General features: G+C 38.5%; 1 protein-coding gene across 3 annotated transcripts; it reads left to right on the top strand.

Annotated features, from left to right (window-relative positions):
* Window positions 1–334: 334 nt before the first annotated feature.
* On the top strand, window positions 335–40,907 carry TC2N (tandem C2 domains, nuclear). Of its 3 annotated transcripts, XM_044231030.1 has the most exons (13): window positions 340–404; window positions 11,576–11,705; window positions 14,080–14,200; window positions 15,533–15,766; window positions 22,409–22,576; window positions 23,985–24,076; window positions 25,310–25,385; window positions 25,929–26,029; window positions 26,419–26,535; window positions 29,918–30,109; window positions 34,569–34,683; window positions 37,375–37,574; window positions 39,970–40,907. In XM_044231030.1, exons 3-13 carry the CDS (start codon window positions 14,134–14,136, stop codon window positions 40,078–40,080), a joined length of 1,473 nt encoding a protein of 490 aa, XP_044086965.1. In that variant the 5' UTR covers window positions 340–404; window positions 11,576–11,705; window positions 14,080–14,133; the 3' UTR covers window positions 40,081–40,907. The 3 variants fall into 3 exon arrangements, with proteins under 3 accessions (XP_044086966.1, XP_044086965.1, XP_044086967.1); XM_044231031.1 differs by lacking the exon at window positions 11,576–11,705 and having other exon boundaries at window positions 335–404; XM_044231032.1 differs by lacking the exons at window positions 340–404; window positions 11,576–11,705 and adding an exon at window positions 13,880–13,941.
* The last annotated feature ends 15,462 nt before the right edge of the window (window positions 40,908–56,369 follow it).

The following is a 56,369-nucleotide window of genomic DNA, read 5'->3' as shown; positions in this document are numbered from 1 at the left end:
CTCCTTCTTCCCTATGCAAAGAGGTTCATCAGGCCAATAACTTTCATGCTATACCTCTTTTAGTTTTTATTCTTCCTTCCGACCCCTCAGCGCCCTCCAAACTTTTCCAGAGGGAGAGCAGGGGCTGGGTATGGCGAAGCGGGAGGGGCCGAGGGCGCAGGCCCGGCGCGCTCAGGTATTAGGCCGGGCGGCGCCGCCCTACCCTTCCCCGCTCCGCCCCTCGGCGCACACCTCCGGGGGGGCGGGGCGGACCTGGGGAGGGGGCGGGGCGGACTTGGAGGGGCCGGGGGCGGGGCGGACTTGGAGGGGCCGGAGGCGGGGTCTCAGGGCGCGGCCGCGCGAGGTGGCAGGGGGCCCCCGGCTCCCGCGGGAGGCCACGCTGGAGTGCCCGCTGCCTGCAGGAGGTAACTGGCCTCGCCGCGCGCTGTGGGGCGGGGGCGCCCGGGGAGCCGCGCGTGGAGAACCCGCCCGGGCGGCCAGGCGGCAGGTTTCCGGCGGGGAGGGGACCGCGGGCTCAGGTGCGCCGTGGGGCCGCTCCCGGGCGCGCAGCGTGGCACGGGCCTGGCGCCGCCGCTGCTGTCCGGGGCTGCCGGGTCGGGCTCCGGGAGTGCGCGGAGGCGGCGCGAGAGCGGCCCCAGCCCCAGCGGGGGGAGCCCCTTGTCCCCCTCCCTCAGCCTCAGGGGGCGTACTGTTCTGTTTGTGTTTTCATCTCCGTTAACTCTTTAGACTTGTCGCCTGGGGTGGGGGGGGCCCGGGGACCGTTCCCGGGTCTCCTCAGCGACGCCTGCTTTCAGGAGCCGTGGGGGAGGTTTGGGGCCCCTCCACGCCGGCGTTCACCGTGGGCGGGGCGAGGGGGGCAGTGACTCGGGGAGGGGGCCTCCCCGCCTTACCGGGGTCTGCTCTGCGGGAGCCCCCGGACCGCAGGGAAGGGAGACCCTCGCTAGCTCCGGCGGGGCCGGCCGTGCGCCCCTCTCTCTGCCCGACCCGGCTCTGGGCAAAGAGGGAACGAGGGAAGCGAACTTCTTTGCCTGGAGAGTTGGATAAGAACGCTGAGTATCTTTTATCTGTGATGTTTCCGAAACTTTTAGAAGCAGAGAAAGGGTGTTCAAATGTCACTTCCCTATGGTTTGGCAAAACACGAATTACACACTCGTCTATGATTTTAGATTTGGCTTCTGTCTCTTCCAGTTTTTGTTTTTGTTTTCCTTCTTCTTTGCTGTCTTTTCCTTTAAATAAAAGGGAAACAGTAGGCTGATTTGTGGGGTATATTGCACCCAGATAGATGCCAAGCCAAAAACATCGATTCCTTTAGAATGTTTAAAAATATAGCATCTGAAAGGCTTGCTTTGGTTTTTAGGATACTGTTCTGATTCTCACTCCAGGTAGGCATATAGTAGATTTTTTTTTTTCTCTCTGATTAATACTGTAAAAAGTAGCCTGGAAGATATTGAGAGTTAACAACACCCCCCTATTTACCCATTTAATATTTTGATATGTAACTTTATTGTGGCTAAAAGCTGCTTTTTTCTGGAAGGAAATGTTAATATTGCTTGCCCATGAGAGCTGGGATTGGCGGAGATTTACCTTTTATATCTTGTGTTTTGTAGTTTTTGTCAATGACTTTTGTCAACTGGAGGAAAAAGTCTTCATAAGAATTTGTGTTTCTTTAAACGCTTCAAGAAAAATATTTCAAAAGTAGCTCTTGTGTTTTATTGGCTCCACTGGAATTATCATTATATTCATGAATAAAGGTAACAAAGTGAGAGATTAATTCAGGTTGAGAGAAAAGGAGTGAGGTTCTTATAGAACGTCCAGCAGACCTGTTTGGTTAGTATTGGGATTTCTGATGTGAAAATTTGTAAATGTTAGAAGCATGGTGGATTTGGGGTTGTTAGTGCTGTGGGAGTGGAAGAAATCATTCAAGTAAGTAGAGTGAGAAGAGAAGACCAAGGATGGGAAACACTAATATTTAAGAGATGTATAGAGACAATTGTGGAAAGGGAGGAGAAGTCAGGAAAGGAGGAGGAAAGTCTACCAGACATAGTTCATAGGAACCCCTCTCCTGGAGAGGAAAGAGGTTTAATCAGGAACCACTCTCCTGGAGAGGAAAGAGGTTTAATCAGGAGAGAGATCTATCTCAGTCAAATGAGTCAGAAGGATCTGGAAAATAGGAGCTGATTAAGTGTGTCTTGGCTTAGGTAGTTAGGATAGGAGGTCATTGATCTCAGCAAACACAATTTGAGCAAAATGATAAGGATGGAAGTCAAATATGAATGAATTTGAAGAGTAAATAGAGAATGGAGAAGTAAAGATAAGGAGAGTAGAGTCCTTATTTTGAGAAACAAAGATTAGAAGGAGAAGTGACAGGGTGGTAGAAGGGAGTTTATAGTCCGTTTGGAAAGAATAGAAGGACAACAGACTAATACTTTCTTTTTTTTTTAAAAAAAGATTTTATTTATTTATTTGACAGAGATCACAAGTAGGCAGAGAGGCAGGCAGAGAGAGAGAGAGAGAGAGAGGGAAGCAGGCTCCTCTCCGAGCAGAGGGCCTGATGTGGGGCTCGATCCCAGGCCCCTGAGACCATGACCTGAGCCGAAGGCAGAGGCTCAACCCACTGAGCCACCCAGGTGCCCCCAGACTAATACTGTTATGTTAAAGTGCATCTCACGGCATTGTTCATGTCTCAGGTTTAAGTAGGAAAAGTTTAGTGCAAGTAGCTGAGTGTATTGATTAGAACTATTATAAGAAAGATTTTCATCTTCCCCCATTCAAATTATGACCACTGTCGTAATGGTGTTTTGGTCTGGTGGATTCAGGTGTTATCAGTGGTAAAAGAACACTTTCACAAACTGTGTTCAATGGCATTTCATCTGAGTTCCCATACTGTGATACTCCCATTGTACACTTAAGACTTGTGATTCTACTTGTATAATATCTCCATGATTCTTCCCAATATTTTATGTAGAAATCAGATATTTTGGTTAAATCAGAATTCATGAGGCATATGTCAGGGGCTTTGCTTCAATTATTATTATGCATTCAAGGGATAATGCTCTTAGGTGAAAATTTCTTTATAATGAGCTCTACTTCAGTCATCATTGAAAGTTTTTTTTATTGCTGTTCAGACAGTGTTTATGTGTATTTATGTTTGAATATGAAAACAATAGCTAAAATGGAAGAGGCCAAAAATCCAGTGTTGCCAAGGGTATAGAGCACCTGGAACTCCTGTACTCGGCTGGTAGAAGTGTAAATTGGTAAATCATTTTGGAAAAGTGTATCAACTACGGCAGATCATGTGCATAAGCTATGTTCAAGCCATACCTGACAAAATTCTAGAAAATGCATACTAGTTGAAAGCAACAGAAAACCGTTTAGTGGTTACTTGAGGATGAGGCAAGGGAAAATAAGGAGGAATGTGTTGGAAAGAGGTGTGAGAAAACTTTTGGTGTTGGTAGGTTATTCATTTTCTTGATTGTGAAGATGCGTTTTACAAATGTATACCTATGTTTGACTCATGAAATTATACATTTTATTTATTTTAAAAAAGATTTTATTTATTTGACAGAGATCACAAGTAGGCAGAGAGGCAGGCACCCTGAAATTGTACTTTTTAAATATGTGCAATTTACTGCAAGTACTTAACTAAGGCTGTAAAAAAAGTAAATAAAATAGTGGAAGAAAACACCCTATTATTTTTTCTTTTCCTTTCTTTTAAAGATATTTATTAATTTATTGGACAGAGAGAGACACAGCGAGAGACGGAACACAAGCAGGGGGAGTGGGAGAGGGAGAAGCAGGCTCCCCGCTGAGCAGGGAGCAAGATATGATACGGGGGCTTGATCCCAGGACTCTGGGATCATGGCCTGAGCTGAAGGCAGATGCTTAATGGCTGAGCCACCCAAGAGCCCTCTTTCTTTTTTAAAAGATTTTATTTATTTATTTGAGAGAGAGAGAGCAGGGGGCAGGAGGATGGGCAGGGAGAGGGATAGGGAGAAGCAGAAGCAGACTCCCCACTGAGTAGTAACCCTGACATGGGGGTTTGATCCCAGGACCCTGAAATCATGACCTGAACCTAAGGCAGATGTTTAGCTGACTGAGCCACCCTCGTGCCCCTATTTTTTTCTTTTAAATATTATCATTATCTTAAGGTGATTGGATTATTGATAATTTTTATTTTTTTCATATAGTTTTAAGTATTTTTCATATTTGCTGCCATGGCTACGCATTTCTTTAATTTTTAAGTGAGAAATTATTTTATATGTACAAAATAGTACTTTTGACAATCCATAGATTTAGAGTACAAATAAAAGCCACTGTACTGGGGCGCCTGGGTGGCTCAGTGGGTTAGGGCCTCTGCCTTCGGCTCGGTCATGATCCCGGGGTCCTGGGATCGAGGTCCGCATCGGGCTCTCTGCTCAGCGGGAAGCTTGCTTCCCTTCCTCTCTCTGCCTGCCTCTCTGCCTACTTGTGATCTCTGTATGTCAAATAAATAAATAAAAATCTTTAAAAAAAAAAGCCACTGTACTTATATCATGCTTTAGAGCTAATACATTGTCAGTATTTTCAAAGCCCTGATTGTATCTTCTCTGCATCTTTTTTCCCCCCACACTCTTTGATTTTCTATATAGTTTTGCTACCCAGGTGTGTATTCATAAATAATATAAAGTTTAGTTTTGTCTATTCTGTGACTTTTTTTGCACATTATGAGACTTATTGGTATTGATGTTATAGTTCATTTACTTTTTATTGTTCTATATCATTCCACTGTATGACTTTACCATCGTTTATCTATCTCCCTGTTAATGGATATCTAGAGGTGTTTTCAGTTTTTTTTTTTTAAATTTAATTTTTACTTTTTGCCATTAAAAACTTCTGTCAGGCCTTTTTTTTTTTTTAAGATTTTTTTAAGATTTTATCCATTTACTTGAGAGAGCGAGTGTGAGTAGGGGGAGGGGCAGAGGGAGAAGGAGAAGCAGACTTCCCACAGAGCACAGAACCCAGAACCCAGCACGGGGGCTTGATCCAGGGACCCTGAGATTAAGACCCAAGCTGAAGGCAAATGCCCAGCTGACTGAGCACCCACACGCACCTGTTAGGGCCATTCTAATCCATGTCTCTGCCTAGGAGTAGAGTTGTGGGTCTTCTGTTCTGGTAGATAATGCTGAATTGTTTTATAAAGTGGTTGTACCAGTTTATACTTTCACAGGCAGTGTGTTAAGTGTTCATTAAAAAAATTTTTTTTTAAATTTGACAGACAGAGATCACAAGTAGGCAGAGAGGCAGGCAGAGAGAGAGAGAAGAGGAAGCGGGCTCCCTACTTAACAGAAAGCCCGATATGGGGCTCCATCCCGGGACCCCAGGATCATGACCTGAGCCGAAGGCAGAGGCTTTAACCCACTGAGCCACCCAGGCGTCCCTGAAGTGTTCATTTTGTTCCCTTCCTCAACATTTGAGGCATTTGTACAATATTTGTAGTTATCTGAGTTGTTTCTTTTCAACAGTCTGGTGGGTGAGAATTGGTACTCCATTAGAGGTTTAATTTACATTTCCCAAACCTTCCATAATTCCTCTTCCATGAGATGTCTGTCTTTTGCCTGTTTTTTTTTTAACTTTTATAATTTGATTTCTAGAAGTTGTATTTATTTATTTGTGGTACTAATGCTTATCAGTTATGCATGTGGCAAATATCTTTTCCCCAGTAAGTGGCTTGCCTTTTACTTTATGTGGTGTTTTTTCTGTTCGTTTACTTTATGTGGTTTTTGGTGGATGCATTCTATAGTGTAGTTGAATGTGTCAGCCTTTTCCTTTAGTTTGTGATTTTGGCATCTTGTTTGACACATCTATCTCTCCCTTGAGGTTGTAAAGATATAGTCTGATGTTTTCTTCTGAAAGCTTTAAAATACTGCCTTTCATATTTCTGTCTTTAATCCATGTGGCATTGATTTTTGTGTGGTGTGAAGTGGGGATCCAGTTTCTTTTTTTTTCCATTACGGGTAATCAGTGTTTCCCAGAATCATTTACTGAATATTCTGGTTTTCCGCCCAGTGATCTATAAACATCATATGTCAAGTTTCTATATATGTGTGCATATGTTTCTTTGTTTGGTCTCTTTGTGTATCCTGCCTGCAATCTTATTTACTATAGTTGTATAAAGAGATAGGATACCTAAAAGAATGAGTCATCTACTCATAGTTCTTTTAAAACTAGACTCCCCTTCAAATTAATTTTTTTCTAAAGTAGACTTTTCTTTGGATTATATTTTTAATCTTAAATATCTACTGTAATCCACTGAGGTCACAAGTAATACTGAAGCTACTTTATTTTTTTATCATTTATTTAATTTTTTTAGAGAGGGAAATGGGGTAGGGATGGAGGAGAGAGAGAGAGAGAGAGAAAGAGAGAGAGAGCGAGCGAGAGTGAAAGAAAATCATAAGCAGGCTTCACTCCCAGCACAGAGCCCCACTTGGGGCTTGATCTCACAACCCGGAGATCATGGTGTAAGCTGAAATTGAGTGTTGTATGCTTAACTGACTGAGCCACCCAGATGCCCTATAAAACTGAAGCTACTTTAATGTAGACTGTCTTTGGTTTTTGCAAATCCTGTCCTAACTCACTGGAGTTCGTTTTAACTTGAGAAGTAAATATAGAATTTCCATTTGGGGATATAGTTAAGATATTTAGGAAAACCTTCACACTGCAAATAGCTAAGAATACTTTATTTAAATTTTTTAAAAAGGTACTTAGGAATTAATTATGCCAAAATATAAAAGAAAGCTGAGGGGTGCCTGGGTGGCTCAGTGGGTTAAAGCCTCTGCCTTTGGCTCAGGTCATGATCCCAGGGTTCTGGGATCGAGCCCTGCATCGGGCTGTCTGCTCCGCGGAGAGCCTGCTTCCTCTTCTCTCTCTCTCTGCCTACTTGTGATCTCTGTCTGTCAAATAAATAAATAAATAAAATCTTAAAAAAAAAAAAAAAAAAAGAAAGCTGAAAATCTGAGAGTAAAGGAGCCCTTAAGTCTTATTTGCTCTGAGAGCATTTGCTGAACTGGGGGTACTTAATTAGATTTGATTAAGAACTTGGTGAATTTGCAGGAGGCATAGTTAGAAGTCAGCCCTGGGCTTATTCAAGGCAAGCTAACAAAAGACTCTCTGCTGTTAATTCTGAGATTCCCAAAGGTGTGTGGTGTCAAGGACTAAAACTCACCCTACCTCTTTCAAAGATCTGTAAGGAAAGTTGCCTTGATGCCAAGTAAAATGAGGGAAGAAAACCTGTCCTTGGGAAATTGTAATAACCAGTGTATTGGCAGTGGTAGGGCCTGGTTCACATCACATTGGTGGTCCAAAAACATTTCATGGTGTAATTTTTTTAATATCTTATTTTTCTTTATATATAATTCACATACCATAAAATTCACGCTTTTGAGGTGTACAGTTCAGTGGTTTTTTTATGTGTTCACAAAGCTGTGAAACTATCATCATTAATTCTAGATATTTTTCTTTAGCCCAGAAAGAAACCTTGTACACATTAACAGTCACCCCTCATTTCCTCCTCTCCCCCCAACCCCTGGTAGTCACTGCTGTACTTTCAGTTTCTATGGCTTTGCTTATTCTGGGCATTTCATATTAATGAAATGATACAATATGTGGTCTTTTGTGTCTTGCCTTTTTCACTTAGCATAATGGTTTTAAGGTCTATCCATGTTGTAACACAAATCAGTATTTCACTCCTTTTAATGGCAGAATAAGATTCCCTTCTGTGGGTATAACACATTTTATTTTTCTGTATGTTAGGTGATGGACATTTGGGTCATATCCACTTTTTGGCTATTATGAATAATGCTGCCATGAACATTTGTGTATAAGTTTTTATGTGGATATGTATTTTTCATTCTTGTAGTATAAAAGACCTAGGGAGTGAATTCTTGGGTCATATGGTAATTCTGTTTTTAAGTTTTTGAGGAACTGGTGAACCATTTTCCAGATCAGCTGCACTATTTTTCATTCTCACCAACAATCAGTGAGGGTTCCAGTTTCTCCATATCTTTGCTAACATTTGTTTTTGCTATCTTTTTGATTATAGCCATCCTAAGTGTATGTGGATTGGTATTTCATTGCGGTTTTCATTTGCATTTCCCTAATAACTGATGATGTTAAGCACCTTTTCATGTGTTTATTGGGTATTTATCTGTCTCTGGAGAAATATCTATTGACATCCTTTGCCCATTTTTCAGCTAGGGTCTATGTCGAGGTATGAATTTAAAGTGATTTGGTAAGGGGCACCTGTGTGGCTCAGTCAGTTAAGCATCTGACTCTTGATTTCGGCTCAATTCTTGATCTCAGGGTTGTGAGTTCAAGCCAGATATTGGGCTCCGTGCTAGGCATGGAGCCTGCTAAAATAAAATAATATGGTAAACAAATGCAGATATTCTCTGAGAGTATATTTTCATCTTTGGCTTAAAAAGTTCTGTGAGTAAAATTTCAAGGTCCCTGAATAATTTGTCAAAGATAATCAAATGCACAGGAAATAAGACAACCTGGATAAGAATTAGCAGAAACAACAGATAGACATAAACTTACAAAATCTTACATATTGGAATTGCCAGTCATAGATTATTAAAATAACCATGATAGGGGGATACCTGGGTGGCTCAGTCGGTTGAGCATCTAACTCTTGCTTTCAGCTCAGCTCATCATCTCAGTGTTGTGAGTGCCCTGCTCAGCAGGGAGTCTGCTTGAGATTTTCTCTCTCTCTCTCTCTGCCCTTCCTCCCCCAACTCAAATAATTAAATAAAGCTTAAAAATTTAAATAATTATGATGGGCTATATTTAAGAAAATAAAAGCCAAGTTCTTTTTTTTTTTTTTCTAGCTGCTTTTGAGATTTCTTCTTTATCACTGTTTTGACCTATGTTATTATAATGTGTCTTGGCATGGTTTTCTTCATACTTCCTATGCTTGGTGTTTGTTGAGGTTCTTAGATCTGTGGTTGGTAGTTTCAAATTTGAAGAATGTTGGTATTATTTCTTCAAATATTTTTTTCTGCCTCCCCCATCTCCTTCATGGACTTCGGTTACATGTATATTAGGCTGTTGGAAATTGTCCCATGGGCCACAGATGCTCTTTTGTTTTTATTCTTCTTTGTTCTTTGTTTCATTTTGGGTAATTTCCTTAACTATATCTTCAAGTTCGTTAAGCTTTTCCTTGGCAATATCTGATCTGCTTTTAATCCCATCCAGTGTATTTTCCATCTCAGTTATTGTAATTTTCATCTTTAGAAGTTGGGTCTTTTTTTCTATCTTTCATGTCACTCCTTTTTGAACATATAGAGCCAGTCAGATGGTTTTAATATCCTTAAATGTTCATGTCATTTCTAGGTGGGAACCAGATTTGATTTTTCTTGTCTGTCTGTCTTTCTTTTTTTTAAAGATTTTATTTATTTATTTTTAACAGACAGAGATCACAAGTAGGCAGAGAGAGAGGGAGGAAGCAGGCTTCCTGCTGAGCAGAGAGCCTGATGTGGAGCTCGATCCCAGGACCCTGGGATCATGACCCGAGCCGAAGGCAGAGGCTTAACCCACTGAGCCACCCAGGTGCCCCTCTTTCTTTCTTTCTTTTTTTTTTTTTTTTTTTTTTTGCATGTTTGGGAATTTTTTATTAGATGCCAGGATTGTACTTTGTGTGCTGGATATTTAGATTTTTATTAAATTTTTTTTTTTCCTTTGGAACATAGTTTTTTTGAAAATGGTTTAATCCTTTTGAGTCTTGCTTTTTAAATTTGTTAGGTGGAAAGCAGACTAGCATTTAGGGCTCTTTATTTCTCACTGAGGAAGCCAGACCCTTCTGAGTATTCTACCCAATATCCTGTGAATTATGGGGTTTCCCAGTTTGATTGGTGGGGATAGGCATTAATACCAGCATTCATGGGTGTTAGTATGGTTTTTGTAATCTTTTCTGGTAGTCTTTGCCCAGACTTGTAATTTGCTTGCACTCATGCTCTGACCAGTACTCTGCTGGGTACTGGAGTGGGACCTTCTACTGACGTTGTGGTTCTCCATACACCTCTCTGCCCTCTAGGAGTTGTCCAAGCAAACTCTGTCTGCTTTATTATCCACATAAACTTGTTTCCTTTGCTGCATTCCTCCCCCATAGTCCCCAGTTCATTATCTTAAAGGTCATCGACCTTTTCCCCAGAAGCAGTAATCGTTTTTAAGCAGTCCTCCCACAGCCCTCTCAAGTATTTGCAGGCTGACTGGGGTCAGAAATGTGGTTTGATGAATTTATTAAGAGTTTTTATACGAACTGGTTGTTCTGCTTTGTTCCCTTTTCTATCAACTACATAGCTGCTTTCCTATTATATTCCCAGCACCATATAGGGTGCTGAGTGTGAAGTAGAAACTAAGTATAATACCGTTTCTGAAAAGTTTATGTTTTAGACGGGGAGAGAGAACAAGTGTTACAAATGTCAAGAAAAATATAAATTTTTTTAAAAGTTCACTGGATGTTTACAAATGAGAGAAATTAATACAGTCCGAGTGGTCAAGGAATGCATTCTTTAAACTAGGGCTGAAAAGGGATTTTGAAAATATATAAATTTCTAAAAAATATTTATTTTAGAAAGGGAGAGAGAGAATGAGCTGGGGCAGGAGCAAAGAGAGAGGGACAAGCTGACCCCACTCCGGTCTCATGACCCTGAGATCTTGACCTGAACCAAAATCAAGAGTTGGATGCTCCACCAACTGAGCCACCCAAGTGCCCTGAAAATGTATAAATTTTTATTTTTTTTTTAAGATTTTATTTATTTATTTGACAGAGAGAAATCACAAGTAGATGGAGAGGCAGGCAGAGAGAGAGAGAGGGAAGCAGGCTCCCTGCTGAGCAGAGAGCCCGATGTGGGACTCTATCTCAGGACCCTGAGATCATGACCTGAGCTGAAGGCAGCGGCTTAACCCACTGAGCCACCCAGGCGCCCGAAAATGTATAAATTTTTAAAACAAATTTGTTACAAGATGATAATGGAAGAAAAGATGCTGTTTATAAAAGGCATATACTTAACAAGGAAAGTTCTGCACTTACATGAAAAAAACTGTAAAAACTCCCAAAGATACAAATGCAGATTTGAACAAATGTTCTGGGTAGGCATACACAACATCTTAAGAAGGTCAGGTTTTTCTAAAATCATTTATAAATGTAACAGAATCCTAATGAAAATACCATTAGGTTTTTTCTCCTGGGGCTAGACAGATTATGAAGTTTATTTGCAAGAACGGATAAGCAGGATAGATAGGAAAACCTTGAAATTGAAAAGCAGTAGGGATGGGAACTAGCCCTCCTACATATGTAAGCCTGTTATTATAAGCCATTATAATTTTAAAATGTGGTACAGGAAAAGACAGACCAAGTGAAGAGAATAGAAAATACAGAAATAAGCCCAAATTTATATAGAAATTTAGTCTGTAATAAAGACAGCATTCTAAAATCATTGACGAAAATATGGAATTTTAAGTAAATGGTGATATTTTGATACCAGAATAGCCAATTGGGAAAGGAAGGATTGACTCTACTTCTCATACTGCACACCAGGCTGTTCGTATAGAAGGTAGTAACACCATGCTAAGTATTAGAAGAAACCATGAGTGAAGTCTTTTATGACCTATGTATGCAGAAAACTTTCTTGTGACTCCAAATCCAGAAGCAAAAAGGGAAAACACAGGTAAGTAAAACTACATGTGTGTATATCCAAACACTTGTATGTTTCTATTTATCTATTTATATTATATATAAATATATATACATTTATTTATACACACACATTCTCTTCCTTTCTCAGCAGAGAATCCCATAACAAGGCAATGATAGCTAGAAGAATGTTTGCCACTTAATATCATGGATAATGTGTTAATCTCTCAAATATATAAAAATCCTCTAAAACTGAGGCAGAAATGACCAAAATAGCTTTATAGAAAGATGAGCAAGAGATAATGAACAGGGGATTCATAGAAACAAATACAGATTAGCCTTTTATGAAAAGGTGCCCACCTTCACACTGAAAGAGATGCAAATTAAAACAACACGAGATGGGGTGGCTGGGTGGCTCAGTGGGTTAAGCTTCTGCCTTCTATTCAGGTCATGATCCCAGGGTCCTGGGATTGAGCTCTCTGCTTAGCAGGGAGCCTGCTTCCTCATTCTCTCTCTCTCTGCCTGCCTCTCTGCCTACTTGTGATCTCTGTCTGTCAAATAAATAAATAAAATCTTAAAAAAAAAAACCCCACACAACACGAGATACCATTTCTTTCCCATCAGATGGGCAAAAGTCCAGCATTTTGACAAATAATTTGTTGGTGACCGTGTTTGGAAGCAGAGCTCGGGTATTACACTGAGAAGATACAGCTTATGACCTGCTAAAGGGGGAGGTGTAAGTCACCTCTGGGGGTTGGTGGGTAGCTCCCTCATCATCTGAGTTCCCGCTTTGGGGAAGTGGAAACCCCCCGGGGTTGATTTGATTAAAGGCGCCATTTCAGTACACCCACACAAAAGAAGTAAAGTCAGAAGATTTGTTACTTACAGATCCCAGAAACAACTGGGGACACAGAGATGAATTAAGATTCACTATGAATTGATAACTCTTTAGTCTGAGTGATAGGGGTTTTCTTATACCATTTTATCATCTTTTGTAAACACTTGAAATTTTCCATGAAAAATGTATGGAGTATAAGTATGCATAAATGAAGAGAGTGCATTTGGAATTAAGTCAGTGAGGCCAAGGTGGGCAATTGGATGTGAAGTTCTTCAACAGTTTTATGTTCCTGATTAATTTATAACAGACTCCTGGGGCATCTGACTGGCTTAGTTGGTATAGCATGTGACTCTTGATCTTGGGGTTGTAAATTCAAGCCCCATGTTGGGTGTAGAGATTACTTTAAAATAAAAAGTAAAAAAAAAAAAGGTAAAATAAAACTGACTCCCTTTATTTCCAGTTTTTGTTATTTGTGGTTTAGGTAACTGGTATCTGAGTGTGTGTGGATGTATGTAATACAGTGTTTAAAATGTATTTTTCTCTTTGTGTAATTCTAAATGTTAAACCAACTTATAAAGTATGAAGTTGTTTATTGGCCCCCTTATGGGACCTTTGGATTTCCAAAAGAATTGATGTGGAGGAAGTAAAATTTTTCTCACACTTTTTATGTGTGCCATATTTTCTTGGAAATTTTGCTTGGGCATTGATTTGGATATACCTGGCAAAAAGGAAAATTGAAGGTGGAATTTTTAAAAATTATTTTTAATTAACATATATTATTAGCCCCAGGGTACAAGTCTGTGAATTGCCAGGTTTACACACTTCACAGCACTCACCATAGCACATACCCTCCCCAATGTCCATAACCCAACCACCCTCTCTCTACCCACCCCCCCACCCCCGCAACCCACAGTTTGTTTTGTGAGAGTAAGAGTCTCTTATGGTTTGTCTCCCTCCGGATCCCTTCTTGTTTCATTTTTTCCTTCCCTACCCCCCGAGCCCCTGACTCTACCTCTCAAATTCCTGGTATCAGGGAATCATATGATAATTGTCTTTCTCTGATTGACTTATTCTGCTCAGCATAAGAGAGGGTGGAATTTTTCTTTCTCTCTCTCTCTTTTTTTTTTTTTAAAGATTTTATTATTTATTTGACAGACAGAGATCACAAGTAGGCAGAGAGGCAGGCAGAGAGAGAGGGGGAAGCAGGCTCCCCCCACTGAGCAGAGAGCCCGACATGGGGCTCAATCCCAGGACCCTGGGATCATGACCTGAGCCGAAGGCAGAGGCTTTAACCCACTGAGCCACTGAGACACCCCAATTTTTCCTTTTCTTTTTTTTCCAGATTTGACATTGAGATCGTTCAGTTAGTGATTTTTGAGTATGTCATTTTAATAACTTATAAGGAGGCGGCTCATACAAAATTACATATAAGGTGAAAAATCTATCTTCCCTAAACATTTTTGCTTTGTATTCCTCATTCATCTTAGAAAGACAGATAATATGATTTATTTAGTGATACCTAATGGCATTAAGCATGATCATGTTAACTTGTTTTCTATTCTACCAACAGATTAATACTAAAATTGGAAGTTTTTCAATTGCTGAATATTGGAAATTGGATGTAATGGCAGCAGAATTTATAAAGAGTTGCTGTAGAGGATGTTTCTATGGTGGCACAGAAAAGCATAATTGTGAGTTTGGCTTCTTTTGACTTCAACAAACATGTATTTAGTGTCTTTTTTATTTGTGGCATTTTTGTAATATAAAGATAAGTGAGATGTATTTCCTAACTTCGTGGGGGAGACAGAAACATAAATAAGAGGCATACTAGGTAAGTATTAAAGTACCCTGGAGTATGGAAGGAGAGAGATAAAGTCAACATTAACTCCGGTGACACCCTAGGACATCACCATGGAGAGGATGGCATTTGGTATGGGAGTCTAGAGAGGATTTCGGCAGCTGGGTCGGCAGAAGGCAGTAAGAGTAGGTAAAAATTGGAACTGGGTGTGAGAGGTGGATGAAATTGTACAGGCAAAGTCAGGGAAAGAAAAGTGTTGGGTGTGTTTGGGGACAGTATACTCTGGCAAATGCTTTCATTTGAATAAAGACGATTTCTAATTTATGAACAGTGCATTAAAAAACTGCCTTTCACAAATGAAAGACTACTGGAGAGGAGACCCATTATTTCATCAAGACCCCATATTTATAAAGGACTCCTGGAAAGTTCCCTTTCAATTGCATGGTCTCCTCCTCTCTTCAGGGTTGTGACAGGAACTTCTTTTTTTCCTCTGGCTTTCTCTTGTATTCCTTCATCTAGAGTATAGCTTCCTAGTATATTTGAGTACGAAGGCTTCTTTTTGCATTAAAACATTTCATAATTCCTACACAGTAGTAGTTGTACTTTCATTTCTGAAGTCAACAGACAATACTAATTGTACATAAAGATGAACTCTGGGTGTCCTTTACCTCCTCATCTGAAGTCATCAGCCTTTGAGACCAGGCCAAAATGGGTCACAGAAGCTAGAACAGGGAAAGTTGCCATTATATTAGGGTAGAAATACATTTTATTTTGTGATTGGGTGAAGGGTTTTGTAGACTTGGAGACCTTTAGCTTTTTTTCAGAATTCTTTTATATATTTAAGACTGATGTTAACCACCAGTACTGACAACAAGAATTGCTTTGTTGACAGCATTTTACTTAAAAGTATCGTGGAATTAACTACAAAATAAACTTGTTTTCCATCTGTGAACTCTTGTGGGAATGAGTTGCTTTAAAAACTGCTTTTACCATTATGATAAGTTGATATACTTTAGAAATAGTATATTAATTTCTCAAATATTGCCTGGACAGAATTAATGTAGATTCCAGAAGTGCTTGATAGGAAAACTACATAGAGGTTTCTGTATTAGCAGTTTGTTCTAAAATGATGAAGTAAGTACCAAAGTATGCTAACTTTTGATTATTAGAGATAACTCTACATTCATATTTGTGATTTTTCTTTTTTCTTTTCTTTTACATGCAGTTTCCAGGGAGAGAGACTTTCAAGCAGCAGTCTCAGAGACTCAGGATACCCCTGTCTCTGTCCCTCCGTTGACTGCTGTTTCGGTAAAGCCTCAGGTTGGCTGTACCGAGGATTACTTGCTTTCCAAATTACCATCTGATGGCAAAGACGTACCATTCGTGGTGCCCAGGTTTAAACTCTCATATGTTCAGCCCAGGGTACCAGGAACTCTGTCACATCTGGAGGAACTTGAAGGTAAAAAAATGACACGCAGGATTTAAAGATCAACACATAGCATTTAAATGCTATTGTTTCTGTGATTTTGCTCTTTTATAACTTGAGAGTTTTAAAATTGTTTTATGTATAACTTTTTATTTATTTATTTATTTATTTATTTTTGTTTTGCTCTTTCTGCAGAGGAACTTAATATATAATATTTTCGACAGGTCCCATTATGAAATCTGATCACAACCAACGCACATTTGTGTGTAGATGTGGCCTTTTAAAAAATAATTTAAGATCAATTAACATACAGTGTATTGTTAGTTAAAGAGTTTAGTCAGTTGCATTTAACACCCAGTGTTCATTCCATCACATGCCCTCCTTAATGCTCATAATGCAGTTACCCCATCCCCTCACGCACTTCCCCTCCAGCAACCCTCAGTTTGTTTCCTATGATTAAGTGTCTCTTATGGTTTGTCTCTCTCTCTCTGGTTTCATCTTTTTTTTTTCCTTCCTTCCCTTCTTCTATGTTCATCTATTCTGTTTCTTAAATTCCACAGATGAGTGAAATCATAGGATTTTTGTCTTTCTCTGACTGACTTATTTTGCTTAGCATAATACTCTCTAGTTCTATCCACATCCTTGCAAATGGTAAGATTTCTTTTTTTTTGAATGACTGAGTAATATTCCATTGTATATGCAACTTCTCAGTCTAAATAGCCACTTGAGTGAGATAGATTCATTGGGTAGATTTTGGCTGATGTTAGAGGCCTGTGGAATTATGATGATAAGAAGAAACAACATGAAATTCTTGTATTTTAAAAATAATTTGCTTTAGTCATTGAAACACTGTCACAGTGTTTTCCCCCCTCAAAATTTTTTTGTGAAAAATTTCAAACATTAAAAGAAGTTGAAAGACTTTAACAGTGAATACCCATATATTCACCACATAGAATTGATCATTAATATTTTACCATACTTTATCACATATCTATCTATTGGTTCCTGTATCTGTTATTAGTCCTTTTTGAGTTGGAGGGGCGTGGAGAACACATTTCACAATAAATTGAAGACACTGATACATTTCCTTCCGAATACTTAAGCATCTATATTACTTTATCAGAGTTCAGTATCTGTTTACAATTTTCTTCTTTTGACATAAACCTTATACAAAATGAACTGCCTCAGTTTTGAGGGTTTTTTTGTTGAGTTTGGAAAAATGCATGTAACATTGTAATCCAAACTATCAAAATCTAGAATATTTTTCCAAATATGATTTTCTGCCTCATCCTTTCTTCTCATTCTGGGACTCCAATTAGACATGTGTTGGACCTTTTTATATTGTTTTATGGGCCCTTGAGACTTCTTTTGCTTGTTGTTTACCATTTCCCCCACCCTTAAGATTGGATATTATTGGTTTTCAAGTTCACTGTCTCTTTCCCCTGTCATACAGCTGTTAAGCCCATCGAGTGAATTTTTATTTTAGACATTGTGTTTCTCAGTTGTTGAATTTACATCTGGTTCTTTCTCATATTATTTTGTTTCTTAGCTGTGATTTTGTTTTCTTTTTTTTTCATTACTGTAAACCTATTTTCTTCTATGTCTTTGGGCTTTAATATGTTTCTCTGTTAATTCTAACATCGGAGTCATTTAGGTTTGGATTCTATGGTTTGTCTTTTTTTGTGGGGGGGATTGGGTCACTTTTTCATGTTTCATTGTGTATGGAGAAATTTTGGATTGTATTCTGGGTTTGGGATGTTGTGTCATGGACACTTTAGAATCCATTATATTACTCTGAAGTAAGAGGGATCCCCCCTCCTTTTTTTCTTTCTTTTAACCAGGCAATGAACTTTGTTGGACTATGCTGCAAATTCTGTGTCTTTGATGGCAGCTCTTATCTCACCTTGGTTTTTGTATCCTTAGTTGGAGTCTGTCCCACATATGTATGGCTCAGGGATCAGCCAGGTGTTTGAGCAGACTTTATTCACAGAATTTGGGGCTTTTTCCTTTCCAAGATACCCACCTTACTTTCTAGCAGCTTGCTCTGAACTCTACCCTCTGGGTCTTTAGGCCAGAAAGAGTGTGGATTTTCTTTTGGCATTTTTTTTTTTTAAAGATTTTATTTTATTTTATTTTTTTTAAAGATTTTTTTTTTTTTTTAATTTATTTGAGAGAGAGAGACAGTGAGAGAGAGCATGAGTGAGGAGAAGGTCAGAGAGCGAAGCAGACTTCCCCATGGAGCTGGGAGCCTGATGCGGGACTCGATCCCGGGACTCCAGGATCACGCCCTGAGCCGGAGGCAGTCGTCCAACCAACTGCGCCACCCAGGCGTCCCTAAAGATTTTATTTATTTATTTGACAGAGAGAGAGATCACAAGCAGGTGGAGAGTCAGGCAGAGAGAGAGAGAGAGAAGCAGGCTCCTGCCAAGCAAAGAGCCCGATGCGGGGCTCGATCCCAGGACACTGAGATCATGACCCGAGCCGAAGGCAGCGGCTTAATCCACTGAGCCACCCAGGCGCCCCTTCTTTTGGCATTTTATCTGGCCTGTGCAGCACCAACTTTGGCTTGTGCTAAAGCAGACAGTCATTAAAAACAGGTGGCCATTCCCTTTCTTCCAAGAGTTAGTGCTGTCCTGAATATGCCCTGCTTCTGCTCACTCTCCAGTGCCTTCAGGGTTTTTGTTCATTCTATTTTTGGTCTACAGTGTACCGTTGTTATTTGCAGGAGACTTGGGTTTGGTAGGAGTGATCCATCTTCCTTCCATCTTTACTTCCTTCTTTCCTTCCTTCCTCCCTCCCTGCTCCCTTCCTTTCTTCCTTCTTTCTTCAAGGAAAGAAGAACCCCATGCTTGGCCCACCATCTAGTTTTGCATGGCAGCAGTGTCTCTCAAAAGCAGTGTTTACAAGCTCTTGGCCACAGCACACCCTGATCATTGGTCTTCCTCTTTCTCAGTACTTGTTAACAGGATTGGGATTAAACTATATAAACAGTTTGGTAATCTGTTTTATTCTTGTCACACATTGTGAACATGTTTTCATGTTCATTGCTTTTTAATGGCCCCGTAGTATTAAATCTATAGATGTACCATAATTTATTTAATAAATTCTGTATTCTTAAACATTTAGAGTATCTTATGTATTATTTTCATAATCAGAAAATAAGAAATACCTATCTTGCTATATGTGGTAGTTCTTCTTTTGTCTGTTTTATTAGGTCACTGGAAAACAGATTGCTTTTTGATTTGAATGAATGAAGAAATGGGTTTACACTTAAATTATAGGCTCAGTGAGTATGTGGTAAAGCCATCTGATTTTGATCATATTGGAGGGAAAGATGATTCTATTAGAGTCGAGAAAGTGTTCTTGGTGTCTAATTCTAGAAGTCAGACATGTGCCTGCTGTATGTGTATGTGCCTATGAGTGATGGGCTGACAAGGAAATTTTGAGAGGGAGATAGGGCCGACCACTGTCAGTAATGACTGACATTATATGTCAAGTATTTGAAATGTGTTTTGTTTCATTGCTGTTGCTTACTGCTTTGTAACACACAGATTCTATCACTAACATCTTGCCATGCTTGCTTTGTCACATATCTGTCCATTATCTGTCCTTTCCATTAAGAGAATGCATTTTGAATAAATACTAAAATTTTAAATAGCTCTTTTGAGGTGTAAAGTAAATGTTACTCTATGTTAGTTTTATAGCACTGTGGTTCTGTAAATTGAGAGAAGTTCCTCTTGAACTTTAAAAATGATATCACTGTATACCGTTTGAGGGGAAAATGGGAATTCTGTTAAGGAAAAATGAAATCAGAATATATTTTTTTTAGGTGTAGCCTATAAATGTAGTGAGTCATCTTTGGTGCTACGACTCGTGACAGTGTATCCTTGTTACCATAAACAGACTTGTGGTAGTGCTTATGTGCTGAATGACTTAAGGGTTAGTTCCTGAGGTGTACAGGCTCCTCGCAAAGCTCTCTGGCATCATAACTCCCTCTTTGCACCCCTCTGCCTGTGTATTGTGTTGGATTACACACATAGTTATTTGAACTGAGTAAGTGTCAGATCTCACTTCATAACCCCATATTTTATTTTTCTTTTCTGAACTCAGTATGAAGCCACCTGTTTTATGGGTTAGCTTAATTCAGAAAGTATTGGTTTATACTGTGGGTTCTATTTTAAATAGGATGAAGAGGATGAAAAGATGGCAATAATTTAAATACTTGAAAACTTTATTTTATGTCTCTATATTATTTCCAATACGATTCTGAACTTTGGAAGGAATTTGATCTACTGTTTTTAACCTTTTTAAATTGGAAATATGCACATGTAGAAAAGGGAACAAAAGGAACAAAGCAGAAATACATAGTTCCGTAATTTATTAAGCAAAATACATGTATGGCCACCACTCAAGTAAACAAATATGTATCACCCCAGTACACAGACGTCTCCCTCTTCCCTCTTTTCTGTCACTCCAGAGTAATCAGGTCCCAACTGCAATGATTATTGCTTCCTTGCTGTTCTGCCCTTTTTTTTTTTTTTTTAAACCACCTTAGCACATATCCCTAAATGTCATGGTTTATTTTTTTCTGTGTTCTGACATTTAGGTAAATGAAATGCCATATTTACCATAGTCTCCTGTTTATGGGTTCTTTCATTCAACATCATTTTTGTGAGAGTCATTCACGTTGTTGTCAGTAGCTTCAGTTGGCTTTAATATCTGTGCAATATATTTATTGTATTTATTAAAAAATAGATTCATTTTTACCCCAAATGGCATGGTATACAGCCATGTGTCAGTACATCATACAAAAGTTGCTTTTAGTAGTAGGTATAAACTACAGTCATTTTACTGTTGATAGTTATTGTAGGTATAAACTACAGTCCATTTTACTGTTGATGGTCATTGAGTTTTTTCTGATTTTTTGGTCGTGATGGATAATGATGCTTATGCACGTGCTTATACGAGTCTCAGGGAGCACATGTGCGGGCATTTCAGTCATGTACGTGTCCCAGAACGGCACTATCATCTCACAGGGTATGCATAGCTCAGCCTTCGTCGAGTTTGCCCCGCTATTTTCTGCGGGGATTGTCTCAGTTTATGATTCCCACCAGCCCAGCTTGGTAGCTCACGTTGCGCTCCTCTTGTCCACTCTTGCTTTTGTCAGCCTTTTTGATTTTAACCATGCCGGTGAGTCTGGAGTGGAATCTCCTTGGAGTTTTCATTTGCATTTGCCTCGTGACTAATGAAATTGAGCACCCGCTCATACTTTTTGGCTATTTGGATAGCCTCTCTTCTGAAGTGTCTGCTCGAGTCCTTCAGCCAATTTATACGTGGCCCTGCCTGTCTTTTCCTTACTGATTTGTGGGAATTTCTGATGTATTCTGGCCATTGTATGGCCAGAACCATGTATTGTTGCTTCTGCTTCTTGTACGTGTCTTCTCCCACACTGTCGGTTACCTTTGCACCCTCTTCAATAGTCTAGAAAAATGGAAAATGTCAATTTTAATGTAGTTCAGTGTATTAAAAATTTTTTATGATAAACGCTATGTTCCATTTAAGAAGTTCTTCCCTGATCTAAGGCTGTGAAAACTGCCTTATACATTTACTTAAGTGTATAAGTTTTATTGGTTTACCTTTAACATTTAGTTCAGACCCACATCCAATCGAAATTACTGTTATTTTTTTAAAGATTTTATTTATTTTATTTGACAGATAGAGATCACAAGTAGGCAGAGAGGCAGGCAGAGAGAGAGGGAGGAGGAAGCAGGCTCCCTGCTGAGCAGAGAGCCTGATGCGGGGCTCTATCCCAGGACCCTGGGATCATGACCTGAGCCGAAGGCAGAGGCTTTAACCCACTGAGCCACCCAGGCGCCCCTTGAAATTACTGTTTTGTGAATGTTTTAAGTTGGGATGAAGGGCTTTTTTTTTTTTTAGTATATATCAATATCTAATTGTCTTAGCACCTTTTATTGATAAGACTGTTCTTTCTGCACCATTTTCCAGTGCCACATTGATTGTAAATCTAATGTCCACAAAATAATGTGTGTCTCTTTCTGTTCTGCTCAGTCTTACTTTATTGTGCCAGTGTTCTGTTCTTAATACCCAGTAGCACAGATCTTTTAATCTTGTTTTTCTCCTTAAAGATTTGTTTTGGTTATCCTAGGACTGTTGTGTTTCCATATAAATATTTTCTAATCACATTTTTGTTGATTGCTAACTTTATTGCATTGTGATTAGAGAACATTACTCTGTGATTTCAGTCCTTTCAGAGTTATTAAGACTTGTTCTGTGTCCCTCAGCTTGCTGTCAGTTTGTAAAAATGTTCTGCATCTTCATCAAAACAATGATTATCTTTTTACTTAAAAGGTGTTCTTTGTGTAAGTAGAAAAATAAAAGGAAACTCAGATTACAAAATACAGAATTGTTTATGGGGCAAAGAAAAATGCCAAAAATTTACCAGACTGTCTTGAAAGCAGGGCTCATAGCTGATCCCTGGCAGAAGACTCCATGCAGAGCTCAATAAATGTGTGCTTATTTTTTTATATTTCAAACACATGTGATTTGGTATTACTTGAGACAAAAATTTTTTTCACTCTGCCTTGGCTGCATTAGCTGTTAGCTAATAACTCCAAGAAAAGTGTATTATAAAACTTTAGAAACACTTACTTTCAGGATCTGCCAGAGCATCTTTTGGAGATCGAAAGGTAGAGCTTTCCAGTTTATCCCAGCATGGACCTGGCTATGACATTTACAACCCGTGCTACAGGTATCCGCACATTTCACCTGATCTGAACCGACGCCTTCCTCCTCGTTCAGAAGCAGTGAGACTGTATGGATCAGGTATGAAAACTTTTTTGTGTGTTTTCTCTTTGTGTTTCTCTCTAACAACTGTAGAAATCAAATGAAATCTAAGACCCTAGAAGAGAGGATTCTAATTATCAAAAATAAAAAAATAAGAGAAAAGCAGGCTCCAGAAGTGATATGATAAACGTTATGGCATCTCTGTGGTAATTCTATCTAATGTGAAAATTGAAGGATTAATGAATTATGTGTATTGGTAGTTCCAGTCCATTTTACTTGTCCTTTTTTGAAAAGTTTCATTTTTTGCTGTATCATCTATCCATTCAGAAACTCTACAATAGATATTTATTAGCTTCTTTCTTTCCTGCTCTGTTCAGTGAAAATTATAAATTTACAAACTCATGATGAGATTACAAACATGACCAAAGAAAACAGAAAATGCCTACATGATCATAGGACTTTCTTAGTTTAATATTTGAGCACTATATCAATTTTAGACTTTCATGTATATATGTGATTCACAAAATTCTGTTTTTCAAGGTTTTTTTTTAATAATTTTTTATTTTTTATAAAGATATAGTATATTTTTTCCCCCCGGGGTACAGGTATGTGAATCACCAGGTTTACACACTTCACAGCACTCACCATAGCACATACCCTCCCCAATGTCCATAACCCCACCCCCCTGTTTTTCAGGTTTTTAATGTATATGGCTATCCCAACAACTGAATTCAGGGTGAGGTCTAAAAACAAGGCAGAAGTATTTATTTAAATGTTTATTTCAGCACTGTTTTAGAATACATGGTTAATGTACTGAGTTCCATTCCTTAAGAATCTTCTAATTTCGGGTGCCAGGGTGGCTCAGTTGTTAAGCGTCTGCTTTTGGCTCAGGTCATGATCCCAGGGTCCTGGGATTGAGCCCGGTGTTGGGCTCCCTGCTCAGTGGGGAGCCTCCTTCTCCCTCTCCCTCTGCCTGCCACTCCCCGCTGCTTGTGCTTGTTCTTTTTCTCTGTCAAATAAATAAAATTTATTAAAAAAAAAAAAAGGAATCTTCTAGTTTAGGAAGGAAACTAGAAATATAGGAACACATGGAATTCAGAATATTTTTTTAATGTACTAAATGCTCATTATGTTATTGAATTGCATTTAGCACAGAAGACCTACATTCTCTTAGAGTGTTCCTATGGAATAAAGAGTTGTAATGTAAACAGAAAGAGTTTTTCCTGCTCGATATTTGATGTGGTTGTGAAAATGTGTTGTTTGATTTATGTTGATTTCTATTTGAACCAAAGTAAAATAATCGAAAAAAAATTTAAACTTTAGTAGAAGACTTTGTCTCTTCAATAGATTTCGTTAATATTCATGATGCACTCCTATAGAGATTTAGTTCATAGTCTAATGTTTTTTCTTCTTTGATAAAAAGAAAATTTTCCATGTTTCTTTGTAGTTTGTGACTTAAGGACCAGCAAACTTCCCAGTTCCCCTGGGCTAAGCAAGTCTATGTTTGATCTTACAAGTTCATCTCAGCGGTTCATGCAGGTGAATTATTGATATAAATTGTATAGGATAACTTATTTGCAAGCTAAAAAATTGAGGAATGTGTGAATTACATTAGAAACAACATGTATAGACCTTTTATAGATAAATCTGTGGTAATATCTGAGGAATAAATACTTAACATTTCCCATGTGCATTTTTTCACATTTTTCAGCTGACTATTAAAAGGCATTTTTTTTTCTTTTTCTTTTTCTTTTTTTAAATGAATCTTACCTTTCTCAGTTAGTATGCACTCAGGTAATCTTGAAGGCATTTGGAATTTAGAAAAGATATAATTAGAAGTGCATATTGATTGAAACTTCCTTATTGAATCAGCTACCTACTTAGTAAAAATTAGTATTTCTATTGAGATATAGGATTTTAATTACTCATTAATATTAACACAGCGTCCTCCTATTTATGAAATAAAATAATTTTTTGATGTTTAAAGTTTCTTATAAAAGCATAAGTAAATTGTGATTAATTAAAAATTACAAAATAGAGTTAAGCAAAGTAAAAAGACAAATCACCTATATTCCTATAATTGAGAATAAAAAGCACATGAAAATACTGTTCTAGATACTTGAGTGTTTTTTTTCCATGTGAGTGTATATACATGTATTTTATTAAAATGGAAGTGTATTCTAAATAATCCTTCGGAATTGTCAGTAGGGTTAATTTCTCGCAGAATTAATTCTGCAGAGCACCAGCCCTTGGATATGTATCAGAATAGGTTGGTGAGCTTGTTAAAATTCTGGCAGCCCATCATACCCCCAGAGCATTTGATTCCATAGCTCTGCACTGGGGGCTTCAGTTTGTCTTTCCAGCAAGTTCCCCGGTGATGTTGATCTTGCTGGTTCAGAGGGACCATGCTTTAATGACTGCTACATAGCAGGTTTTTAAGTAACAGGGCACTTCCAATGTATTCTTATTTTTACTGGTACTTTCAACTAGGAAACAATAAGCAGTAATTTCTTTTTCCTTATTATAAAACCAAACTCCAAATAGCAAAGGCTTTCCCCATATGTGACTAAGTAAGCTATTGAAGATTTTCCTGGTAACATGGACAGAAAGCTTTTTTTCTCTTTACCATCTAAAAGAGGGACATTCTGACCAGTAGCATTGTCAACATGGTTAGCATGAAGTTTGATACCCGAGTGGGTGTTGGGGGTTAAGTTTCAGAATCTTTAAAGTTTGATGTGTGATATCAGACTTAAGAACAATTTTTATCTCTAGAGACATGATTCCTGGTCCAGCATGCCTAGCACTTCTTCTTCAAGGAAAAACTCCCAGGGCAGTAACAGAAGCCTGGGTAAGGAATAACGTGCCTTCTTCTTATATTCTTTTTTTAAGGAAATTATTTCTACCTAATAGTAATTTGAATATATATATGGTAGGGTAAAAGAGAAAACTTCTAGATGGTTATATCTGTTATCTGTATATGAATACTCGGATCAGGTAGCCCATTTTAGGGTTCAGGCATGAAAGCATCTTTAAAAAACACAAAGCAGTGACATGACTTTTGTTTGTTTTGAAGTATTCTATTGCAGAAACTTCCAGAAGCATCCAGGATTAAAAGCCATGTCAGTGTTATTTGGGAAAGTGTATCTTAGTTTTAACGTAAGTCACTCAGGCTGTATTTGAGTTAAGTTTTCAAGCCAATGCACTTCTTATAGGTCTTCCCCTAGCACTCCAATAGTAACACTGAAGTGAGATTTTTGTCTTATTAAAGTGGCAACTTAAAAAAAAAAATGGCAATTTTCAGTTGTGCTCTTAAAATTAGATTGTGTCAAAGCATAATTGGATTAGAAGGATTGCGTAGCATTTCAAATGTCCTTGTCCTTTTACAATTCAGATACAATTACTCTGTCAGGAGATGAAAGAGATTTTGGGAGATTGAATGTGAAAGTGTTTTATAATTCTTCAGTAGAGCAGATCTGGATCACAGTTTTGCAGGTAAGTTGATTTAGCAAATACCAACTTTTCTGACAAAATTGAATATTTTCATTATAAACATCTGTTGCTCTCTCTGGGTAATGGACAATACCTTCTTTGGAATTTAGGATTTTGTAGTATTCTGCAGAAAACAGTATTTTAAAAAGACTCTAAAGAAACTAAATCTGTAGGTCTGATGGAATTGTGGTTTTTAACCTCAAGAAGGAAATTGATACACTGTCTGGAACATTAAATGTCAAATTATTTTAATGTAGATGAAATAAAAGATCTCAGTACACTAACGTTTACTTTTATGGCTTGTATTTAAGTCATTAACTCAAGAAATACATCAAATATTTGTATTGTTAGGGTTTTTTGTAAAATTCAAACTGTATTTTTAATTTTTTTAGTGCAGAGATTTAAGTTGGCCTTCTAATTGTGGAGACACTCCTACTATTTCAATAAAAGGAACACTGACATTGCCCAAACCTGTGCATTTCAAATCTTTAGCAAAGGATGGCTCTCATGTAAGTGGCTGTTTGTGTTTGAATTTCTTTTTATTTATTTATTTGTTTGTTTATTTTTTCATATTTGTCACTTTAAACTATGTAAAGAATTGGAATGAGAAAGTGTTTTTGTTTTGGAGAAATTGCAAACTACATATTCATTGCTTTTTAAAGACAATTTTGTGCTTCAAAAATACTTGATAGTTCATTGTCCAATGTTGCATATAAAAAGGAAATCTTTTTCTTTTATTTTTATTTTAATTTATTTAATTTATTTAATTTAATCCAAGCATTTAAAAAGAAAACCTTAATCACTGAAGTATATACAAAATGAACAATATCTAAGGAGACTACTTTTCTTGTATGAAAGGAGAATGTCTATATTTTTGTTTTCTTTCCTCCTAGCCCACTTTGGCTTTGAAGAATAATTACATGATTGTAATAAATTTCTTTCTAAGTATTTCCAGCTATTATAATCGGAAGACTTATGATCCTGAATTTGGTTTTATAGATTTTAGACTTCCCATTACTTTAAATATATCTTCATTTTTGTCTTTTCATATATGAAAGGTTAGTGTTTTTCCATGCAAATGAAAGGTGTTTTCTGTAAGGACATATGATTTTAAAATAAGGTAATTCAAATAACAAATAATCGTGAAAAAAGTTTACTCTCACTAGTAGTTATAGAAATTCAAATTTAAATTCCATATTGCTCTCTTTCTTTCTCTGCTTATTAAAATTAGGAAAAAATTTATAATTACTCTGGAACATAGAACTTTCTGGAAATTATTTTGACAAAACACATCAAAGTCGAAATATTTATACATCTTACATAGTAATTCTACTTGGAATGTGTTACATGGAAATAGTTTAAAATGCAAATAAAAAATATATAAAGTATTCTTAGCAGTTTTGTTCATAGGGGAATAATTGGAAACCAACTAAATGTCTTATATAGGGGAACGGTTGAGAAAGTTCACGGAATCTATACCATGGGCATTAGAGTTTCTGTGGGTTGCTATAACAAAGTACCACAAATTGGGTGGCTTAGAACAACAGAGTTTTCTCTCTCACAGTTATGGAGAAAGTTGGAAATCAGGGTGTCAGCAGTGAGGGAGAATCTGTTCCATGCTGCTCTCCTAGCTTTTGGTAATAGTCAGCAGTCTTTGGCATTCCTTGACTTCACTCTGCTTCCATCTTCACATGCCATTTTCCATCTGTCACTGTGTCTCCACTGTGACCTCACCTTAACGTCACCATTTACATCTTCAAGGACCCTGTTTCCAAATAAGGTCACGTTCTGAGTTACTGGACATCAGGGCTTCAGCATATCTTTTTGGGGCCAAATTTAGACCATAACACCATGCGATAGAATACTAGGCAGCTATAAAAGATAATGTTTAGGAAGAGGTTTTTTTTTTTTAAAGTGTGTTTTTTTAGATTTTATTTATTTATTTGACAGAGAGAGAGAGAGATCACAAGTAGACAGAGAGGCAGGCAGAGAGATCTCAGGGGGAAGCAGGCTCCCCGCTGAGCAGAGAGTCCAGTGCAGGGCTCCATCCCAGGACCCTGAGATCATGACCTGAGCTGAAGGCAGAGGCTTTAACCCACTGAGCCACCCAGGTGCCCCTTAGGGAGAGTTTTTAGGGACATGGAAAAATGTTCTTAGTAAGTAAAAAGGCAGTAATCAAAATTGATGTACATGTGTTAGTATCTCACTTTATGAAAATATGCATTATACAAGGTCAAGATGGAAATAAATCTTAACTCCGGTTAATGCTGACATTCAAGATGAATCCTTCCTGAATTAAACAGGAAAGGTTTCACTTTTTTTTTTTAAAGATTTTATTTTTTTATTTGACAGACAGAGATTACAAGTAGGCAGAGAGGCAGCCAGAGAGGAGGAAGCAGACTCCCTGCTGAGCAGAGAGCCCGATGCGGGGCTCGATCCCAGGACCCTGGGATCATGACCTGAGCCGAAGGCAGAGGTTTTAACCCACTGAGCCACCCAGGTGCCTCAGGTTTCACTTTTTGATTGCCAAATAAAACCAAATTAACTTAGGAAAAGTTGGGGAAAATTGTTCTCATATTAAAACTTGCACAGAATCTTTTAAATTTATTATTATTGATCAACTTGTTGACCCTTACTGTAGCGAAATGTGAAGTAGACCAGCACACACGTGGCTTATGTGTAAGCTCATTGCATCTCCGTTTAAGAACACTTGGGGCGCCTGGGTGGCTCAGTGGGTTAAAGCTTCTGCCTTCTGCTCAGGTCATGATCCCAGGGTCCTAGGATCGAGCCCCGCATTGGGCTCTCTGCTCAGCAGGGAGCCTGCTTCCTCCTCTCTCTCTCTCTCTCTCTGCCTGCCTCTCTGCCTACTTGTGATCGCTGTCTGTCAAGTGGATAAATAAAATCTTTAAAAAAAAAAAAACACTTGGTGTACACTGCATTGTTGGTGTGATTGTGAGACTGAGAGAATAAGAGAGTGCTGGTGTTTGGGAGCTCTCAAACACAATTCTGACTATACAGATATAAACAGTTGCAATAAAAGTCAAAATGTGGTCGCAGTATCTAAAATATTGATGTTAGTTGCCCAGATATCTTAATTTTTCAAAAGGCAAAAAAACAACAAAAAAAATCCTTTTCAAAAGAATGTAGTAAAGAGAATAAGGAAGTGTAGAGCAAAATCAGTCTGGTGTTAAGAAGATGTGAGCCCATGGTAAGCCGAGGCTTTTAAAACTTTAGGAATAATGAAAAGAATATCGGAAAATACTCTGAGCACAGAAAACACTGACTTGCTGCCTGGGGTGGATGCTTATGAGAAAAGATAGCACTTTCCAAGGAGACTGATTTCCAGGTTAGAAAGGGTGAAGCAAACATCACCGAAGGAGAAATTGAAGCCCAAGGTAGGGGGGAAGAATGTTAGACAAAGAATAGCAATAATTCAAGTCTCTTAATGTGAATGGTTAGATTTGGGGTACTTATGAGAGAGCACACATGAGATTCTTCAACCGCTTATTAACTGTTGAAAAATTGTGGTGAATAGCAGGAAAGATACCCCAGAACCAAAGATGGAAAACAACCCAATTTTCAAAAAGTAGAGAAGCTATATTCTGCTAAACTTGTTGTTGATATTGACCTGCGTTCCTTAGTAATTAAAAGGATGATTTGTGAAATTAAAGAAGGCAGTATTCAGGATAAATTCTGGAAATATAATTCATGGTCATTGTCATCTTAAGTTACATTGAAAAATATCTTTTTGTTGTAAAAAAATTTACATCTTCCTTTCCTACATTATAAAAAGTTATTTTCATTTCTTTTGTATCAGCATATCTTTTTTTTTTCAGTCCTTTTATCTACATTTTTTAAATTATTTTCTTGTGGCTTTTTTTTTTTTTTTAGATTATCGAATTTATGGAAACTTTTGTTTTTGCTATTAAACTCCAAAGTCTACAAACTGTAAGGCTTGTATTTAAGATTCAAACCCGGACTCCCAGGAAGAAAACCATCGGAGAATGCTCACTCTCACTCAGAACTCTCAGCACACAGGAGATGGAATACTCTTTGGATATAATGCCACCTTCAAAAATTTCTGTAAGTGATAGTGGTATGTAATGTTGAAAGTGTTTTATACTTTTAGAACTATTTTTTTGGGTGAGTTTTGGTTGGAGTGTAAACTGAACGCTCTAGAATATTCTAGAGGATCAGGAAGGCTCTCAAGAAGAAATAGTAATAATAATAATGCTGATGTCATTGTTAAAGAATACTTTTAAAGTAATTGATAAAAGGTTGTTTTATCAAGTAATTGATAAAAGATAACAGATACCCTTTGCCTTCTCTGTTGAAAAATAACCTTAGGGTTACCTTCTCCTAGTACATTTTATATAAACGTTTCATATGTCAGGGAAAATAATCCTGAAGTTAGTAGGTGATAACTTAGAAAGAGCAAGAAAGAATCGTAAACTCCAAACTCAGAGGTTGCCTTGACTCTGAAAAACAATCTGAGGGGTTTGAAGTGGCGGGGGGGTGGGGGGTGGGGGGTGGGAGGTTGGGGTACCAGGTGGTGGGTATTATAGAGGGCACGGCTTGCATGGAGCACTGGGTGTGGTGAAAAAATAATGAATACTGTTTTTCTGGAAAAAAAAAAGATTAGGAAAGTGGTTTTAATCATGAGTAAGCTAAATATCTGTCCATAAATTGGGTAAAATGGAGGCTCTTACGGCTGGGGTATTGCTTGTTTGTTTGTTAGTTTGTTTTGGAAAAGAACTTGATTATCTGTACCGCTTCTTGATTTTTGAGACCTGATTTTAATTCTCTCAACTAGCCAGCTAATTTCTCTCAACTAACTAGCTAATTTCAACTAGCTGTTGAATTTGTTTAGATATCCCTAATTATTTAATTCTGCAGCTTCTGTGTCAGGATAACAGTTACAGAAATCAGTCATAAGCTTCTGTAAGGTCAAGCCTATATGTGATTTTAAGTTCATATGGGATTTATATTTTACCTGCCTTTCAAAATATTTAACATGACTTTAAGTGATTCTTAACCCTACACATTAGGAGGGTTACACATTAATGTAACCTACACATTAGTAGCCACATAATGGCTACACATTAGAATCACCTGGGGAGCTTGACAAACATGCCCGCATCTTGACCAGCTAAATCAGAGTTTTGTGGGGGGAGTGAGGGGCGGCAGGGGTAGGCCACAAGCATCTGTACTTCTCAGCTTTCCAGGTGATGCGGCGGTGCAAGCCTGGCTTGAGAACCACTGAATTAGAGGGGAATTAAGTTAGGGATTAAAAAACAAAAACCAGGGCGCCTGGGTGGCTCAGTGGTTTAAGCCGCTGCCTTCGGCTCAGGTCATGATCTCAGGGTCCTGGGATCGAGTCCCGCATCGGGCTCTCTGCTCAGCAGGGAGCCTGCTTCCTCCTCTCTCTCTCTGCCTGCCTCTCTGCCTACTTGTGATCTCTCTCTCTGTCAAATAAATAAATAAAATCTTTAAAAAAAAACAAAAACCAAAAGATTTCTATAATCAAAAAATGATATTTTTAATAGTTATTTCTTATGTATTATTTTCTGTCTCCATCTCCACTGTGTTCCCTGTACAGCATTTATTACAACTTAGAATTCAGTTACTTGTTCTAAACAAAAGTAGGCTCTAGCTTCCATCTGTTTTCTTTTTTTTTAAAGATTTTATTTATTTATTTGACAGAGAGAGATTACAAGTAGGCAGAGAGGCAGGCAGAGAGAGAGAGGAGGAAGCAGGCTCCCTGCTGAGCAGAGAGCCCGATGCGGGACTCGATCCCAGGACCCTGAGATCATGACCTGAGCCGAAGGCAGCGACTTAAACCACTGAGCCACCCAGGCGCCCCCCATCTGTTTTCTTTATATTTGCCTGTGCTTAGTAAGGGTCTGTTTTATTCTTGGCATTGAATACTGGTACATAGGTAGGTAGGAAAGAATAAATGATGAATGAAAGCATGCCATATTAGATTATTTTTATATTCTGTTGAAATATAGCAGATTTGATTTCTAACTGTGACAGGAGTTCGTACCTTGCATTTTTTTTTAAATTAATTTGGTGTAGAGAGTAATCTGCAACCATATTTTACAGAGGGCACAAATATACTATTCAGGTGGTTGATTCATATAGTAACACTTTAAAGTCTAGGAGAGTGTATCAAAAGATAACTCAGCAAAGGTATTTTCTGGGGAATTGAGATGTTCTAATCTTATCTGCCTTGGAGAATCTGAATGAATGATTATGGCTGAGTTTCCACCAAATAATGTCACGTATTAGAGGTCTTACACACATTTGTATATCTGCTTTGTGCTAGGTGCTAGGCATACAAAAAGATTGGTGGCCTGAAGGAAGAGCTTAGGAGCTCTACTGGACCATTGAACTTATGTTACTGATGGTGAATATTTCATATTATTGGCTAAGGCAAAAGTAGTAAGCTTTGTTTCCTGTGTCGAGAAGGAAGATTGGTAGTCTTTGTGAAAGTGACAGAGCCAGACTCACACTGATAACTACATCACCGTGAACAGTAGAGCTATCATGTAAGCTCATGCTTTCCTCAGTACAGAATTGTTGACTTTGACAAATAGTAATGGAAGTATTTATTTGAGAACCCAGATTTCTATGTGGAACAATGCACAAGAGGTTCTCGTGCAGAAGACACTTCAACCACACAGGGGAGGTGGTGTTAGGTGACTTAATGCTCACACCAAACTTCGGAGCTCTCTGCTCTTGGTATCCCTACCGTGGAGACCAACACACTGAAGCCCTTGCCTGGTTTCCTCCAGCTGGTAGTTGGTGAGGCGGGATTTGAACAGAAGCACCGATTCCAGGACCGACTCTCTTAGCTCGACTATATAGTGCTCCCGCCAAGGAGATATGCTCCAACATCACAGGTCATGGTTTCCTCCAATTATGCATAAGTTTTCACTTTCAACAAAAATTCAAGGAAGGCTTAGAAAGTCTTCTTCAAAAAAATGATACATTATTCAGGATCAGAGATCATATCTTATATCTTCCACAGTTTTGTGCCTGTTAAAAGTACACTTAATATATACCTGCTGCTTGATTAGAATTTTAATTTTTTGGTGACTGGGAGATTGAAAACCACTTTGAATAGTTTCTCACAATCTAAATTAATATCCTGGAACATAGTAAGTAATTTGAATTCCGAAATGACACTGGCAAGTTAGAAATGGCAAACTTTTTGCTAAACACTGCTCGGTTTTGTATGAGTGAGTACTACAGGTGTGTAACACTAAGGGAAGTTTTGCAACCATTAGGTATTTTCATAAGTATGATCACATTGTGGGTACAAAACCGTAATAAGGGGCCCCTAGGTGTCTCAGTTGATAAGCGTCTGCCTTCAGCTCAGGTTATGATCCCAGGGTCCTGGGATCAAGGCCTGCATTGGGCTCCCTGCTCAGTGGGAAGCCTGCTTCTGCCTCTCCCACTTGCCCTGCTTGTGTTCCCTCTCTTGCTGTCTCTCGCTCTGTCAAATAAATAAATAGAATCTTAAAAAATAATAATAATAAAAAATTTTATCCATAGTTTTCTTGTTGTTTTGTAAACAGTAAGTAATGTCCTTTTTAATCTACTTTTTTAAAATGCCAAGAACATGGGGCACCTGGGTGGCTCAGACCTTAAGCATCTGTCTTCAGCTCAGGTCATGATCCCAGGATCCTGGGATCGAGCCCCACATTGGATTCTCTGCTCAGCAGGGGGCCTGCTTCCCCTCCCCACTCCCCTTGCTTGTATTCCCCCTCTCACTCTCTCTCTCTCTCTGCCAAATAAATAAAATCTTTAAAAAATAAAAAATAAAAAAAAATGCCAAGAACAGTAGCATTCTTTTTTAATCAACAAAGACTTTAATTTAACTTTTCCCTTCTCTCTTTCTCCTTCCTTTTATTGTTTGCGTCCGGTTTTCTTTGACCTTTTCCTTATTATTTCCTGCCTCCACTTTCACTAGCTCCCTTCTTGCCAGCTTTCTTCTTTGGCTGGCTGTCATTCAGCAGAGTAAGTCAGCTCTTAACCCACACATTTGTTCCTTGTAGTAATCCTTTTTCTTCTGAGCTGGGTAGCACCTACTGTCATGTCTACAATTAGAAAAATATGATGATGATTCTCATATTTGAAACTTTTTATTGAGCTTCATGTATTCTTAAAAATAATTCAAATGAATACATTTAAGTGTTTTTGGAAGTGTGCTGCTTTGGTGTTTATCGTGCTGACACTTTCTTTAGTATAGCTGCTTAGGAATTTAAGTTGTTTTCAATTTGAATTATCTTCTGACTGCTCTGATTTGGAACAATCAGATATGCTGGTGTGACTTGGATTTTCAGAATCCATGAAAGTGAGTACCTCATGTTTACAGAATCCATGACATTTCTCCTAACCATCTTATGGACCATAGCTTTGTGTGTCAAAAAAAAAAAGCAGTGTTTTCTTCTAACTGTAGTTCTTTATTTCTAAATTTTTGAAATAACTCCAAACCTTATTCTTAATTAACAAATGGCACTCTTTTGATATCCAGGTTTGCCATGCAGAACTTGAACTGGGTACTTGTTTTCAAGCCGTAAATAGCAGAATTCAGTTACAGGTTCTCGAGGCACAATACCTTCCAAGCTCTTCAACACCTCTTGCTTTGAGTAAGTATATCTGTGGCTCAAAGAGGAATCTTTAGAAAATATTAGTAAAAAGTAGTTATTCCTGCAATTCTTAGTAATGGACATTAAAATCTTAGTTACTTTTGTTATTTAATTTACTTACCTTTTAACTTAAAATTACTTTATTGGATTTCAAATTTCAGCCATTGTGCCTACTTTAATCCATGTTCACTTGGTTTTTATTCACTTGATGCCATTCCTTATTGAGCTCATCAGTTAAGATAGGTTGTGTTTTCAGAGGACTGTTAGATATATTTCACCAGCCTAGAAAATTTATTCTTTTCCTAGTTTGCCCTTCATTTGAATGTATTGCTAACTAGAAACTTAATTTAAAAAAAAAATTTAAAAATACCAAACTCAACCCTTGAAACACTTTTCCTTCCCTGGGCTTTGGGGCACAAGAAGGGGTTCTGATAATTTGTATTGTGTAGGCCTGGTTCACATGGCTTCTCCCTACAGCTTGGGATTTGAGATCCATTCTACCAGGGCTAGAGTGGGGTAAGAGTGCTCCCTCATTCCGCTACAAGAAGAGAGGATATTGGGAGGCAGACAGAAGCAATGGATGTCCACTCAAACTACAAAGACTGAAAATAAATGCAACTGACCATTCAGTTCAGGAAGCTAGGAAAACAAAAAGGAAAGTAGACACAAAGGAAAGTAGAGGTGAGGAGTTACAGGTAAAGTTGAAGTTGATAATTATGAAGACAACAGCAAAAGACATAATCAATAAAACCAAAAGCTTTTTCTTTGAAGAGATCAGTAAAATAAACAAACCTAGAGTAAGTTGGATTGAGCAAAAATAAAACTGAAAAGGGGGTGGGTAACATTTCACATTCAGAAGAGATTCGATAATAAATTAGATAATACCATTTAAAACTATACCTGTTCATTTGAACATCTATATATAATAACTGATTTTCAGAGAAAAAAACTGTTGAAATTTGCTCTAAAAGAGGGAGAACATCTGAATAAAATGATTAACCATGTGTAGATAGTTAAAGAATTACCTCTAATAAAAGCACCAGGCCAAGATGATTTTACTGATAGAGTCTACCAAACTTTCAAGGAACATTTAATTCCTATTTTTTTTTAAGATTTTATTTATTTATTTGACACAGAGAGAGGGATCACAAGTAGGCAGAGAGGCAGGCAGAGAGAGAAGGGGAAGCAGGCTCCCTGCCGAGCAGAAAGCCTGATGTAGGGCTTAATCCCAGGACTCTGAGATCATGACCTGAGCTGAAGGCAGAGGTTTAAGCCACTGAGCCACCCAGGCACCCCTAATTCCTATTTTATCGAAGCTGTTCCAAAGCAGGAGAAACAGTGGAAAAAGTAACTTTCCGAGGTGGGCATATTCTCAATATCAAAACAGAAAAGACAGTGCATAGAAAAAAATAACTATAGACTATTACCACTTATATAGATAGATAGAAAAATCATAAAATAAAAATAAGCAAATGAAATCCAATTTGGCATGAAAAGAATAAATTACCAGGACTACATAGTAGGTTATTTCTAAGAATGAGGATGTCAGTAGAAGTCTGCAGACGCAGTTCATTACATTAAGAGGTGTCTTTCTGGGCACCTGGGTGGCTCAGCGGGTTAAGCCGCTGCCTTCGGCTCAGGTCATGATCTCAGGGTCCTGGGATTGAGTCCCGCATCGGGCTCTCTGCTCAGCGGGGAGCCTGCTTCCTCCTCTCTCTCTCTGCCTGCCTCTCTGCCTACTTGTGATCTCTGTCTGTCAAATAAATAAATAAAATATTAAAAAAAAAAAAGAGGTATCTTTCTTTAATCAAAACTGCTGATTGGGATTATACATGATCTGCATCTTGTAAATCTAATGGTCTGTCCTCGGTCACCACTTTACAGCTCCCTCCTTTCTGGAAGTTCCCTCCTCCCTTTCTTGCTGCTCTGCAGCTCCAGCTCCATCCATGACAACTTTGTGCCTGAACTGTAGGTGCCATGCATCCATCAGACAGGGGAGGATGCTTAGGCAGAAAGCTATCTGAACCTGAATGTTAGCGGTGTAGTTTCCATCTTGCAAGACGTGACACTCCTTCCAGTTCCTTCCCACTTTTGGTCTTGAACAGTGTTTTGTTTTGTTTTGTTTTGTTTTCCCCAGAGTTGATCATTGTTATCCATGGGAAGCTTAGTTTGTACAATTATTCTATTATTACTGGGAGCTCTCAGCTCAATTTATTTAAAGAATAGATTTTCTCTAGCAGGCATATGTTTAACTTCTGGAGTCACAATCAAAGAATTTTACCTGCATAAAATTGAGAATTAAATTCCTCCAGCTCTCTGAAGAGTTGGCCCGTATCTTTTGTGTAATACTTTTCAGTGTGTACTCCCCTACTGCTGACCGTTACTTATGCCTACAGTTTCCAGTCTTTAATGGCATTCAGGTTAGAGGAAGGGTCTGTTCATTGGAGGTCACTGTGGTTCTTTGTAAAGTGTGATTAAAATTACAAAGTTTACAATCAGCATTTTTTCTGTTATGCCAACAGCTCATTGGCTCTTTATAAGTGGCTTATATGTTTTCACACCAAATAGGGTCGGCTTTAGCTCAAGCGGTTACTTCGCGTTCAGTCTTCACACCAAATATAATATGTGAGTATATATCACTATATGGGATTTAAAATAAAATTTTACATATCAGAATTTCTTATTTTTTAGGTTTCTTTGTGAAGGTGGGAATGTTTAGTTCAGGAGAGTTGATTTATAAGAAGAAGACACGCTTACTGAAGGCCTCCAATGGAAGAGTAAAGTGGGGAGAAACTATGATTTTTCCACTTATACAGAATGAAAAAGAAATTCTTTTTCTTATTAAGCTTTACAGTCGGAGCTCTGTAAGAAGAAGACATTTTGTGGGGCAGGTTAGTTGTGAGTTTTTATCTTGAATCCTTTCTTTGAACTTCTCTATGCATTGAAATATTTGGTCAACAAAAGGAATATAGAGTAAAATTGAAGTTGACTAGAGTAAAATTCTACAGCATCATAAATTAAAATTTGATGTTGCCATAAAGGTGAAATCCTGTCAGACTTTGCTTTAATACAAATAGTTGGAATTTCAGTGCAGTTAGGTTTCTTATCTAAAATAAATCTGTTTCTGAGCTTCTAAAGTATAAATACTGTAAGAAAGATCAGTTTTTCAGTACCATTGACTAGTTAATGGTATTAATTCTAAGTATTTATTTATTTTTCTTCTATCCAGTATTTTTTAAAAATACAATTATAAATTTAAATTCAGTTAATTAATATATAATGTATAATCGGTTTCAGAGGTAGAGGTCAGGGAGGTCAATCTTACATAACACTCAGGGCTCATTCCATCAGATGCCCTCCCTAATGCCCATCACCCAGTTACCCCATTCTCCCAACCCCCTTCCTTCTTGTTTCCTATGATTAAGAGTCTCTTATGGCTTGTCTCTCTCTCTCTCTGATTTGTACATTCACTAAGTAATTAAATCAAAATTTTTAAGGCTGCAGATGTCCAACTTACTTCATTCTGTTTCATGTTCAGTTTAGTGTTTAACTCTGTATGCTATTAACTGAATTATGTTAGATTCAGTTTCCTAGAAAACATTAGTTTTGGCAGTGGTCGTGATGGTATTTAGATAGTTGATTTTGGTGTTTGGATTGCTGTGTTTAAAAATTCTTGTAATCTGTGGAAGACAACAACGGTTACTTGCCAGTCCAATGGGGGACTTACTTCCTTTGTAGTTTATTTTACTCTGAGTAGATTAATGGTAGCTGTCCATTATCTTTTATCTTAATAATGATTGTTTGACTCCCATTTAAATTCCAAAATCTACATCATTGGTTTAAAAGCTTCTGTTTGATAACAAGATGTCATTAGCTGTCTATGTGAAATCCTAAAATGGAATGTGAATATTCAAAGATGGATATTAATTCTTTGACTCACTTCTTCATCCATTTTACCTAAAATCTTTGTTAAAAAAATTATGGTTTTGTTGTTCCTCATTTATTCCTATTTTGGAAGGAGTTTGGACACAAGAATTCATATATGTAGCATACTTTTCAAGGCCTTGAGGCCTATGCAATGCATTCAGTTAAAGTTTTCCTATATCCTCAAGCCCCAGCTATCATGTATGGATGGAATGGGAGATTTCCTTGACAGGTGATTTTTCATGATAACTTTTTTGGTGATTCCACTCTCTTGGTTGAGAGTCTAGTTAAGAATTACAATTCTGGAAGAGATCTTGCTGGCCATCTGTTCCTGTGGCTTCTCTTAGGTTCTCAGGAGCCACCGTGGTAGGGGAAACAAATGCAGTCTCAGAGTCTCCTGATGTTAGCCAAAGAACGCTGGTGTTACCTGTTTCATATATTAGGTTCTTTGTAGGATTTTATTTGAAGGAAAAATACTTCTGACCAGGAAATTAAGGGGAAAAGGTTTGAAAATCAGTGACCTGCTCCAATTTCTTTATTTAAAAGAATTAGAAACTGAGCCTCAGAGAAGTTAATTCCTGTTACTGCTAAAGCTGAGGTTAGCATTCAGGCTTCGAATTCCTTGTCCCCTTTTCCTCTAGGCAGGTGTGAAGTCTTACACTTGCATAGTGCTCTGAACTTTTCTCAAATTCATTCATATCTATTACCTAAAGTTATAGTTTAGATTTCAGTTAAAATCACAGCTTAAAATGTGCTTAAAAATGTGTATTTCTTACCAGTTTAACTTAAATCATGATTAGTCTCTGTTTATTTTCGCAAAAATGATTTTGAATGGTTGGGATGAATTCTAAGTTGAGCTTCTAGATATACTGAATAACCAAGGATACTCATTACTGTTCTGGGAGAAATTATTTTAGAATATCTCACATCAAATTTTGAAGTTGGATTGGATCATATAACCTTAGTCTTCAGAGTGACTAAACAGGTTAGGTGTTTTGACATATATTTGGAAAAATGGAATGACCTTTTGATTGAAAATATGTGAACCAGGGGCACCTGGGTGGCTCAGTGGGTTAAAGCCTCTGCCTTCGGCTCGCGTCATGATCCCAGGGTCCTGGGATCAAGCCCCATGTCGGGCTCTCTGCTCAATGGGGAGTATGCTTGCCTTCCTCGCTCTCTCTGCCTGCCTCTCTGCCTACTTGTGATCTCTCAAATAAATAAAATCTTTAAAAAAGAAAAAAAGAAAGAAAGAAAATATGTGAACCAAACTTCCACTTGCCTTTCGTCAGTAAAAGGAATTAACTGTTTGAATTCAGCTGCCATTCTCGTGTTAAGTTAAATGATTGTCCTGTTCCTTTACAGATTTGGATAAGCGAAGACAGTAATCACACCGAAGCAGCAAATCAGTGGAAAGAAACAGTTACAAATCCAGAAAAGGTTGTTATCAAGTGGCACAAATTAAACCCATCTTGAAGACATGACACGTTAATTTGGTGAAGAACTTGACATTGTTTTAGAAGACTTGTGATTTCAATTTGGTACCAATGAGAAGAGACAGATCAATACCCTTGTTAATGTATTTATGGAGGTCATAATTATAATAGTTGATGGATCTTATGGAAAATTAAATTTGATATAAAAAATGGGATGAATTATATCAAATATCCAGAATAAAGGGAGTGTTTTAAAACTTGCCAAAATATACAGTAAAAGAGTAGTATGCTAGGGCGAGTAGATAAATTACACAATCAATGAGAATTTCAACCATAGGTAGTTATTGCTATACTATGTTGATGGGTTTTTTTTTTAAAGCTTTACCTAGATATTAAAAATCTGGTATATCAAATCTCTGTTAACACTATTAGAATGTAGAAGACTTTGCTGTTGACTGTCATTTCAGTGCTGATCATTATTGATTAGACCTTGACTCCACTGTTTACCTCTTGCTATGTATTTTCTCTCAGAAAGGAAAAATGAATTAAATCACTTCAACTCTTCTGTATTTGGGAAAAATTTGTGCCCTGTTTTTCTAATTTCTTACCATAAGGCACCATATTGCCACTTTGTAAATTATTTATCTCCAAGAAACTTCAAATATATAAAACACTGCAGTTTGGCAAGAATAAATGAAAACACCAGAAGGTTGAAGTTTGATTGGAAACCTAGTGTATATACATTTTGCCATGTGTTTTTCTCTCTCAAATATTTTACCCTTTGTTTTCGGAGTAAGATTATCATCTGTATTATCCATCCTAATACTGCTAATTGCAGAATTAAATGAACTTAATTAGCAAGTTCAATATTTTATGATAATCATTTCCTTCTTTTTAGTTTTTTTAAACATAAGCTACTTGTTCTATAATCCACAACATTATTTCCCCCATGTTTTTAAAGAAGTCATATTATAGTAAATATTCTCTCTTTGTTTTTTTGTTTTGTTTTGTTTTGTTTTGAGGGGAGGGGCAGAGGGAGAGGGAGAGAATCTGAAGCAGGCACTACACCCAACAGGAAAACCAATGTGGGGCTCAATCTCACATGAGATCATGACCTGAGCTGAAATCAAGAGTCAGATGCTTGACCGACTGAGCTACCCAGGTGCCCTGCTAATATTTTTTATAGCAGTTTCTCTCAGGTACTCACTAAAAGTCAGCATATGGGGGCGCCTGGGTGGCTCAGTGGGTTAAGCCTCTGCCTTCAGCTCAGGTCATGATCTCAGGGTCCTAGGATCAAGGTCCGCAACACGCTCTCCGCTTAGCAGGAAGCCTCCCCCCCCCGCGCCTACTTGTGATCCCTCTCTGTCAAATAAATAAATAAAATCTTTAAAAAAAAAAAAAAGTCATTATATGGGCATAATGTCAGGTTAGTTGGCTATACAAGCTATGGCCAAAAAGAACAGCTGTTTGGAGAAACAGATAATGCCATTGTTAGCCTTAGAAAGCCCAACTTTAGTTTTGCTAATGAGTGAACCAAGTGCTCTGTAATCATGAGCTTCCATTTTTCTTTCTGTCTTACCATGTTCTACAGATGCCAAGAGATAGATGGTGGTGTTAGGCTAGAAGATACTTTGGTATAGCTTCTGCATACACTCTTCATTCTAGTTGTTATGTTCTGTGTATCTCATTAAGATTTTCTCAAATGAACAATTCCTCTTTTCCTAGGTACCGTGTTCGCAAGGCACAAAATATGCATAGTTTACTTGTCCTTTGTTTCCATTCCCTAGAGTTTATGTTATACTGCTGACAGGGACTCTCTAACACTGCATTTGGAAATAATTTTTTTTCTTAGATTTGTGAAAAATGCTGTATTGGTCAGTATTCACATGAACTTTCAAGAGAAATCACCTTGTATGGTAGTGTTTTTAATCTTTGAGGCAAATGACTATTTTTTAGAGCAATTTTAGGTTCACAGCAAAATTGAGAGGAAGGAAGTACAGAGAGTTCCCAGATACCCTTTCCCCCCAATACACACAGCCTCCCCCATATCAACATCTCCCACCAGTGTGATAACATTTGTTAAAATCAGTGCATCTTATACTGACACAGCATTATCACCCAAAGTCTGTAGCTTACATTAAGGTTCACTCATGGTATTGTCCATTCTGTGAGTTTTGACCAGCGCATAATGTCATATATCCACCACTCTGGCATCATAGAGAATAGTTTCACTGTCTTAAAAACCCTCTGTAAATGCACCTATTTTAGTAGCTACCAAATAAGTATATTGGCTTTTAGATAACAAATAACAGACATTATTGTTTTAAAAAATCTAGAACTTTATTTGGGCAGTTTTTTGTGTTCTTTTGAAACTCTCAGTTCCTAAATTTATTATATGTAGTCATGTATTTAATTCCATTTTAAATTATTTAATTTTTAATATTTTTGCAATATGTATATAATGTATAATTTCAGAGAAAGTGTGATTTCTTGGTTTCTTGTATGTCTTAGAATCCTAGGTAAATAAAAAAAAAAAACTTTTCATTTAAATGACCTTTCAGTTAGACTAGTTTCGATACAACTAATTTCCTAAATATTTTAATTAGTTTTACTTAAGCCTTTTTCAGGTGTAAGAGGTACTGAATAAAGATGATATCCTGGTCGTCTCTCTGAAGCTTTACATGAAATATAAAAAGAAATAAACCCTTCTGTTAATTAATAGCTGTTTATATTATGAGAAAAACATTAGAAGCTGGTAATAAAAAAATGAGATGGTAAGCAAAAATCACTTGTCTTTCTTTTTGCTTAAGCATTTCTTGACCTTTATTCACTTATAACAAGGTAAAGTGGATAAAAGTGATGTTGGCTGACCAGAGGAAACCGTGGAAAGGTTCACATTGATAGCTCATAGTTTGTGCAGTGCTCAATCCCTCACACTGTGCTTATTTATAAACTTTCCAGTTGATACAGTTGGGTAGCTGCAGCCAATGTCCAAATACATCATCATTATTTGGCTTTCATGTGGTTTTGCCTGGTTTTTTGGTTTTTTTGTTTGTTTGTTTATTTGTTTTTAGCAGACCCCCTAGAGAAAATTATCATTGAAGTATATCAGTTCCAGCACTTATGAGACTGTTCAGAAGGAACCAGTGGGACTTTGAACATCTGTAATTGTGGTCTGAAAATAACTAAGCTGAACTTCTGCTTGAAAGCAGTTACGTAAGTTGTTCTGATACTAATATACTGAAACTGTATTTCCCAGGGAAATTTTTGTTGTCTGATCAAATAATTGCTTATTCTTTTTTTTTTTTTAAGATTTTATTTATTTGTCAGAGAGAGAGGGAGAGAGAGCGAGCACGGGCAGACAGAATGGCAGGTAGAGGCAGAGTGAGAAGCAGGCTCCCTGCCGAGCAAGGAGCCCGATGTGGGACTCGATCCCAGGACGCTGGGATCATGACCTGAGCCGAAGGCAGCTGCTTAACCAACTGAGCCACCCAGGTGTCCCAATAATTGCTTATTCTTGAAGGATTTTAGAAATTTTCAGTAAATGTCACCATTTTATACATGGCAGTAATGGATATTTCTTTTTTTTTTTTTAACTTTTTAAATGAATATTTCAAAGGATATGTATTTCCTTTTGGTATTTGGTGAGGTGTGTTGAGGAAAGTACCAGATAAAATACCTGTATAGACACTGTATTAGTCAGGGTTTTTCAGAGAAATAGAACCAAGAGATGTATGTATATGTAAAAACATACATTCTTTTTAATTATGAGAAATTGGCTCATGTCTTCATAGAGGTTAAGAAATCCCACAGTCTTCCCTGAAGGCTGGAGACCCAGGAAGACCAGTGGTCAAAGTTCAGTCTGAATCTGAAGGCCTGAGAACCAGAGGAATCAATGGTATAAATCCCAGAATGAGGCAGGAGAAAAACATCAATTCTTTCATCTCCCTTTTATTCCATTTAGGTTTTCAGCAGATCAAGAGATGCTCACCCACACTGAGGAGCACAACTTACTGAGCCCACTGAGGCAAATGCTAATCATGTCCAGAAACATCCTCCTAGACACACCTAGAAATAACATCATCTTGGCACCCCTGGCTATCAAACGGACACATACTATTTACCAGACATCGACTCATGTTCTCTTGATGGGGCAGCTGGAATTAGTGTTCAGTGATCAATCTCACATGCCTGAAGTTTTGGTTGAAACATTTGAGTTGAGGAAAGAATTATGAAAATTGAGTGTGTATTAAAATACCATGTCCATGTTGAAATAGAGTTTAGTGTTTAAAAGATGCTAAAAAAGTTAATGTTGCTCTCCAAAATGGGATATTTTGTCTGAAGGTGAATGCTGCCTGCCATTTAAGTCATCTCTTGGTGGAATTTTTTTAACTGGGCAATTACTGATTTTTAACTTTTTCATGTATGGAGAATCTGGTCTCTAAAATAACTATTTTATTAGTTAAAACTGGTAACTAAATTAAATTACAGAACAATAACTCTATTAACTGTTAAGCTATATTAAACCGTAGGACTCTCATAACAGCAGATGTCCAGAAAGAAATTTCTATATGTCTTCTCAGGTGGCTAAGAGGTATCTGATTCCGTGCCTGAGCTAAATCACTACGTAAGATATGTCTTTAGATGATGCCGGTATTTATTCAGTATTGATTTTCATATTCGCATGCTGTGCAGTTTATTTTCTGAGCCACCAATCTTTAGTTTCTGAGACAAAAGGATGATAAAAAGTATCTGTCCTTCATGATAGGACTAGATATATTTTAACAGATTTTGTCGACTGTGGCTCTTACTGATTTTAGTTTAATTTCTGGGTCTTTAATATTTCTTGATTATGCAAGGTATGGAGACTTGATACGGAAACAACTAAATTTTTAAAAGAGCCATTTTGTGTACTTAATTAAATATAAAAATGTCTATGTAGTGCTTTTTGCAAAGAACTGTTGTAGGTGCTTGCAGGGACAGAGATGAGCCATCTCTTTACTCTGAATATCCTCTTTACTAAACTTTAGTGTATACTCTTTACTATATTTTAGTAGGGAAATAAAGCAGTATAAAGTAGAATTGTAGGAAAAAGCAGGATTTGAGGGATGGACAGCATGCTTTAGAGGCTCAAACAAAATCAAGCGGCTGGAAGAATTAGCATCTCTGATTTTTTGGTCTTTTTTTCAGTATGCTCCACATGCAGTCTGGGGCCTGCACTTCCATCCCTGAGATCCAGAGTCACATGCCCTACTGACTGAGCCAGCAGCTGAAGGAATTAGGAAAACTTGGGTAAATCTCTGATTTGGAACGCACAAAACCAGGCAGATTGGTAGCACTGTTCATTCATGGTCACTCTGACTGCCTCACTGGGAGTGTCTGGCTTTGTTTCTTTTGCCAGTTAAGTCACTGTGAAAAAGTTTCTACTTCCCTGCACCCTCTTCTGACCTTCGGCCCACCTGCTCCTTTCTTTGCTCTCAGTGGAACATCTTATTTCGTGCCTCACGAAGAAAATGGTGTCAGGCATTCCTTCCACTTTCCATCATCATATCCACAAACTTACTTTTTACCCACGTCCATCCTCTATGATGTTAGAAAGTCCGCAGTCCTTGTGAATTCTGAGTCCTGTCCTTGGCTTTTCCAAGGATCTCAGTCCATTTGTCATGCCGGTTTTTTCTTTTATTCCATGAATCTCTCCTCTGCTGGGTTCCTCGAGCGTCATTCCCACCTCCCTGGTGCATGCAGGACTGTCTCAGGACGGGCGGGTGATAAGTCCCATGGGAAGAATCCAACGGACATAATCTTGGGGATTGTCTCTATACTGATGAGGAAGACACCGTAACAGAGGCGAGTGTAGCATGTTCCTCGTGCAGCTCCCCACCCCCCACACTCCCACGCCTGAGCCGGTCTGCAGTCAGCGGAGATTTCCAGAAGCTCTCTTTCATTCTCACTGGGGTTTTTGGTCTTTTCTCGCTTTCCCTCTCACACCAGTCCGTTCCCAAGTGTAATTCAGTGTAAAAGAACTCAGTGAGCAGGAGGTTTAGTTTCTCTGCACAGCCTCTCTTGGGTCACCTGTACTTTAGGCCTCTCTCCAGTCTATTTCCTTCTTTAAAAAAATTCCTAGACTTCTCACCCTGTTCTAGATTCTGCCTATGTGATCTCCCCTTTAGAGATAATTTCCAGCTATTCTGTTAGCCTAGTCTCTTCTGTCTTTCATCCCCACACTGCACTGAACCTGATTTTGAAGTCTTAAATGTTTTTCAGTTATTATTTCTTTATTATCATCAACTTCTTCCCTTTCTTTTTTTTCTTCTTCTTCTTTTTTTTTTTTTTGAGAGAGGGAGAGAGAGTGCACATGCAGGTAGTGGGGGAGACAGCAGGACAGAGGGAAAGGGAGAGAATCTTAAATGGGCTCCATGTCCAGCAAGGAGCTGGATGCGGGGCTCGATCTCACAACTTTGCGATCACAACCTGAGCCGAAATCAAGAGTCAGAATCTTACCGACTGAGCCACCCTGGTGCCCCACTCATCAACTTTCTAAACGGTAGAATACTTCCTCCTTGAAATCATATTTCTCCTTGACTTTCATGTCATTATGTTCTGTTTTCTGTCTTTTTACCTTTCTAGACTTTCCTTTTCTTTCTTCTCTGTTGGCTCATCTTTGTGCACTTCAGATTTTTTTTTTTAAAGATTTTATTTGATATATATAGAGAGATCACAAGTAGATAAAGAGGCAGGCAGAGAGAGAGGAGGAAGCAGGCTCCTTGCTGAGCAGAGAGCCCGATACGGGGCTCAATTCCAGGACCCTGAGATCATGACCTGAGCAGAAGGCAGAGGCTTAGCCCACTGAGCCACCCAGGTGCCCCCACTAAAGACATTCTTAAGGACTCAGTCCTAGGCCATCTTCTCTTCTCACTCTATGTTATTACTCAGGGATCTCATCTATTCCCGTGGCTTCCCATCTACTGGCCAAAGTTTGCCAAATTTTTATCCCTGCCCTAGTTTACTAATGAGTTCCACTATCATTTGGCTAATGTGGACATCTTCTCTTGAACACACCCCAAACCAAACTTTGGATTTCCCATTCTATCACAGTCTGGTCTGCATTGTTCCCCCATCTTAATAAAAGGAACCATCATCCACCTGGCTAGTCATCCCAGGAAACTAGGAGTCACCTTGGAACATCTGTGTCTCATCTCCCATAATAAGTCACCTTATTCAGGAGTGTATGTGCTGTGCAGATCTTGAAACCACCTACTTCTCCATCCCCGCTTCCAAAATCAAAGACCGCATCACCTCCCACCTAGAAGCTCTGTACTCTCTACCTCCCTCTGCCCCAATTTGGTCTTCCTGCCTCCTTCTGGTTTCTTTCTAAACCATTCTCCACCCAGCAGCCAATGTGATACATTTTAAATACAGATGTAATGGTCACTCCTAGTTACCATTGCTCTTGGTGCAAAATCCAAAATTTTTCAGTCTACAAGGCCCTGCCTGCATTGTCTGAGCTCTGCCTTTCATTCCAACCTCATCTTTTCCCACTGATCTCTTTTCAGTTCTTGGGAGGCATTATGCCTCTCCCTTCCTCAGGATTTCACACACATCATTTCATCCGTGTGCAATAGTTTTCTTCTTCTTGCCTCCCTTCCTAACTCCATGTCCCCCACCCCTCTGCCCCCTGTTTAGGTGCTAGCTTAAATGTCTGTTCCTCAAAAGTCGTTTTTTTTTGTTGTTGTTGTTTATGTCTTAGGCAGTGTTAGATTCTATTTTCATATGTAACTTTCCTTTATTGCTTTTATCATAATTGGGATTGAATAATTACATAATTTTTGTTGTATTCAGTGTGTCTTCTCCAGTGTGGTTTCCATGAGAACGGGGTCATGTTTGTTGCTGCCCTTCTGAGGCTAGCATAGTACCTGGCACCTAGGAAGTACATATCTGTTTATTCATTCACTTAACTGATAAGGCAGTGTTTTGAGTGTTTAGGATACAGCAGTGAATAAACAGAAAAAATATGAATGAAAGCATTGAGTCATGTCTTATTGCACAATATGGTGGGACTTTAAGGTTAATATCATCCTGTTGTGAGAGATAATGCTGGATTATTTACCTTATTAGCAAATTTACTTTTAAAACTCATTGACGCATTTCTTAATTATAGAAAACAGAAATACGATATTCTCACATTAGAAGTTCTGGCCTAGAAAAAAATTTTCTGAAATTCTCAGGGGTGTTTATAACACACGATTCATTCAGTAGCATTTAATTTGAAATTTTGTAGATGGCTGAGATAGTAATCAGATTTTACCTTATTATTGCATGATAACGGCTTACTATATATCATCACCAAGCACAAAAATTGTATTAAATTTATTTAAAACACTTATTTCTGCAGTTAAGTTTGATTCCTGTATACAATTAGGGTCCTTAGATTGAAAATCTCCTGTACAATGTAAATAACCTATTTAAGTCATTTACCAGCCCAAACAGGATTCCTCTGACTTCTGTAGAAAAGAAGAGGAGCAGAAGATTGGATCGTTGACAGGTCTAGTCTTGGGAGGATAGAATGAGAGATTTGGAGGACTTCTGCAGTAGGATTTCAGGATGGGATTTAAGGAAGAGACCCTAAGAGAAGCAAGCCTAAGCCCACATGTGTCTCAGTGCTAAGGACGGTCTGCAGATGAGGAAGGTGGGGAGGATTGCTGAGTTCTGTTTTCTTATTCGTAATGGCCAAGGACCCCTGGGAAGGAGAACAGATTGGCCGTCAGAAAGAAGAGAGGCCTCAAGGAGGAGGGAAAGCTTGCGGAGAGCAGTTAAGGACTGAAGTGGGAAGGTAAGGATGTTGTCTGTGAGGTGTCTGTATGCTTCACGATACTGGATACTCTTTGTTTTTACGTGAAACGCCTTGTAATTCAGATATCCTTCAGAGCAATGTATACAGAACCGTCCCTCCCCCTCCTTCATTCCTCCGCCCTGTTCCCTCCTCTCCTCCCCCCCAACACTGTTTATCAAAACTCGTGCTCAATTTTCACCTTGATAGAAAAATCTAAAATTAGTTTGGCCTAAGATAGTAAAATCATTGACTCATGTCTGGAAAAGACCTGAAGAGTCCTCTCGTGTGAATGCCCCTCTGCCTACAACATAGGGATATTTATTCCACAAAGAAACGTTGGGTAACCAGCAACACTGTGCCTCTCGTTGTAGGTGCTGGGAAGACAGGTAAAAACAAGCCCTCACCCACTGGAGTTTATGTTCTAGTGAATATATCAGAACATGCAGAATATTTCCTAATATAATTTGGTGGATTTTATGCAGTGAGTGAGCAAACAGAAGATCAGAAGATCTGTGCCTGGTCTTTCCTACTGTATAACTGCTTCATGTACTGATGGTCATCATTCAGTTTCCTTCTGTTAGTTCACTTCAAATACTCAATATTCATATATTGATGAGTTATTATCTATTATCTAGGGTCCCCCCTTTTTTAAAAGATTTTATTTATTTATTTGATAGATATCACAGGTAGGCAGAGAAGCAGGCAGAGAGAGCCGGGGAAGCAGGCTCCCCGCTGAGCAGAGAGCCCCATGAGGAGCTCGATCCCAGGACCCTGAGATCATGATGTGAGTCAAAGGCAGAGGCTTTAACCCACTGAACCACCCAGGCGCCCCTCTAGGGTTTATTTTTAAAAGATACATTTAAAGACACTATTTCCGGGGTACCTGGGTGGCTCAGTGGGTTAAAGCCTCTGCCTTCGGCTCAGATCACGGTCTCAGGGTCCTGGGATCAAGCCCCTCATGGGGCTCTCTGCTCAGATTCCCCTGCTCTCTCTGCCTGCCTCTCTGCCTGTGATCTCTGTCTGTCAGATAAATAAATAAAATCTTAAAATAAAAATTATAAAGACACTATTTCCTTGAGTTACTCTAAGCTAAAACAGGATATAGATGTCAGGTGACCATTTGAAAAGAACCGCCTCAGAGTTCTTAACCCAGGCAAGGACTGCGATGATTTTGAGAGCAACCCACTTGCAAATAAGTTTTATCTGTGCTGCTTATGTGTTTGGGCTTTCCTGGCTTCAAAAGACAGGAGAGGTCAAGTTGATTTTCTTTTCTTTTTTTTTTTTTTTTAAAGATTTTATTTATTTATTTGAGAGAGATAGACAGTGAGAGAGAGCATGAGCGAGGAGAAGGTCAGAGAGCGAAGCAGACTTCCCATGGAGCTGGGAGCCTGATGTGGGACTCGATCCCGGGACTCCAGGATCACGCCCTGAGCCGGAGGCAGTCGTCCAACCAACTGCGCCACCCAGGCGTCCCCTCAAGTTGATTTTCTAAATGTGGTTTTGTTTTTACTGAGTTTAGACCCAAAAAAGACAATGGACATCTTTGTATTGTAGGAAATTATTTTCAGAGTATCTGGAAGGGGCAAAAAGGAAATATGTTTGATTTTCCCCATTTATTTTCTCTGTGTGTGTTCATATTTGTACACCTCAGTACAGTCACATGTCAATGCTTTGCTGGCTTTAAAAAAATATATTTATTTATTTTAGAGACAGAAAGAGAGAAAGCAAGTGTGAGTGAGCCAGGAGAGGGCCAAAAGGAGAGAAGCAGACTCCCTGCTGAGAGGGGCTTGATCTCAAGACCCTGAGATCGTGACCTGAACTGAAACCAAGAGTCAGACACTCAACCAGCTGAGCCCCCCGAACACCCAATTCTTTTCTGGCTTTTAAGGCTGGAAGCAAAAGGAAGGAAAGGCAAAAGGTATCAAAACATTTTCTTAAAATGGTAAAACTAGATTGTTTATTAACTAAGTACAGTTTCTTCTCTGGGACACGGAAAAAGTACTCGAGTCTTTTCTAAAGGCATTTCATTTCTTTTTTTCTTGAAGATATTTTTATTATTTTGAAGCCTATGGGCAAGGCAGAAGGAGGGTGGGCTAAAGATAATGGGTTTTTGTAGGGAAATGGTGACATCAGGGGCCTAGAAAACCACATCAGGTAGGAGGATTTGACTTATGGGGGGGTGTATGTCTGTCTGTCTGTCCATACACCCTGCACATACGTCCTTTATCTTGTAGAACTAGAAAAGTGACATCTGTTTTCTTTTTTTTTTTTTTTAATTTTCAGCATAGCAGTATTCATTGTTTTTGCAGCATACCCAGTGCTTCATGCAATCCATGCCCTCCCCAATACCCGCCACCTGGTTCCCCCAACCTCCCACCCCCCCGCCCCTTCAAAATCCTCAGGTTGTTTTTCAGTGTCCATAGTCTCTCATGGTTCACCTCCCCTTCCAATTTCCCTCAACTCCCTTCTCTTCTCCATCTCCCCATGTCCTCCATGCTTTTTGTTATGCTCCACAAATAAGTGAAACCATATGATAATTGACTCTCTCTGCTTGACTTAATATCACTCGGGATAATCTCTTCCAGTCCCGTCCATGTTGCTACAAAAGTTGTGTATTCATCCTTTCTGATGGAGGCGTAATATTCCATAGTGTACATGGACCACATCTTCCTTATCCATTCGTTCGTTGAAGGGCATCTTGGTTCTTTCCACAGTTTGGCGACTGTGGCCATTGCTGCTATAAACATTGGGGTACAGATGGCCCTTCTTTTCACAACATCTGTATCTTTGGGATAAATACCCAGGAGTGCAATGGCAGGGTCATAGGGAAGCTCTATTTTTAATTTCTTGAGGAATCTCCACACTGTTCTCCAAAGTGGCTGCACCAACTTGCTGTTTTCTTGAAATGAGGGAAAGAGATGATTCCAACAGGATTGGAAGAATGAGGGAAACATTATGACAGATTTGATCTACAGTCAAGTTTGTTTCTTTTCCCAGTCCAGAACAAACTAAGCTTGAAAATAACAAAGGGAAAAGTTTTCCCCTTTCCTAGTCCAGAAGAAAGTAAGTTGCAGAAACAACAAAATGGGAAAATGTTTGGAACGATGCCTCTGTTTATTTGGCTTAGAGAGTATGGTTCTGACGGGCAGGAGTTGTTCATTCTATTTCTGCCATGTGGATAATAAATAATTCATGCTCTAGGGGTTCTTAGTCCTGGTTCCTTCTTGAAAGCTGAAAGCGTTAAAACAATTTTTTCCCCAAATGATTTTACCTGGGTATGTGGAGCGAGATAAGTTTTTGACTTGGCTTTTTTTCTTCTCCTACATGCCCAAGGGTGTGACACATTTCCATCACTTGCAGTGAGTCACAGTGGCAATAATTTGTACCAGCTTGTGAATCTTGAAGAAGCCCTTTGGGTGATTTATCGAGTTATTGAAGTAGGTGGACCACAGTGCAATTCATACCAACACCTAGGCTCTGAAGTTTTCTGATTTTTTTTTTTAGTTTTTTTTTTCATTGTGGTAACATAGACATAACATAATATTTACCATCTTAACCACTTTAAATGTATAGTTTAGCATTAAATATATTCATAATGCTCTGCATTCGTCACTACCATCCATCACCATAACTCCTTCCATCTTGTAAAACCCAAACTCCGTACCTGTTAAAGAGCTCCCATGTCTCTATGCTCTCCCAGTCCCCTGGCAACCACCATTCTTTCTGTTTCTATGATTTTGACTACTCTAGGTCTCTTACATAAGTGGAATCATACAGTATTTATCCTTTTGTGGCTGGATTCTTTTACTTAGCAGGCTGTCCTCAGGGTTCATCATGTTATAGCATGTGTTGGCATTTTCTTCCTTTTTATGGCTGAGTAATATTCCATCGCATGTACGTGCCACAGTTTGTATATTCATTCATCCCACAGTGGGCAGTTGGGTTTCTTCTATATTTTAGCTGTTGTGAATAATGCTGATACAAACAAATATTTCTTCAAGATTCTACTTTCAGTTCTTTCATCTGAATACTCACAAGTGAAATTGCTGGATCCTATAATTCCATTTTTTTCTTAAAGTTGTTACGTATTTTGGAGATAGAGAGTATGAGCTGCGGGTGGAGCACAGGGAGAGGAACAAGCAGACTCTGTGCTGAGGGCAGAGCCTCAGGATTCTGAGATCGTGACCCAAGGCAAAAATCAAGATTGAGACGCTCAACCAACTGATCATTTCATCTTTAATTTTTTAAAAAAGTTTTAATTTTAACTATTTTCCATAACTACAGTACCATTTTACATTCGCATCAACAGGGTGGGAACAACAACGCTTCCAATTTCTCCACATCCTTACCAACATGTGTTATTTTCTGTTTTGTTTTGTTTTTGATCATAGTCCTAGTGGGTATGAGGTGGTATCTCATTGTAGCTTTGATTGGCATTTTCCTGATGATGAGTGACCAGTGAGTATCTTTTCATGTGCTTATTGGCCATTTGTATTTCTTGGAGAAATGCCTATTCACTTTTAATTTGGCGTTTTTGTTTGTTTGTTTGTTATTTGGCTTTAGGAGTTTTCTATATGTTCTGGTTATTAATCCCCTATCAGATACATGGTTTGCAGATATAGTCTTCCATGTTGTGGCCTGCCTTTTACTCTGGTGATACTGCCTTTTGATGCACAAAATTTTAAATTTTTTATGTAGTCCAGTTTGTCTGTTGTTACTTTTGTTGTCTGGGCCTTTGGTGTCATATCCATGAAACATTGCCAAATCCCAGGTTATGTAGTTTTATCATTAGGCAGTTCAGACATTAAAATATAATTTAACCTTTTGAATGTTTCAAAGCCCTTGTTCCTTTTTTTCTTCCAAATTTTTATTTAAACTATAGTTAGCTATCATATAGTATGATATTGGTTTCAGGAACAGAATTTAATGATTCATCACTTACATATAAGTGCTCATCCCTACAAGTGCCCTCCTTAATGCCCATTCCGCCATCTATCCCATCCCCCACGCACCTCCCTCCATCAACCCTCAGTTTGTTATCTATCTAGTCTCTTATGGTTTGCCTTTCTCTCTTCTTTTTCTTCCCTTTCCCCTCTGTTCATCTGTTTTGTTTCTTAAGTTCCACCCGTAAATGAAATCATGGTATTTGTCTTTTCTCTAACTGACTTGCAAATGGCAAGATTTCAGTCTTTTTGATGACCAATATTCCCTTTTATCTATAATTATACACACACACATCTTATTCACTCATCAGTCGGTGGATATTTGTCAAAGCCCTTATTCTGTATTATTATTTGATATTAATGTTAATAATGATATTAACAATAACATTATTTTTTAAAGGTTTTATTTTTTTATTTGACATACAGAAAGAGATCACAAGTAGGCAGAGAGGCAGGCAGAGCGAGAGGGGGAAGCAGGCTCCCTGCTGAGCAGAGAGCCCGATGCGGGACTTGATCTCAGGACCCTGAGATCATGACCTGAGCCGAAGGCAGAGGGCTCAACCCACTGAGCCACCCAGGCGCCCCAACAACAATAACATGATCAATAATATTTTTAAGTCCTAGGAATGAGGGAAATAAACAGAATACATATACTTTATTTTTAAAATCGAGGTGTTGGAAGGTTAATCTTTTGGCCTTTGGGTCCCATTTGGGAAAAATTGATTTAATTACTCAAATTATTCCTTTGTAAAGTAGAAAAACTTTTCCCAAGACCTTGTGTCATTGCTGCTGCTTGCTGTAAGAGAGTAGATAAAACTTGGTTGTTGCTGGAGAAGGGAGGCGGGAATTACGGGGAGCCCTGCTCAGGACAGCTCCACTGAGTGAAGCCTCTGGGAGCAGCGTCTGGGCACCCAGTTTACAAGGCTTGCATGTTCATTCTGTCAGAGCACTCACGAATTTGCACAGTTGGCTCAGCTAACCACATTCCAAAGGCTGATGTGCAAACTACACTTCCAGTTTACTGATTTATAAGATAGTCCCTTCCATGGACAGAAGTACTTATGTCTACTTTCATAATTATCTGTTTTGTGTCAAGGCACCTACAGAATTTTATTTGGGAAGCCAGACGATTGGGCGGAGAGCCTGAGATCAAAGCAAAGGGAAGTGGGTGGTAGACAGAGCTGTTATCCCCGGCTCTGGTGTGGCCCATTTAGCACTGTGCCCGGAACAGGGCATTGCTGACAATCCTTACCATCTGGGTCTCTATTTACTGTCTTTCTGCTGGACGCACCCGGTTCTTTCTGCCTCTTCCACTTTCCCTTTTGCTCTGTCCCATTCTAACCATCCTCACCTATTCAGAGTCTTGGGCAAGGCAGGTTTGCACTTACCTGAAGTTTCAGCTTGCTGCTAAATTGCAATCCCGTTTCAGAATGTCCCTCAGACACTCAGGTCCTCTGAAGTGTGTAGTGTTAAGAATTCCCCTCACATTTGGTAACATACAAAATTATGTCTGAAGTATCCACCTTTGTTATTTCTGTTTCATTGGTGGCATTTGAACTATTTGGCACAGTTCATTATTCCCTCCTTTTAAAAACACTTGTCTTCATTTTTGAGGAAATTTTTTTTTTTTTTTAGCCATTTATCACTGCCTTAGGGGGTAACTCTAAGCACTGTATGAGCTATGAAGGAAGTACGACACTGCCATCCACAGGGTAAGGAAACTAGATGGGATTTGTGTTGTACTTGGTGGAGAGGCATCATAGCACAAGGAGGGTAAGAGAAATTATCAGTGCAGAATTCGTCTCTGGCTTGTCAGAGAACACCTCCAGCCTCCTTCTCCCTCCCCTTCCCCCTCATTGTTTCTGCATCCCAAGAGTATGACATTCAGACATTTGGATGACTAGAGCTCAGATCAAGTAAGGGCTGGTTTTCCAAAGATAATAGGGAAATCGTTGTTATAAAACACATGTCTCATCTTTGTGTGCTGCTCACATTCCAGCAAGATTTCCATTTTTATTACAGGGTCATTTGAGAGTGTTTCAAAATGTACTTTTGATAATTTTTCTCATCTTAGTATATTTATCTGAAAGTGACAGTGCTCTGGTTTTTGTTTTTTTTTTTTCTTTTCTTTTTTTGCCTTAGGAAGAAAATGATGAAAAACAGCCTTTTCATTCCAATTATGGTATACATTTGAAGGAAATGTAGTCTTATATTGGTATTATGTGTTAAAAATGGACTGAGATTCCCTGTACTGTCACAATATTTTCTGTAAGTTTCAGAAGTTCTCTTATTATGAGAACACTGGTTCATAATATAAAATTACAAATTTTATACTTACAAATATAAATTAGTTTCTATGTCCCTACATTTGAAGGCGAGAGATTCCTTCACGTGGTGGTGCTGTCTTTCCCCCTTCTGTGCGGTGGTGGTACTGAAAGTTAACCTGAGAGCAATTAATCATCTGCATTATTAACTAGCGTGGCAGGGAGGTCATTATCTGTTTGGCATATGACGGCAGTGTTTGCTAGGGAGGCCACAAGTTCTCAGGGCTGAAGG

The sequence above is a fragment of the Neovison vison genome, chromosome 13, assembly GCF_020171115.1.
Source record: "Neovison vison isolate M4711 chromosome 13, ASM_NN_V1, whole genome shotgun sequence".
Classification (NCBI taxonomy): domain Eukaryota; kingdom Metazoa; phylum Chordata; class Mammalia; order Carnivora; family Mustelidae; genus Neogale; species Neogale vison.
This window is presented reverse-complemented; position numbering and strand designations above follow the sequence as displayed.

Excerpts from the sequence above, each read along its gene's own strand:
- TC2N (XM_044231031.1), top strand. The coding sequence starts at position 14,134 with ATGGCAGCAGAATTTATAAAGAGTTGCTGTAGAGGATGTTTCTATGGT. Across the intron at positions 22,577-23,984 it reads AGTGAGACTGTATGGATCAG|TTTGTGACTTAAGGACCAGC; the intron begins GTATGAAAACTT and ends GTTTCTTTGTAG. Across the intron at positions 37,575-39,969 it reads GAAGACATTTTGTGGGGCAG|ATTTGGATAAGCGAAGACAG; the intron begins GTTAGTTGTGAG and ends GTTCCTTTACAG.